Genomic DNA, 72,089 nt, shown 5'->3' with positions numbered 1-72,089 from the left:
AGCACGTTTATTTAAAAAATTACGTTACTGAAACGCTGCACGCTTTTTTAACACAGAGACAAGAAACATTTCTTAACACAGAGACGAGATACATTTAATCGCCTTATTTGTGCACGAAAAGCACGGCACGAGGCCTAGTGCGGCAGGCTTCGTGAGGCCTAGTGCGGCAGGCTTATTAACACAGAGATGAAACGCAGCACGTTTATTTAAAAAAAATTACTTTACTGAAACGCAGCACGTTTTTTTAACACAGAGACAAGAAACATTTATTAACACAGACGAGATACATTTAATCGCCTTATTTGTGCACGAAAAGCACGGCACGAGGCCTAGTGCGGCAGGCTTCGTGAGGCCTAGTGCGGCAGGCTTATTAACACAGAGATGAAACGCAGCACGTTTATTTAAAAACAATTATTTTACTGAAACGCAGCACGTTTTTATAACACAGAGACAAGAAACGTTTATTAACACAGAGACGAGATACATTTAATCGCCTTATTTGTGCACGAAAAGCACGGCACGAGGCCTAGTGCGGCAGGCTTCGTGAGGCCTAGTGCGGCAGGCTTATTAACACAGAGATGAAACGCAGCACGTTTATTTAAAAAAAAATTACTTTACTGAAACGCAGCACGTTTTTTTAACACAGAGACAAGAAACATTTATTAACACAGACGAGATACATTTAATCGCCTTATTTGTGCACGAAAAGCACGGCACGAGGCCTAGTGCGGCAGGCTTCGTGAGGCCTAGTGCGGCAGGCTTATTAACACAGAGATGAAACGCAGCACGTTTATTTAAAAACAATTATTTTACTGAAACGCAGCACGTTTTTATAACACAGAGACAAGAAACGTTTATTAACACAGAGACGAGATACATTTAATCGCCTTATTTGTGCACGAAAAGCACGGCACGAGGCCTAGTGCGGCAGGCTTCGTGAGGCCTAGTGCGGCAGGCTTATTAACACAGAGATGAAACGCAGCACGTTTATTTAAAAACAATTATTTTACTGAAACGCAGCACGTTTTTTTAACACAGAGACAAGAAACAATTATTAACACAGAGACGAGATACATTTAATCGCCTTATTTGTGCACGAAAAGCACGGCACGAGGCCTAGTGCGGCAGGCTTCGTGAGGCTTAGTGCGGCAGGCTTATTAACACAGAGATGAAACGCAGCACGTTTATTTAAAAACAATTATTTTACTGAAACGCAGCACGTTTTTATAACACAGAGACAAGAAACATTTATTAACACAAAGACGAGATACATTTAATCGCCTTATTTGTGCACGAAAAGCACGGCACGAGGCCTAGTGCGGCAGGCTTCGTGAGGCCTAGTGCGGCAGGCTTATTAACACAGAGATGAAACGCAGCACGTTTATTTAAAAACAATTATTTTACTGAAACGCAGCACGTTTTTATAACACAGAGACAAGAAACATTTATTAACACAGAGACGAGATACATTTAATCGCCTTATTTGTGCACGAAAAGCACGGCACGAGGCCTAGTGCGGCAGGCTTCGTGAGGCCTAGTGCAGCAGGCTTATTAACACAGAGATGAAACGCAGCACGTTTATTGTTGTTGTTGTGCATATTGGCAGTGGTACCTGACTCGGCTGAATCTGCAGCCCGGCAGCGGCAGAGCAGAGGCAGCGAGAGGCCTCGTCGCTGCTGCTATTCACTCGCTTATAGTTCTACCGTGTGTTCACTACATCTGTCGTGTTCACTGCATCTGCTGTGTTCACTACATCTCTGCCGTGTTCACTATCATCTCTACATCTCTGTCGTGTTCACTATCATCTCTACATCTCTGTCGTGTTCACTACATCTCTGTCGTGTTCACTATCATCTCTACATCTGTCGTGTTCACTATATCTCTGTCGTGTTCACTATCATCTCTACATCTCTGTCGTGTTCACTACATCTCTGCCGTGTTCACCACATCTCTGCCGTGTTCACCACATCTCTGCCGTGTGTTCACTACATCTCTGCCGTGTTCACTACATCTGCTGTGTTCACTACATCTCTGCCGTGTTCACTATCATCTCTACATCTCTGTCATGTTCACTATATCTCTGTCGTGTTCACTATTATCTCTACATCTCTGTCGTGTTCACTACATCTCTGCCGTGTTCACCACATCTCTGCCGTGTTCACCACATCTCTGCCGTGTTCACCACATCTCTGCCGTGTTCACCACATCTCTGCCGTGTTCACCACATCTCTGTCGTGTTCACTACATCGTATTCACACGCAAGTATTTCTACTTGTGCTGCAATATTTGATTATTTAGCTGCTGGCTGCATGTTTGGTGGCGATGCTACCGTTATAGCAGCACCAACTGCGGTTGGTTCTGGGTACATGGAAACGACGCTTTTCACTGCGAGTTTGTAAAGGGTTCCAGCAGCAAATGCGGTCTCTGTTTCAGCAAGCATCTTTTCAACGTGGGCGTCCAGGCAACCATTGGGGTCTTCAAAGTCGTGGTTGTTTTCGGTATCCATGTCGTGCGCGCGAATAAAAACTCGAAGTGCCAAACAAACACTGCTCAATGTAGTACTGTTATATGAATATGCCAAACGCCCGTTTATTCAACTCTATGTAGACGACATAAAATGCACCAAGGTGCCGTTCATTCCCTCTATTTTATTTCACCTTTATACTAGTAAATGCATTCGAGTTTCCCCATCTAAGGTCAATTAATCTCAGATGTGATCGTTTGGAAATGAAAGACTACGAGTCTTTAAATCTCACAGCGTTTCTTGTCAAAACAAACACTTTTAATTAACGTTACACTAGAATACAGTATTTTTTTCTTTAACTCCTCTATACCCGGTCGATATCCCTGTACCGGTACTAAGTATTATTCCTACCAGCCCACCCCGCAGGGTCCTGTTATGTATGCATATAAATGACTATGGGTATCCATTGCCGGTTGGGTTGTTTGTATGGTAATCAACGTACATTATGCAGGCGCTTTATGCAAGCTTAATGTTCTTGTACCTCCTGTCGATTGTGTGCACTAAAATAAAAATAGTTCAACGGTAAACCCTATTGAAGTATGGTGACCTGTATAGGCATGCATTTAAACAATGTATTACCTGATAATTCGCTTCCAATCAGCACAAAGTCTGTAGCTATCCGGATGGTTACATTTTTTTTTATTTCTCTAGTCTTAGCCAGTAGTAACTAGTTTTGCACAGAACTTATCAAAATTAATTGAGTGTCCTTGTAGGCACGCATGTTCTGCCACTGCCGACAGTTGTATTTGGGGGTATTTAATATTTATTTGGTCTTTTACTCTCGTGCTGATCATTTGCCACACGTGCAATTAATCCGGGACACACATTCTGTTGATGGCTTCGGTATTGATTTCTGTATTTTATGTACCGTGCCAAATCTGTTTTGTTTTCCCAAGCATATGGATAGTTTATCAGTTATTTTATTTGGTTTTGGCATTCAATGCCCTGTTGATTTGTGCATCATTGTAACCGTTCAATTGCAGCACTTCTTTACATGTGTAGTGTCTTCAAAAATAATTCACACCGACACTTTGAAACAGGTTACCTGCTTACACTTTATTCACATATCCTTGCACCAGTTGTAGGCACACCTGTAACTATCTGTCCGGTCACGTATACTCAACTGCTCCCCGTTCCTATTTATTCTGTACCTCACTTAGCCTGCACTTAGCAGCTTTGCTCTCAGCTACTCCGCACGCAGCTTCTTACTCCACGACTCCGCACACAGCGTCTTCGCACACAGCAACTCTACACCTCCACCGATGCCCTTCGCCTACGCTCCCTCAGACCCGCTCACCCGTCTGTCCCGGGCGGGGGGGTCAGCCAACACGCGCCTGGCGACGTGTGAAGGTTCAGGTTCCGTTGACGGCTGAAGCGAAAGCGGCGAGATGTCTTCACTCTTCGTTCCCGGCAACAACTCCTCTCTCCACTCACGCACACACCCTTATATCACCCTACTAATTATCCGAGACCTCCCGTGCGTCTCTTTAGCTCTCGCAAGGCTGACACCAGTTGGCCCATCAATCAACCTCTTTGACAGCAACCTCCGGTCGCAGCACATGCACCTGCTCGTCCTCGGTTGCACCCGGTTGCTCCCCTTAATTACTGACAGTTTGTCGGTGCAAACCTAACGTTGCACACGCGTACCTGTTTGCTCTCGGTTGCCCTCGGCTAACAGTGCGCACTGCGTATTTCACGACACTACACATGTTTAATTTCACTTCTAGGACTATCACCATCTGACACTTTCTTAGCCTGACGTATGAGCGTCTTGATGAGATAATTTTCGTGCAGGGTGATGGTATGACTCTACATTCAGATAGGCATCAGTGTGCGTTTTCTTTCGGTAAACGCTGTGTCTTGTGATGCTTGCATAATGCACATGCATCATGTAAATTGATTACCATACAAACAACCCAACAGGCAATGGATACCCATCGTCATTTATATGGATTCAATAATCCCACCCCCAATCACATCTACCCCTCTATTTAAGGAACGAAACAGGAGGATTTTCCCACAAATCTGGCTGTTGCCTGATGAAGCTAGTTGTAATTACTGGCGAAACGTTGTACTCACATTGTAAATCTTGACTTAAAGCTTTCGTGACTGCAAAGTCACGTAAATAGTTCAAATTAATAAAAAAATAAACAAAAAACTAGGACGTTTCGATCGCAACACAAGCGGCCGTCATAAGGCGGAGAGAAAGGTGGGGGGGGGGGGGGTAAGCCTCTAAATGCAACGGAGTGGTCGGGGCACAAGAGTCTAGGTCAGCAGTGGATAGAGCATCCTATAGAGATGGAATCTAGGCCATGATAGAGCAAAAGCTATAGAGATGGAGTATAGGCCAGGAGTGGCTAGCACATGCAATAGGCATGGTGTACTAGAGGTAGTCTAGGCTAGCAGTGCATAGAGAAAGCTTAAGGCGTGGTGTACTACAGTGACTTGCGGTGAAGTCAATGGCTGGGGAGGCACTTGCTCGTGTCAGAGCCAGATTCACACACTGAGGGGAGAGTGGCCTCACTGAGGGGGCGTGGCCTCACTGAGGGGGGCGTGGCCTCACTGAGGGGGGCGTGTTAGACACGTCCCCCTCAGTGAGGCAGATGTGATCGCTGCCTCCCCTGGTGCTTTTTCATTGCACTTTAATGACAAGACCAGCGAGCCTAAATATCTTTATACACATACGTGAAATAAGTTACCTGGAGTATGGAAGGCGATGACATTAAATTAAGGGGTCTACAAACATTACATTGGTGACATACATAGATAGTAACAGGCACGCGCTTATGCCCGCGCTCCATCCAGTTACTGAGGGGTTGCGCAATCAGAGGAGAGGCTGAGCTCGTCACTGCCTCACCTCTCGTATCTTCCTGTATTTGCAGCGGAGCTCCGCTTATTTGGTGATTTTGACTATAAAAATGATTGGAATCGTACAGAAATGACATTTATAACACAGATCAGTGGAAAAATCTTAATATTTATTTTATTAGATTTTTTTTCATAACAATCTATTTTCATTGGAATATTACAGGTAAGGCTCTGCCTCCCCTGACCGCACGTCCCTGGTGTACTAGTGGTAGTGTAGGCCAGCAGTGGATAGAGCGTCCTATAGAGATGGTGTACTAGAGGTAGTCTAGGCCAGCAGTGGATAGAGCGGGGCTCCTCGCCTCAGCTCTCTCCCCAGCGGTTGCAGGCGGAATGAGTGGAGGAGGTTGTGTGAGGGGTTAAAAAAATCTGGTGAGCATCGGAGTGTTAAAAATGGAAACATTACAGCAGTTATGACTTGAACCTATCTACGTGATTTTACCGAAAGACCCAAATAATATCACATTGTAAATGTTGTGGCTTTGCTCTCCAACACACTGCTGTGCTGTACTTGTAACGAATTGGCATGTTCTGTTTACGTGATAAACCTTTCTAATTGGCTGTGTCGGATGGTGGCGGGTTTAACGACACGTGTATATATTTACGTGATGTAACCCTGTTAAACAATCTGATTCGTTATTGAACGATAGTCTCATGAGAAGATCTCGATTGGTCAAACGGCATGTCACGTGTTCCACGGGGGCGTTGACGTTAAGGGTGGGAAACCGTTAAACGCTGCCGTTTCAAACACAAATTGCGGCCGCCTATTGGCTGAGCTGCTGGTCACGTGGGGAGGACAGTGGACAACTTTTCCAGGGGGGCGTGGAATAAAATGAGGCGTGGCCAATACTCGCGCATGCGCAGTGCGGCAGTAGCCGTGCCGTTCGAACATGTGCGACAATGGCCGAGGTGATGGCAACAGCAGCAGCAGGAACAACGGCAGCAGACGAGACAGAGGAGACAGGGGGAACCGCAGCGGCTCGGCGGCCACACCTACCGCCGTCGATCCTCCTCTCGTCGCGTCGTCGTCGCCGCCGCCGCCGCCAAGTTCACCCATCGCGGCTCCCCGGCTGCCGGAGAGGCCTAACCGTGTCGAAGCCTGCGAGCGCTGCCCAGCAGGGCGTGCTTTGGCCGGCGGGGCGCTAGGCGATAATAGTTCGGCGGTCGTACCGGGACCGGGACGACCACACGGACGGGCTCAGGTGATGATGATGATGGTGGCGGTTGGAGGGGATTGGAGGCGAGAGAATTGAGTTTGAGGATGATGGCGAGGGGATGAATTGGCTTCTTCAATCGTTCGGGGAACGGTGGTGGTGTGGTTATAACAATCCCCATTGTGGTAGTCGTTATAACGCATATTCATTACCAGCGGCACGAGCAGCATCGGCGTTATCCTCCTCGTCAACAGCAGCGTCATCAGTATGGTTTCCGTAAAGGAGTCATCAGAGTACAGTACTTGAGTTAGAAGCATAATCATCGTCAACGGAAGCAGCGGTATTGTGATGACATCAGCGGCATCTAAACAATCGATCTTTAGTAATCGCCATCACAGCAGCATTAGAATTATAATTATAGCCACCGTCATGAGCATCATAATAATAACCATCGCAACCGTCCGCGTCAATACTCTAGTCATAATTGCCATATTCTCTGCATTGTAATGCGTTTCGGAAAGTTAACAAAACATACAAGGCACTTCTCAAACGTGTGGGCTCATGTCAAAGTTAAGCAAATCTAATAGCCCACTTATGCCTACCGTACTGGATTATAATACTGTACAGGGAAGAACGTGAGTCTTATATTACGGAGAAAATGGTACCGTAATAATCGTTAACGCAATTGGCGCACTCGCACGATCGTCAACTTGATATGAACCGGCCCTGCTACCCTCTTCCCCCCCCCTTTACCAAACCCCACTGGCCAGAGAGATGAAGTATGGTTAAACTGACCGACACGGCTGAGCACACCTTAATCCAGTAGTGGACTGACATGTATGTGAATTGTGTTTTTTTATAATTATCAACATATTGACGATACAAAAGTGAGTTGTGACGAGTCGGGTGATTGGCAGCCGAAGAGGACTCGTCCGTGGAGATTGAGCGATAAGATCAGTTTGCGTGCAGGGAGTTTCTGAAATGGGTATGCCCACATTTAGTCGATCAGCGGATTGTGGGTGAGGGGGTAAAGTATAAGCACTCGCCTCTTCCAACCTGTGGCCAGCGTGGAAAAGTAGGCCATATACTCTTTAGAAGGGTCTTACGCTCCGTCTGCAGAGGTCCGTTTGCCAGCAGTATCATGAGCAATACATTGCAGGGCTGTACCATTACAAACGTGCATCTAATTTTGCGAGTGCACCAGAATCTGGGTTTTTTTCGGTGCGTATAAGTTGTATGTTATTGGTTTCGCGTCGCTTTTGCATCCATTAGAGACCACTACATTTGGATTGGTAAAAAAAAAGATAAGTTCTTGAATCGAATTGTAATGATGAATCATATCCCAAGTGAATTGATGAGATGAAACCAAAGCTGAACATTGCTCGTGCGCTTGCACACGAGTATGTGCTATAAATCTCCATATTATAAGCCACTTTGTTGAGCTATCATTTGTGACCAGGTCGCTAAAAATAAGCTTATAGCTTAAGGGACCTTTTTCCTGGTAAGATAAAAACAACATTGCTTTATCTGTATGCATTTTTAAAGTGATTTGTTTACATTTCCTATACTTTGCACTCCTATCGTGCTTTTGTATTGTTGTAACGTTCTGACCGGCCCCTACTGCACATCTGTGAAAATTAGTTTTGTAGCTCATCAGATTCCACCAGTATATACACAAATATTCTGAGTCTCTATCTGCCCCCTCCACCTCTTCCCCTTCACTGGTACAAGGAAAACGAGCGATTGCCCTGCTGGTGCCCGTCGTCCCGCACCTCGCACCAGCGCTCTCCGCTTCAGGAGGAGGGGAACGTGGCTGGAGGAGGAGCGGCAGTCGTTTCTCCCGTGTCCCATGTGTCGCCCGTTAAGATGGGAGGAGCTCCAAGGAGAGGGACCCGTCCGCACAGTGGTCAGGACCTTGATTGTCATTGTCAACCTTGGTGTATACATTGCTGGATGTAACAATCCACCCAGCTCCCAGTACATTAACTGATTTCATCGCTCCATCTTTGTCGGTGGATGTTCTCCGAGACGTGTTTCACCTGTGAATTTCTTTATTTAAGAATTGAGTCACATGACCTCTGTGATCTGATTGGAAATTGCCATCCCAGGTGCCCACTGCGGGGAGCTGCAATAGGGTAGGTTAATGTTTTGGCAGTGACAATAAGAAATTCTTTGGCATTGCCAGTGATAATTGTCCTCAAATTTCCTCCAGTGGATTGTGATCTTAAGAACCGTAGAATGGACAGACAAAAATACGGATATGAACCAGTGAGTGTGTTTGGAAATATTAATGTATTACGAATGTAAAGGAAACTGGCTAAATCCCCCATAGAAGGAAGTGTTTTAGTCGGCCTATATTCTACCGACTTGGGCCAGAAAAGTGGGGCTGGTGAGTGCAGAACCCTTGTCCTGGGACTCCCCCCACCCCCCCCATTCATTAACCCACACTGACCAGCTTGGTTAAGTATGGTGAGACAAAATGACAAAATACTCCCACAATCGATATGGTGTCAGGAGGTCGCTTTCCATTGGTGCATTTACAATGACATTAATTTTTTTTAAACCTTTATGCTGATGATACGGTTATTGTAAGAACCATTGGAAATGCACAACAGCAAATGATGGAGAACTTAATTCAGAGGGTTGCAAATTTGGGATCAAGATACACATGAGCAAAACAGAAGTTGCGTACATCAAGTTCGCTAAACACCAGAAAGTTTATTCTTTGGGTCTTTCGGTAAAGTCACGTAGATAGGTACAAATTAATAAAAATAATAACTTAAATAAAAAAACTACGATGTTTCGATCACAACACAAGTGATCGTCATCAGGGGGAACAAGGGGGAAAGCTGCTGAATGCAGACTGTTTTATAGGTTTCAAATGGGTGTAGTCCTAGGATCATGACCCTAGGGACTTACACCCATTTTAAACCTATAAAACAGTCTGCATTCAGCAGCTTTCCCCCTCCTGATGACGATCGCTTGGTGTTGTGATCGAAACGCCGTAGTTTTTTGTTTATTTTATATTTAATATTTTATTTGTACCTATCTACGTGACTTTACCGAAAGACCCAAAGAATATGAATTCCTGCAGTCACGAAAGCTTTAAGTCAAGTTTTAACCAGAGTTTCTGTCGGAGGGACAACTGGAAAACACATGTCAGTGCATATATACCTATGGCAGTTATTGTGTCGCACTTAGGCAGCCTCAAATGAGCAACTGGCGCAGTGTGTGTACACCAAAACTGAAACTTTTTATTATACCAAGTAAGGCCCACTGAGCTATATAGCTATTTTTAAAAAGTGACCTGGCCACAAATGATAGCTCACCGAAGTGGCTTATTGGGAATTGTATAGCAGCCAAATACTCTGAAAGCATTTTCATTCTAAATCTGGAGGCAAAATCCAGGAGGACCCAGAGAACAATCCAGATGACCATGGGGAGAACATGCAAACTCCAAATATACAATATTCAGGATCGAACCCATACTTTCCTGTATACCAGTTGAGGTAGTTAACATCTCGCCACTGTCACTCTCTCACCACATCGGCATCACGGAGACAAAGGCATCCAGCTGGGCATGTCATTGCCTACACTTCATGTGCCATGCCGGCATTAATAGGTGTTCGCCAACATCACTTGCCCCGACAGTCTGTTTAAAGATGATACGGGGGATGTTTTGTCTTCGTGTCGTACCCGTGCAGGTAAGGGCAGCGGCAAGCCACGGACTGCGCCGCTGCTTGTTTCCTCCGCACTGCGGTCACCCCAGGCCTCCGCTTCCGCCACCGCCGTCAAGTCGCCTTCTTCGCCAGTGGGAAATGGCCTGCCCTTCACTATCCGGTCTTACACGACGGTGGGGTCGCCAGCCGCTGCTGCTACAGCTACTATTGGCTCGCCAACGATGACGTCGCCGCTTGCTACCGCAGCAGCAGGGAACTCTCTCCCGCGGAATAACGTGGGAGGGAGGCGGAGAAACAGGGCGAAGAGGTAAGGGGGCCCCCGGGGTGCTGCCCTGAGACCTGTGATAATTTACAACGTAAAAGGTAAAGGTTCAGCCCTGCAATTGCTTGCTCGCACCACTGATGAAAGATGGCCCTCCACTAGAGGGTGCTCTAGAGAACCACTTGAATGAGGCTATTTGGTCTACTCTTCCATGCTGGCCTGATATCTTGAAAGAGGTATTGATTTAATCAGAATGTATAACTTAATCAGTGTTAGTAGGGTTTCCAAGATGTGACGGGACAGAAGGAAGTGTCATCAGTTTACTGTCTGAGAAGATTGAAACGTACACACCAAATAGAGATCCCCACGCCACCAGAGAGGCCCCACAGACTTCTGCAGAGCCCTCGCAGACTCCTGCAGAGCCCCCAAAGACTTCTGCAGAGCCCCTACAGACTCCTGCAGAGCCCCCGCAGACTCCTGCATAGCTCCCACAGACTCCTGCAGAGCCCCTACAGACTCCTGCAGAGCCCCCGCAGACTCCTGCAAAGCTCCCACAGACTTCTGCAGAGCCCCCGCAGACTCCTGCAAAGCTCCCACAGACTTCTGCAGAGCCCCACAGACTTCAGCAGAAACCCACCGGCTTACTACGCCACTGCTTCCCACGTGCACACCCACACAATTTACACATTTCGTTAATGCACATGCGTGTTGGTGTGTGCAAGCAGGCAGGACGCTGTGCTCGCTCACAATCGCAAGGTCACAGACTACTTTCCCGTCCGGCGAAGCCTACGACGGTGCAAGTCCCAGCTGCAGGTGCCTTTCTCTCTCTCCTCCCTATATAGCTCTGTGTGAGTCTCTGGAGATGTGTGAATCAGTAGATCACGAAAAGTTTGGTTCTCCTCCCTAGTCTGTAGGTATCTTTGGTGATGTATGTGAGTCCCAGTGAATTTGAGCCTGTGGGTCTCTGTTACTCTGGGTCTGTGTTTGAGCCTGTCTCTTAGTTTGTGTGTAACGTATCATTCAATAAATTAGTAATGTATTTGTCTATATATATGTTCAACTTCTTTCAGACCATAAATAGCCAACTGTGCTAATCGGAGGTGCAATGTCTTCACCATGAACACTTTTTTTCCTGCATTTGTCATTGGGGTGGTAACGTGTCCCAGCTGTTGTGCGTTCGCCACTTGTTACTGAGGTTCACGGTTCGAATCTAGCGGCCAGTTACTACTGCGGGTGTATTAACCATAAATATACTACGCGCAGTGTTACGTTCAAGTTCCTCTGGCGTCATTCACAAGTGGGATCATTGTGTGCCAGCCTCATCGTCAAAATTATAAAAAAAATGTTTCATAAACTTGCAAATCTATTTTGATTATACATATCAACCATTGACTTAAAGGATTCGTGACTGCAGGAATTCATATTCTTTTCACAAGTGATATTTATTATTATTATTTTTCTATCTACGTGGCTTTTCCGAAAGACCCAAATAATATATCAACCATTGCCACCTGCTGCAAAAAACTTGGCAGGATCCTCCTGAAAAATAGTTTGGAGACTAGGCAAGTCCTTCGTGGGTAATGGGCATAATAAATCGATATGGATCATGGGTCAGGTGTGGTTCATATATTACTTTTAAACCAAGTGCATGGCTCTTGAACGTTGACCGCTTTACTTTTGACACAAGATGGGATGGTATATTTTGTGTTATCGGTCTCGTGTGTTCGTTTCCTCTCTCATTTGTATTGTCCGTATTTGCTGTCTCTTGTGCTGTCTCATTTGTATTGTTTCATTTGTTTTCTTGTATCGCCTGCCACATCTATTCTGCCTCATACATATAAATTGTTTTGTTTTTACCATTTTCTTCCATTTCTTTAATCTAGTTTGCATTGTCAATCCCTTAAGCTCTGTCTCGTTTGTATTGTCCTCGTTTGATCTGCATCAATCATTTAATTGCGTTTGTCATTTCACAGACGGAGGAGCAAATTAAAATTGACGACGCGATTCTGTGTGGAAAAGAGGAAGGCCTGGAGGTGCGTGCTAACTTAAGAGTACTTGTTCCAACAGCCCCGATGGCTAAATTGGGAATCTTTGTCATTGTTTGTGCATGCTTGTGTATACGTGCATCTGTGTGTCTGTTTGGGTGGGGAGCGGTAGTGTCGTTTTTGAGGCTGTGCTACGAACCTGGCGACCCAAGTTCGATTACCGCTCACAGCCTACACCAGTGAACAAATATCTGAACGAGTCCTGGGCCTCCCCTCGGTTGACTCGACCTCCAATGAGTACCTGGTGTAATGTGTACACATCGCCACTCGGGACACAGGCTGCTGGGCATGGTGCTGGCCACCCACCCCCTTGCGGGTCATGCAGGCTTTCAGCACTTGCCCCAAAAGTCTCTTAAGGCTGTATGGGGGATCTTTGTCTTTGGGGGAATCTTGTTTTTATTTTTCCATTGATAAAACGCGGCGAACGATTGCAGACCCTTCTGAATATGACAAGCATCGCTGCATCTTTGTGGAAAACTAACTGACGTCACTCGCAATTAATGCATAGATAGCCCCGAGCTCTGGCGCTGCATGGCCCCTAAGCAGATTCAGATGAAGTCAGTGAATCACAGTTTGGTTCCGGCTCTAAATGGCCAATGGAAAACCACCCGTACTGTGAGGGGGGCCCCGCTTTACCCCCCTTCCCACCCCGCTGGCTCTGCTGCGATGGTGCCAGTGTAAAATGGTTGTTTGTCTCTGTGTGCGTGATCAGGTGCGGGAGGTGCTGGGTAAGGGCCGTGGCGTGTTCGCCACCCGCTCGTTTGGACGGGGAGACTTTGTGGTCGAGTACTCGGGGGAACTCATCGGACTGACTGAAGCAAAGACGCGCGAAGTGAACTATGCCCGGGACCCCGATAAGGGCTGCTACATGTATTACTTCTGCTACCTCAACAAGACCTACTGGTGAGTGCGGAGTGCGTGGGGTGCCAGTTATCGCTTGGGGCGTGCCCTTTGATTGTTCAACATCTCGCCGCGCTGGCGAGATGTTACGAGATGTTAAATACCTCGCCTGGTATACAGGAGATTGTGGGTTCTATTCCTACCCTGACGATACCTGTATATTTGGAGTTTGCATGTTTCTTTACCTGTGGTCGTGAGGAGTTTTCTCCAGCTCCTCCAGTTTTTCCCTCCACATTTAGAATCCACATGCGTTTAGAGTATTTGGCTGTTATAAATTTCCACACGATCATAAGCCACTTTGTTGAGCTATCACATGTGGCCAGGTCGCTTCTGAAAAAGCTATATAGCTCAGTGGACCTTACCGGGTGAAATAAAAATAGTTCATAGTTTTGAGATGAGATGTGGCGTAAGGCATTTATGCAAGTGCCGTAGGAATGCAAAGCTCGTCATTATTGTTTGTAACTTGTCGTTGTCGTCGTTAGTGTCGACGCCACAGCCGAGTCTGGCCGCCTGGGCCGCCTCTTGAACCACAGCAAGATGGGTAACTGCAGGACCAAGCTACACCTGGTTTGCTGCGGGGAGGGGGGCAGCCCGGAGAGGGGTCGCGGCGGCGTGCCCCGCCTCATCCTGGTGGCGTCGCGGAACATCGGCCTGGGCGAGGAGCTCATGTACGACTACGGCGATCGCAGCCGCGAGGCGCTCAACGCTCACCCCTGGCTTAAGAGCTAGCGGGGGGGGGGGGGGTGGATGGGAGGGGAAGAGTGAACGGGTGAGTGAGTGACAGGGTTTGTGGACGGATGAGTGAGCAGGTGAGTGAATGCTCAGTGCTCACCTGTGGTTAAAGAGCTAGTGGTGGGGGGGTAGGAGGGGGAGAGTGAGCGCGTGAGTGACTGGCGAGTGAGTGTGCAACGCTCGCCCCTGGTTGAAGAGCTAGCGGCGGGAAGTTAGTGGGTTGGTGGGTGGATTCGAGGGAGAGTGAACGGGTGAGTCAGTGGTGAGTCAGCGCCTTGTATACAGGTCGTGGGTTTGATCCCACAACCTCAGGGCTCACCCTTGACTCAAGAGCTAGCAGGGGCAGGGGGAGAGTGGGTAGTTGATTGGACAGGTGACTGGGTAACAGTGGGTGGATAAGTGAATGGGTCAGTGTGAAAGGGGCGGATGAGTGGGTTGTGTGGTTGAGTAGGTAACTGAATGGGTCGGTGGGTAGATGGATTAGTGAGTTGGTGGATGAGTGAGTGGGTCAGTAAGTAGCGGGGTAAGTGAGAGTGAGCAGGTAAATCTGTTGAAGTGAGCAAGGGAGCAATAGGGTAAATGGGAGTGGCCACAAGTGAGGGCAATTCATGCTCACCCTTGTCTCATGGACTAGCAGGTGAGTGGAAGGGTGGGTTCGTGGGCGAGGCCAGTGAATGGATGATTGAGTGTAAGTGTACGTTTCTGTGAATATTAAACGCACAATGAATTTACATTTTAAACATTACAACTTGCTGTTGAACGTAACACACTGCACACCACGGTCGCATATGCATTGTTGGCAAGATACAGTCAACTACACATCACATGTGTACGTCGCAACAGCAGCAACAGATGCCATTCTTCACGAAAGGACGGTGACATCTCCACGGTGCTTGTGCCATGCTATGTGCACATTGAGGCTATCACGTGTAGTGTCGAAAACTTGCTGGCAGGAGGTGATGTCGGGGTTGACTGAGATGACTGGCAGATGCTACCACCTGTCCACACTATGCCATGAAGACCAAGATCTCCCATTTTGCCTTAGCAGACTGTTGGGGCAAGTGCTATTTGCGAACACCTATTAAGGCCAACAGCACACTAGGGGGTGGGTTGCTAACACCACTCTGCCACCTTTGTCTCCTCGGTGCTGATCTTTACACATTGCACAAGGCAATCGTACAAAGGCTGAGTCGATCTAGGGGAGTCCCACGACCGGTTTAGATGTTCGTCACTGACCTTTGATTAGCAAGGTCTCGTGTATGGTGTGAAAGATGTTCAACATACATGTTAGCTGTGAGCAGGATTCGGACTTGGGTCTCCAGGTTGGGATCACGGCATGCTAATCACTGCGCCACCACTCCACTAGGCCGCACCTGCACACGTTGACCCCATCATACTCGGATGTGTCTTAACAGATGTGCTCAGCTGTGAGTGGCGGGCACGGTTGTGCGATTCTATGACCTCCTCCCAAGCCTTTGGGTCACTTGAGGATTGCGACGCAATATTGTTTAATATACGCGATGATGCCCGGGTTGCACGGACGGCCAAACTCAAGTCGACGCAAGTTGGTTACGAAAAATTGTAGCATAGATGGTCACTGATCGGTCACCAATGTTTGCAACAAATCGCTACGTGAAATTTCGTCCGGCACTCATTAATATATACACATTACTGGACATCTGTGAATAAAGCTTCATAGCTCATTAGATTCCTCCAGTCTAAATAAATATTCTTATTGTATCAGTTTCACTGTCAGGCGTATCATGCATTCGTCTACGGAGTGGGTGGGGAAAGTGCTGTCTGGTGTGGACCACTGGGGAAACAAAGGTGGCTGGGTGTGTCTTTAGCCATACCGCCTCAAGTGCCATACAATCCTTAATAGGTGCTCGCTAGCAGCGCTCGTTACAACAGTTTGTATGGCTATAACGAAGGTATTTGTGTACTCTGCGTGGACCAGATGTCGCTTGAAGGGATCTCGGAGGTCGTTCTCAACACGAAGGGATGCTCTGCGAGTAATCCCCAATGGAATTCTTCGTTTTATTACATGCCATTTAGCACAATGGATGTACAATTGCGGAGAAAATTGCAATCTTAAAAGTGACATTTCCTAGAATTTACACGTTTTGAAGGCGTTATCGTGTGAATTGGGGATGCATTTTTGCTCGGACCCCAACAGCCTTGTTTCTGAGCTTTTGGGAATTCGGGGCAGCCCATGAAGCGATATTGATACTGACGATTTGTACCCAGGTCCAAAGTGGCAGCCCAGCTCGATTTGACAAGAACGGGCACGGAAACTCCGTAGCTGGATGGCGGCAGCTTGTGTCTTGAGGAAACGTGGTTTCCAAGTATAAGGTCCAAAAATTGTCTTGCATATGGCTGGGGGGTAGGGAGTTGACTATATACCCCTTTGCCCCCACTCTCACAACCCCTTCAAGCAAAGGGGGGTTTGGGGCTGCAGGGGGTGGGAAGGTGCTTTTTCTCGGAACTCCCAAGGGGAGTGGAATCGGTAGTTTTGCTTATCGCCTCATTTGCTTGAACGTACATTTATGCCGACACAAGGTATTTTTCCACTGCACGATCCGAGCCACGCCGGACTTGTATCGAGCCAGCCCGGCTGGTGTGACTGGTTCCCCCCCCCCCCCCCCATTGCATAAAATATTATCTGTGTCGATGACGCCACACGCAGTGAAGGAGTCGAGGTGCGTGCGGGTTTATGACGCGTCTGTTGCACGCAACGAACGCGGCATGAGCCCCTGGTCCTGCTTGGCTACAGCCAGATGTAGTTGTCTTGACGGATATCCACGGTTTGGTTTCCAGCTCGGCTTTGGGGAAACAGCCAGTGGAAAATAACCTGATCCAGGCTCTGCTCGGACGTGTTGGTGGAAAGTGGCTGTGTTTGCTAACGTTCCAGGAACAACTACCTGAACTCTGTGATAAGTTATGGGATTTTGCGTTTTTGAAGCCACCGCGTTATTGTTGCGATTTGTAAAGCTTGCGATCACGTGTGAATGATGCAGCAATGGTTTTAAATCCTGCAGCTACTCGAGGCACTAGGTTTTCCACAATGGCCAAAATAATAAGATTTCCAGGAATGAATCTCAACGCAAAGATGGGGGATGGAGGGTGAATATATAATTGTAATAGGTTCTACTCGTTGCTAAGATTGAAATGATTTGTATGTTTTTAAGTAATACCTCTGGTGGCTGCAAGGGTAAGGGGAATTCTCTTCAGACAAACGTATAAGAGTGCAGCCCTCTGTCAATCCACTGCTGGATGAAAGCGTTGCTATTCCGCATAATTCAAAGTGGTAATTTGGTCATATCTCTCCATGCTGGTCCGTGCAGTTAGTAAAGGGGGTTGGTGAGGACAGAACCGCGAATTAAACTAACTCGCCGCCAATGGTCGCTGTGATTGTGAATCTAAACCCAGGTGCCCAGGTTGGTGGTGCGGTGCGCTACACCACCACCACTCTGCCCATTGACAGTTTATGAATGCATGCGATGTCACTATCGTGCTGCCGCGGTCTAAATGGTTGACACAACAGACTTGCAATCCAGAGGCGGATGGTTTGATTTGATCTCCCGGTGCAGCAGTTGAAATAATTGTGAAAGTATTCTAAATAAATCCCCCCCAACCGTATCTTTGCTGTCCGCCAAGTAGTATAAGTGGGTACACCACAGTCAACCAGTAGGTGTCCTGTGTGGTGGGGTAAATTGTGGGTACAGTGATCTCTTCGAAGACGTCTGGCAATGTGTAGGGTCGGCGGAGCTCCCTCTCGCGATGGCTCCTGCCAGCAGTGTTGTGAGCAAGTACTTTTAGGGCTGCATCTTTTATCATATGAGTCTTGGTAGTTATAATATTTGATAATGATGCGTGGTTTTGGTCGTACGTGTGAGTCCAGACCATCGGTGCACCCACGACACTTGCCAGGAAGTTCGTTTTATCTAAATGAAGATTTAACTTCCCAAACGTGCTTTGATTATATATAATACTCTTTCAGCGTCGTGGAGATAATGAATTACTAAAATTACCCTAACTTTCTCATATATTGCTCTTAACGTAAACAAATAAACGTGTTTCGTAAACAACCCGACCGGTTGCACGGCATCCATTAGATCAGTAGCGTTGGTTCATTCCAAGCAAACTCTGGTAGTGTTTGCGACTGAACATTTGGCAGTTTACCAGCGTTGGTTCCAGCAAGCCTTACTGCTGATGAGATATTGCAATGTTGAAACCGGCCCAGAGTTTGCTTGTATTGAACCAATGCTGCTGATACGATGCACTCCCGGAAGGCCGTGTGGCCGATGGGTTGTGTAAAAGTTGTTTTTGTTACGTGGAGAGACCGATGTGGGAAAAGGGCGTATTTTATTTTGAGACGTATTTTAAAGCGTTAAGTGTTCAGCACGACAGCTTTTTTTTCATTAGGGTTGTTAACGTGTTTTAATTCAATGTTACAGAATCGATTATAGATTCCAAAAGTTTATGATGATCGGATGATTGAATACGCTTTAGCCTTCAGTTAACATTGGAGGTGATTGTCGGGTGAACTTTGGGTCCCCGCTGTCAGTTCCCAAGCGCTTGGTTGACTGTATGCTCTCTTTTGTCTTATTAATAAGACATCCAACCGTGATATGAAATGTATTATCCGAAACCAATATTCGGCTTCGAGAGTATGACGTTTCCTATGTTACGTCACTTCTGTGCTAAACAATTACGTGGAAATTCTAAAGAATCCGACATTTTAAAATGGAACAAATCGGATTTCCACAATGTTCTATCCATAACTCATCCCGATTACATAATAAATGTGAAACAACTTCCCCTCAATCCACTGCTGGATAAAGGCCTTACCCCCACCTCGTGTCGGTCCTCTTGGGGCTTGTTTGACCATACTTCACAATGATCAGTGGGTTGGTGATGGTTGGTAAACCGATAATCAAGTTTTGGCATTATCAATGCTATCAATGTACAAAAATGGATATTAGCAATCCTATTTGTATTTCACATTACCTGGTTAACAACTTAATGCATTGTTTTGTTGGATTCTGCCATGGTGTAATGGCTTGTGTGCTAACTTGCAATTCAGAGGTCACTGGTTCGATCTTCAGGCGCGGCGGCAGAAACAATGGGGTACGTTTCTGAAATGACCCCCCACTGCCTCTGTCCACCATGTGATATAAAGGAGTACACCACAGATGTATGTATGTATTTGTACGTATGCATGGGGAGCGGAAGAGGTAGCGGTTCGCGCGCTACGCTCAGAACCTGGCGACCCGAGTTTGATTGCTGCTCACGGCCACTGCTAGTGACGATTATCTGAACCAGTTCTGGGCTTCCCCTAGGTCGACTTTGCGTCAAATGAGTACCTAGTGCGGTGTGTAAACGTCACTGGGGAGACAAAGGCGGACGAGCGTGGTGCTGGCCATCCACCCCTCGTGTGCGCCTTCATAGGTGCTCGTGAACAGCACTTGCCCCAACAGTCCGTTAAGGCTATACGGTATCTTTGTATGTTGAACTTCTTTCGCACCGTGCGTAGCCAACCATGCCAATCAGATAGTCATGTGGTGGGATAAAGTGTGAGTACTCCGATTTCTTCCAAGAAGTCTGGCCAGTGTGGAAGAGTAGGCAAATGTAGCACCTTCTAGAGGAGGTTCTCTGGTGTTTTCTCGTGGAGGCCCTTTTGCCAGCATTTGTGTGACCAAGCAAATGCAGGACTGGCTTTACCTACATTGAAAACTAATTTCTAAATTGAAAACTCATTTCCTTATAACTGCTTTTTTTAATGTAGTGTCCTTCCGCACCTCCGATTTGCACGGTTGGCTACGTACGGTGCGAAAGAAGTCCACCCATACATACTTGTTTATCAATAATTTGTATTATTACAACATAGATGCGACATTTAAAACAATTGCAAGCTAGTTCTTGAAAGCTGGGTTTCCTTAATGCTATTTCGTCTACGTGATGCAGTACAGCCTCGCATTTCTGATTCGTGGGCATTGAGGTATCGGCCAATATGTGAAAGTGTCTTATATGTGAACATCCATACGAAACGACAGTTACACCGTGCGCGAATAGGCTACTGTGACAAAATAAAACAACCTATTTTAAACGTGGAAAATTAATTCGCTGTTATTTAGCAGGACGCGAATGTATGCGAGATTAAGAATATATATACATAACTGCATGTGAAGAGGTCTGGTATCTTAACATCTAATAAAACACTGCACTGGGTGTGTGCGGTTAATTGGTCGTCGGATATGCGACGTACTACATATACACACGAGGTGATAATTTATGCTTTGGAATTCCACATGCTTTTGGTGAGTTTGTTAAAAGGACAGACCACCAGTTACTTTTTGCAAAGTAGTACCACGCATTTTATTGACCTTCGAAGGGACGATGATGATGGTGGTGCCTTGATTTGATCACTGACCAGCAGTTGAACTCGCTACCCGAGTGTGCGGTCAATTGCTTTCGCAACTGGTGGTGGGGGCAGGGATAAGTCAGAGGTCGGGGTTAGACTTGAACTGTGTCAGGATTTTCAAAACTCACAACAAACCTTCGCGTTTCGCTCATTACACCACGTTACACGCTGCACGTGCGTGATCATTGGTGAACAAATCCCAAGTGACGTAGAGTGCCGCGGATGCAAAGTGGAGATCGAGGTTGCGTGCGTGAGATCTTGTGTCCCACGTGACGTAGAGAATTCCGATAAAAAAAATAGAGATTGTGTGTACATGCCCCACAGTACATAGCTTTTATTATTCGTATCACGCTTGTTTACCCAGGAAGGCCTCTCGCGACTCTTGTTCAGGAGGGTCCTGCCAAGTTTTTGCAGCAGGGGGGGTGATTGCTTATGTATAATCCTAATTGAGTAATTTGCGGTCTTATTTTGTCGTTGCAAATTTGGACTGACGTCGGCACACAATGGCTGGTCGACACTTGCGAATGACGTCACGGAGTCAACGCGCACTGTGAAGCGGACGGCGCATATATTTCTTTTTATTACACACGCAATAATAATCATCAGGGCGTCCGCTGGATTGCAACTGTGAACCTATGCAACAGGCGACAGAACGCGCTATCTCGACGCCACGTCACCGCCGCCAGCTCTTGATTTCAACTTCTAAACCTTGTGCACACATTGCGTGTGCCCCACATGACGTTCAGAGATCGACAACTGAATTTAAATGGACGCGCTCTGTGCCACGTATGTGTTTAGCAAGCAAAAGGCGCGCGTGAAGTCCGTAACTTTGCATTAGAACGGGGAAGATTTGGTACGCCTGAAAAACGGTGGCGCTGTCCTGCTGCTGTTGGTGACGCGCGGAATGGATTTAGGGACAAAAAACCCCCTGCACTGACGGCATCGTCACAACCGTGGGGAGTCGTGGCTTCATTATGGCCGCTCTGCTCATGTATTCAATGGTGCTCTGGCCCACATTTGCCTGCTGAGGTTGAGTAACTTGTAACTAAATGATCACAGCGCGTGTCTGTCCGTCTGCCTGTGCTTAAGAGACCAGATGGGATCGAGATACGAAGCTGGGTGTTGTTTCCTCACGTTTGATAATAAATGTGGTGTTTTATATTTTTAAGTGGCTGGTGAGATTTTGTTCGTTAGTTTTGTTTGAGAATTTCTTTATCCCTTTCCTTCCCAGATTGTGCCACCAGTTATTAGTTTGGGGGGGGGGGAAATGCCGATATTACGGGATCAGCGGATAGTGCATTGTGGATGAATCGAGCTACCCGAGTTCGAGTCCTAGCCACAACTAACACCATGCAGTGGGTGAGGGATATCTGAACCGGTTTGAGGGCATCCGCCCCTTCAATCGGCACATTGACGAGCGTGGTGAAGTATTGTCACAAACCCCTATGATTGACGTAGTGCTGAAAGGCCCTCATCCAGTAGTGGATCGACACGAGCTGTAAGCTATCGACAGTATATCTGGGATAATTTGCCTCCTTTTCATAGTTGAATCCCAATTTACCATTTTCCTGTTTGAATAACTGTTAAACACACTGATAACTCTGGGTGGTTTTATTAGTTTATTAATATTTAGCCTTGAAGCATCTGTGGTATGACGGTTAGCACACTGGACTTGCAACCCAGAGGTCACCGGTTCGATTTGTGGCGCGATGGTTGAAACGATGGTACAAGTTTATGAAATCCCCTCCCACCCACTCGCCTCTGTCCACCCATCATTTCACCCAGCAGTCTAACTCAATGGGTAAACCGCAGTCGATCGGCAAGTCACGTGTGGTGGGGTAAAGTGTACCCCCACATATACTAAAACGCCTGGCCAAAGACCCTCTATAGTCGAGAGGAACTATCGGGCTTTTTGTCGTTGAGGCCTTTTTGCAAGCAGTGCCATAAGCAAGGAATTGCAGGGTTGCACCGTTGCCTTCGAATTACATCCAGCCAGAGCGGTTCACGTGGAAGAATAATCTTGATTTGAAGCTTTCGTGACTGCAGGAATCCATACTCTTTGGTTCTTTCGGTAAAGTCACATAGGTAGAAAAATAAAATAAAAATTATATATCACGACGTTTCGATCGCAACACAAGCGGTCGTCCTCAGGCGGAACAAAATATCCAGCAGTGGAACTGCTGAGCCAGGAAGAAATACAGTGAGTGCTTGTGTTGATCGAAACGTCGTGATATGAAATGTATTTATTTTTTCTACCTACGTGACTTTACCGAAAGAACCAAAGAGTATAAGCAGAATCATATTTATCCTTAAACAATCCGACGAGCTACGGAACTCTTTTTCAACGAGTTTTACTTCACCTGATTCCTCTTTGTCGTGGTCAAATCTTGTAATCTAAATTTCGTCCTTCCCGTTGTCCAATCAATTCCACATTTTGCACACACTCAGATCCGATGACAATGTATGCCTTGTCAAAATCGGCATCAATTAATTCGCTACTTGAAAGCAATTTACATTTTGTATGGACGCCTTATTATTTATATATATTTGTGTAGGTCAAAAACGCCATGGTCTCTAAACTGTGGAATCGACTAGCACAAAAATGAACCCGTAAAAACAAAGTTTTTCACTATAAATACTTTATATGCGTGGCATCGGTTTTATTTTATTATTCATTTCTGTTTTTCTTGAGTAAGAGTTACATTTTTATCACATTGGTATTTTAAATTAAATCTGAAATTTTTTTTTTCCTAAAGTGGAAAATTTTTCAAAAAAAATTTTCACGAAAATAAATTGTCACGCACAACGAGTCTGTGTGCAAAATGTCAGCTCGATTGGATCACGGGAAGTGGGTTAAAAAACGACCGAAAGATTTGCACGGTCGTAAGTGCGCAAGCAAGCAAGTGAACTTAATATAAAGGATTTAACAAGTAAACCCGTAAAAACAAAGTTTTTCACTATAAATCCTTTATATGCGTGGCGGCTAGAGTCCTCTCGTCCTCTGGCTTGAGATGGCTGCCACTTATGGGTCAGATGATTGTCTGCCACCATTAAGCAATTGGTAATTAAATATTTAATTTGTTTTCCCTAAACAGTGTAAAATTTAGGATTTTTTTTTCACGAAAATTAATTGTCACACACAACGAGTCTGTGTGGAAAATGTCAGCTCGATTGGATCACGGGAAGTTGGTTAAAAAACGAGCGAAAGATTTGCACGGTCCTAAGCAAGCAAGCGAACTTAATATAAAGGATTTTAAAATATATTCGCCTGTGGAGGACGCGGGGATCGATCCCGCGACCTTTGGCATGGGAAGCGAGGGCGCTACCAACTGCGCTACTCCGCCACGGCCTGTGGAGGGGTTACGCTCTGAGCTCTTACACTCTGACGTTCAGCCAAAGCCATGAATGCGTTCTATTTGAATATATGTAAAATAAAAAAATTTTGCCTAAAAAGTGTAAAATTTTGGGAATTTTTTTTCACGAACAATAATTGTCTGGCACAACGAGTTTGTGTGGAAAATGTCAGCTCGATTGGATCACGGGAAGTGGGTTAAAAAACGACCGAAAGATTTGCACGGTCCTAAGCAAGCAAGCAAGCACGCAAGCAAGCAAGCACGCGAACTTAATATAAAGGATTTAAAAAGCAGGCGCCGCGTGTCTCAGGCGCCATTGACGTACTTCTCGACTGTGAGTTAAACGAAGTTGTTAATACAACCGTTGTTTTTATAGCAGACTATTGAACGAGTTTCACGTTATGGGGTTTGAGTACACATTAAAGTCTACGCACAGAAATGTGCAAACGTGCACACACATGACAACACGCGTGCTATAACACCTACGCGTGCTAAGCGCACTGATGCACATCATAATGCTACGTTGTTTTAGATTAGCACGGTTGGCTACGTACCGTGCAAAAGAAGTTCAACATACAGATTGACAAGAAAAACATGCGTGTGCGTGGAGTCTCACGCTTCCCCACGTGCGTTTGGACTCATTTCCTATTAGATATATACTGTTTCCTTGGGGTAACTACTGAAAAAAATGCTATTTACTAATAGTCGTTGGAAAACGTTCCAAAAACATTGCTAATGATGGTAAGTGTGGTGTTGGTGAGCTGTGTGGTTAGTTTAGCATTTATATTGGTGAACTGGTGGTGGTTGAGTCTCAGCGATTGGTTTTAGGAGTATGGTGAATGGATGATGACAGAGTGACTGACGATAATTGTTTTATTCCAACATCATAACGACAGCAATCTCTGCATGATCCACCAACCCTTTTCTTTATGCTCACCGATACCCCCCCCCCAACAACCCTAAAACCTCTTCACACCCTCTACACTTTTCTACTCAATGTGGTCCTCTCCGCGACCTCTCGAGAACCTATCTGTCCATTCTGACCCCACATTGACCCCGCCACAGTCTGGCCGATCGAGCAAACTGACCCCAATGGACCCCGCGAACCCCTGCCGTGCTGCATAGTGCAACCCTGCCCCGTATCGCCAGACGTCTTCGTCCGGCGCCACGAGCCTCGTGTCAATTGCCGGCAGCGTGCTCTGCGCCACGTCCTGCTCCTTGGATGACCAAGCGAATTCCATGTTGGCTTCGGCGCATGGGCCCCGCTCCACGTGGCCATCTGACCAGGAAGGTGGTAGCTCGAGTCCCTGTGTGGACGGGAAGCTGCAGACGGTGGGCGGCGGCTCCTTCCAGCGGCCCTCATGTGCGCGTAGACGGCCCGTGTCCGGCTCGATCGGGGTCTGGTGGACTTTGAGGGCGAGGTGTTTGCCCCTCTCGAAGAAGGCCACTCCCGTAAGGACGCAGCCCGGGTCGACTCTCACATCCTGGAGGTCGATGGTCGCTCTCCTTTGCTCGCGAGAGACGGAATAAGTTTGCGCCAAGGTCGCTTCGGTTCCATTCCATTGTATGTGCTCATTCGCATCATCGGATCGACTCCTGGTTTCAAAATTAGTTCCACGACTGCCAGTTGCCCGTCTCCATCGTGGCTCTGAAGGTTCAGCATGTCCGAAAGGTCGAGATCGGCCCTGTCTGACCTCCAGCCGGACTCGTGTCCTGCTTCCTCGCTCATCCATCAAGGTGGAGGCCTGCATGGCCACCCCGGTCACCACCATCCCTCGTTCTGTGTCGCTTCGCACCTCCCCAAGGTCGAACTCGGCCGTATTCCTCCACGGATCCTCGCAGATGCAGAAGCAGGGACGGCATCGCCAGAACCACCTCGTGTAGGCATAGTCACCAGCAAAGCTGCCACCGCCACTCACTTCTTCCCACGTAGGTAGCCGCACCGTCTTCTGACCCCACCTCTCGGCCGCAGACTCCTTTGGACCCCAGATGTTCCCCATGGCCAGTATTCGCCGCCAGTCCCCACTGGGGGCCAGGTTGAGACCAACGTAGTCCCAGGAATCCTGGCACTCGAGCAGAATGCCTTCGCAGTGTCGCGCGCGTGGCTGGGCAGGGGGTAGCACTTGCCTGTGTGAAGTCTCGCACGTGCCCATGCAAGAGCCGTCTCCGAGCCGTGCCTCGCTCAACTGGATGCCTTGGAAGACTGTGAACAGCGTGTGTGTCTTATCGCTATTTCCATTACCGCTACTATCAACACCACGACCACTACCGTCACCGCACGCAAGGACCCGGTCGTCGGCCGAGCGGGCGGCGCTGCGCAGGGCCGTCTCCTGCTGAGCAGTGTGTCCCTCGAACAGCTCGAGCTTTCTCAACATTTCTGCCGTAAAGTTGGCCGCCGAAGCCGCCCCCGCGAGGTTGTAGGCCGCCATGAGTGCCTCGAGTGCCTGCAGGCGGGCACCCTGGACAAGCACATGCAGGGAGGCCACGGCACCCAGTCGCGACGTCCCCGCGTGGCACAGGATCCCTTCGTTTCCATGCGCCACGAGGGAGTGCGCGTACGCCGCGTACAGCGCACGGCCGCCGGCATCGCCGCCGCCGCCGGCATCGCTGTCCAGAATGAGCGCGTTGAGATCCAGAAGGGCTGCGAAGATGCCCGACGTGGGGTCGATCGCGTTGGTTGCCCAGGTCTCGGCGGAGCGGGGGTGCAGGGCGCCATCAGCACCCTGCAGCTCCGCGAGAGGGTGGTGAAACACACGCAGGCGGGAGAGCAGAGAGCGCAGCGTGGCGCGCACGTGGAGCCACTCCCCGTGCGCCTCCACGCGCTCCAGCAGTGATGGCAGGGACAGCAGGGAGTGCCGTATGAAGCCTGTCGACAATCGATGCGAGTCCGTTATAAACGCAAAGGTGTGAGGTTTGTACTCCATCACGTGGACGATATAGCATCAAGGAAACCCACCTTTCAAGAACTAGCTTGCAATTGTTTTCAACATCACGTATATGTTGTAATCATACAAATTACTGATAAACAGGTATGTATGATCAACTTATTTGGCACTTTACATCGCCAACCATGCTAATAGGAGGTGCGGGGGGAGAACAAACTAAACACAAAAAACTTCTAAAGAAATTAGTTTTCAATCTGGAAATGAATTTTTAATTTAGGTAAAGGTGCGGCCCTGCAATTCCTTGCTCATGCCACTGCTGCTGCAAGGGTCTCCTCCACTCAAGGTAAAGATCCTCTGGAATAGATGGCAGTAACAGCACTTCACCCTAACCACATAGGACCTGCCGTCGAGGACAGAGGCAACCAGCACGGTTGGCTATTTACGGTGCAAAAGAAGTTCAACATACAACAAAATTAATTCTCAAACATCGCACCAGGAGATCTAATCTATCCAGCGACCTCCTGATTACAAGTCCAGCGTGACAACCATTACACTGGCAGCATCAGCACATATTGAGGATCGGGCTATAACAACAACACAGTTTGACGTCTCTACCCGGTTTTATCATTTGGCTTTGCAGTCTAAATGAGATTCTGGCTGAATTTTGTGACCTCGGAACATCTATTAGTCTCTCTATACTAAATAGGCTTGCCTGAAGTGGTGCAGAAAATGAGTGTTTAGTGGGTTCAATATCTCTTTATTTATAACTTTTTGGTGATATTTGAAATATAGTTTAGTGCAGGAAATAAGCATTTAAGTATAAAATGAGCAACAGTATGCTTACCGTGGACCATGTATATCATATGGTAGCGTCACCATATCGCGGCAGCCCTAATTGATACAGATATCTCTATGAAGAAGGGTACTGGCGAGAAGCGATGTACGCACACACAAGGAGATGGCGAGACAAATAACTGAGGGTATGCCGCCACGTTCTGTATCATTAGCGCATATTGTATCGTACCGTTCAGCCGCGCAGCTAAAAAAGTAGTTATTTGTCTACTAAGAAACTGTTATAACGGTGCGCATTCCACATTGTGTGAAAAGCGTTCCCTAATGGAAGAACCACATGTAGTGAAAACGCGTGTGAACACACGTTAAGCGAGGACTCACCTACCCACTGTATATATTATGAGACCATATTTGTAGAACTTTATTGACCCACCGGGTATCCGTTTACGGGTGCGTCTTTACTTTTTGTCACGTCTTATTAATCTGGTGAACACGATGAATGATGTCACACGTACCTGCGGAACCTCTCATCTCTTGCGCGAAATTGCGCCATTCCTGCTGCCACCGGTCGGCCCGCGGGTCTTCGTACGCGAACTTGATGGCGTAGCCAACGACCGTCCTCGCCAGCCCGAGAACGTCGAATTTAAACGGCCACACCTGGCGTTTGGATCGCCTGAAGTGAGCCAAGTCACGTGGCGTCGGGAAAACGGAGGGAGATGAGAAGGGAGAGGAAGAGTTGGGAGAGAAGGAGGAAGAGGTGAGTGAGCGGGGAGGATGAGATAAAACGGATGCGTGGAATGCGATGAAGATGATGAAGATAATTTTGTTGATGGTGGACACAGAAGGTAGTATCGGAATAGAGGAGTAAGCCATTGTGAACAAACTGGACTGCACGGTTGTTAGGCAATGTGTGCGTCGTAATGTTCTCAACAATACAGAATAATAATAAAATAAAACAAATGTATGGCAGCCAGACTGTGGTTAAATATTAATAAAGAAAAATAATCACTGTTCTTGCGACACAGATAAACAAAAAACAGGCAACTCTGCAATATCTGGCTCACGCCACTGTTGGCAGAAAGGCCTCCACTAGCGAGAATTATAGAGGACCCCTCTGAAGGGCATTTGGCCTACTCTTCCACGCTGGTCCTAAAGAAGTAGTAAATACCCACACACTTTTACCCCACCACCTGCTGCCAGTCGACTTACTCGTGTCGCAATTTATGTATTCTCTTAGTCCATGGGCCAGAGTGGAAATTGGTACCGAATAAGGTAGCAATTGTTTGGTACCAAATACGGTAGGAGAAACGTTTACCATATACACAGATCCCCCGTATAGCCTTAAACAAGCTGTTGAGGCAAGTCATATAAGTGAGCACCTATGAGGGCCGGCACGGCATGCGAGGGGATGGTGTGGCCAGCACAAGTTAAGACATTCTTCACTGACAGCCGTTGAGTGGGAATCGAACTCAGGTCACGGGGTTTGTTGTCCAGTGTGCTAACCACTGCGCCACCGTTCCCCAGATGGCGCGCACAAAGTCAAAGACATGTTCAAAATTTAACTTTTTTGCTGGTAAATAAATATTTTATCTGAGCCCACACAACACGTGTGCACATCACATCTGCATGGCTCCAAAACCGCAAAAAGCAGAACTTCCCAAATTACCCAATAGATGAAAAAAATATTTTAAAAACATAACTAGAGAGTGGGGGTAGCGGTGGCGCAGTGGTTTACGCACTTCCCTATGGACCAGGCTAGATGAGTTCGATTCCCGGTCACGATCTAAGTCATTATTGGGGAGCGAACTATATCTGAACCAGTCCTTCACCCTTTACCAGCGTGGTGAAGTATGGTCAAACAAACACCCCATCCCCAATTTCCAACATGGCATGGGGAAGCCTTCATCCAACAGTCGATTGGAAATGGGCTGTGAGTTATTACTATTATTGAGAGATGCATGCTTGTGTAGTGTGACATACACGGAGGCGCACACTATAAGTTGGAGACAACACGTTAAATAAACAACTATGAACACTTATTCTTTGGGTCTTTCGGTAAAATCACGTTACATGACATTACCGAAAGACAAAAAGTTTTAAGACGTGACGAGTGCACGAACCAGCGCCTGCGACTAAATTGGATGCGAACACTTTGTGGGGTCTTTACCTCAACAATTTCCACGGGACCCCGCCAGGGTTTATATAGCTTAGGGCAGGGGTGTCCAAACTTTTTGCAAAGTGGGCCAAATTTGATAAAGTGAAGATGCCCGGGGGCCAATAGTTCCTTCTGACATTTTTTTAACCAAGTTACATGAAAATACACACTGTTATAAAAAAATTTCATTGTCACAATTACCTTTATTTTTCAAATGACAATGTAACCAAATATAAGCCACTTAGGCAGACGTGAACAACTCTAAAAACACAATTCTGCCTTTCATTCAGTCAGATAACATTGAACAAACTGTATAGAATACCTTAAATTTCCATGAGTTAAATATCTTTGCCTCATGAACATTTTAAACAGGAGTTATAAGTAATGCAAAGTGGTCTGTTATCATTAAACTTTAAAACAAGTGAATTTTGCCCTTGTCTTTTACAAGATCTTTCAGAAAGCAATAGTTTGTGTCACATTTACAGGTACATAACATCAACAGTTATAACCAAATCTTATTCAAGAGTTTAATAAAACAAGTGCCATAAGTCCAAGTGTATTAGTGTGCTTTAGGCTTTTCACTTAATAGTGACATATGTTACCGTTCAAAACACTCAATTTCAGATTGATCAAGGAACAGATAACTTTCTGACACTAATGAGAAGGGTGATACAGAGATATAGATTTCAGTAAAGAGACCAGGTCTGGCTTGAGGGCAGTGGTTGAGATGCGTAAAATGTCACGCAAGTGGGAGTCACTCATCCTTGATCTCAATCGGTTCTTGTTTAAGTTCATGACTGAGAATGTTTGCTCACACAAATATGTGGAGCCGAAAAAGCTCAGCATTTTCTTAGCGAATGACCGCATTTCTGGAAACCTGCTTTTGTCCAGCTGCCGGTAAAAGTCAACAAGAGAACACTGCTGGTGTTTTCCGCGGCACTCATCGTCACACTGCAGCTCAATGAGCTCCAGCTGCAGCTGTGGAGGAGCATCATCAGGGTCCACGGAGAAGGGAGAAGAGAAAAGCAACATGTCCTTTTCAATAACTGCAAAGTCCCGAAAGCGTTTGTTAAATTCCACAGAAAGAGATGCGATAGCTGTTGCATAACTCTTCATTTGCGCACCGATGTTGTCCTGTGGGAAACTGTCAATGACCTCTTTCAAAGCTGGGAAGTGCGCGGTGCAGGGCTCTGTTTGGGACAAGTGTCTTTGGAAAAGTTGCAGTTTGGTTCCAAAGGCCTTGATGTGAGCGTATAGCTGGCTCACCACTGCATTTTTTCCTTGAAGATTAACATTCAGCGAATTCAGATGCTTCGTTATGTCAACCAAAAAAGCCAGATTTGCCAGCCATACAGGATCGGACAGTTCTTCCATTGGTTGTCCCTTCTCACCCAAAAAATGTCCAATTTCCTCTTTGAGAGAGAAAAATTGCTGCAGTGCGGACCCCCGACTTAGCCACCTCACATCGTGATATATTACGTCACCGTATTCAGCCTGGATGTTACGCAAGAACTGCTGAAACTGTCGGTGGTATAGAGCTATAGAGCGAATAGAATTGATTGCCTTTGCCACTGGTTTCATAACATCGTCAAATTTGAGATGTTTGGCGCAGAGAGCCTGCTGGTGAATGATACAGTGAAGTTTAATAGCGTTACCTGCTTCTTCGCTGACTTTATTACAGATCAGTGTGGACAATCCACTTCACTCACCAGCCATGGCAGGCGCACCATGGGTAATGATCCCAGAAACTTTACTCCATGGTAGTTTCATATCATCAACAGCTTCACAAACAGAAACGAATACATCTGTTCCTCTGGTTTGCCCTTTAAGGCTTTTGAGGTCAAGCAGCTCCTCTGTCACGTTCATGTTGTCATCAACTCATCTTAAAAAAATAAGTAGTTGTGCAGTGTCAGATGCATCGGTGCTTTCATCGCAGGCTAATGAGAAATAATCCCCTGTCCCCCAGTTGTCTGAATATCTGACGATATGTCCTCAACTCTCCGTGCCACAGTGTGGCGTGCCAGGCAAACATTCATAAATTCTTGCTTCTTCTCGGGGCAAATGTTCTCCACCATTTTCATGACACAGTCTTTGATAAACGCACCTTCAGTAAAATGTTTGCCATGTTTAGCTATTAACATGGCCACTTCGTAGCTGGCTTTGGTGATGTTTTCCTTTGACTCACAGGCCCGCGTGAAGAATCGCTGTTGCAATGCCAGAGCAGCTTGGAGTTGCTTCACTTTTTCAGCGCGGTTACTTCCTGTTAGCTTGTCGTATGTTGTAGCATGTTTAGTCTCGTAGTGTCTCTACGTTGAAATACTTAAACAAGGCAACCGTCTCTTTACAAATTAGACAAACACAATTGCCTCGATTTTCAGTGAAGAAGTATTGTAATTCCCACCGCTCCTGAAAGCGGCGGCCCTCACTGTCAACTTTTCTCTTTTTTTTTGCAGTCGCCATGGCAGAAATTATTCGAGAAGGGTTCCCGGCACGGAAGCAGAGCCAGATAGCATTAGAATGGTGCTGCCACCGTGTGGTGAAAGGAGGAATTACATCTTTAAAATTTTATGATTTATTTATTCTGACAGAGCTAGCGAGCCATAAATAACACATTATAAGACCGAAGCTGCGGGCCGTATGAAATCTGACCGCGGGCCGTGTTTGGCCCGCGGGCCGGACTTTGGACATGCCTGGCTTAGGGGGTGTCCCCACGGGGACCTGGGGGCAGTGAAGCCATGCCCTTTCCCCTACTACCTATTTGGTCCCCGTTACCCAGGTCCCCACCCGCCGCTCGTTAACAGCCTGTTTTAAAGCCGAATTACCTTGGGAGGCCTCCCTAAAACGTACAGGGTCGGGCATTTTCTTATGAGCCAGATCCGGATTCATCTGGACATCAATAGGCAGATCTTGCTCCCTCCCGTACATGAGAAAAAACGGTGAGTAGCTGGTGGATGCATGAGGGGGCAATCTATAAGCGGCAAGAACACCCGGGACATGCAGGTCCCAGTCGGTTTGTTCCTCATTGACCTGCTGACATAGCATGGATGTCAGGGTCCTATGTAGGCGCTCCACCATGCCGTCGGTCTGCGGGTGATAGGGCGAGGTGTGGATCTTTTTGGTGCCCAACAAGTCACACACCTCCTTGCGCGGCTTAGATGAAAAATTTCTGCCCTGATCCGTGAGCAGGCATTCCGGGGCTCCCTTATCCAAAATGTACCCATGGAGAAAAGCGTCCATGATTGTCGCAGCCGACTGGTCCGGCACCGACCAGGCCATCAGCCACCGAGAAAGGTACTCCACACCCACCAGCAAATACTTGTTTCCCCGTGGGGTGGTGGGGAAGGGACCGAGCATATCAACCGCAGCCAGCTCATTCGCAGCACATTCTGAACGGCAGCAGCCATGCCAGACCAGAAAAAGTTAAGGTGAAGGGTGGACAGGGTCTTTTTGACCCCCAAATGCATAATGCGTTCGTGCGTTGCCCAAATAAACTTGCTCCGCAGGATGGTGAAAACGACCACATTGTCCTTTTGTAATTGAGCGTCCCATCGCATCAGGAGGCCCCTTCACAGGATCATTGTGGATAACACTTGTCGGCTCTCGCCCTCCACGGAGTCACAAACACGGCGCCTAATGGTGAGCAAGCAGGTGTCCTCCGCCTGTAGTCACCCCCACTCAGTGTTGGTGAGACCGAGCGTGTCGTCACGCATGTCCGTTGCGTCTGTGTGTGCGACATCGGCTGCAACGACAACCATACGGGCCTACACCGTCCCGCGCCCGAAATGCACGCGCACTTGTCACCGGGTGGTAAACGTGACAATTCGTCAGCGTTGGTGTGGCGGACACCCTCTCTATAAGAAACTACAAATGCATAGTCCTGAAGCAGGCCGGATGGCTGCTCAACACGCAGCACATACTGCAGGGCCACGTGATCCGAGCGCAGCTTGAACTTGCATCCTTAGAGGTACGTCCGGTACTGCTGGACGAAATAAACAGCAACTCACGACGTGTAACGCAATAGCGTTCTGCCAGAGACAGCACCTGTACACAGCCAACCGCTCTACTCCGTCCTCAACCTGGGACAAAATGGTGTCAATACTCGTGTTGCTAGAGTCTGTATCAAGGATGAAAGGCAAAGAAAAATCTGGGTACCAAAGGGGAGGCGCGTTGACCAGGCCGTCCCTTAGCGCGGCAAACGCAGCCTTCTCCTCCTCCCCCCATTGAAATTTCTGACCCTTGGCCGTGAGGACTTGGAGCAGTTTAGCGATTGTGGCGAACCCGGGGACGAAACGTCGATAATAAGAGGCAAACCCGACAAAACGAAGTACTTCAGCCACTGACTTGGGGGTTGGCCATGTGCGCACGCACAGCGTTTTGTCAGGGTCCGGTGGCACTTCTGCGGCTTAAACTTCAATTTTGCAGCCCGCATTTTGAGGAAAACAGCCCGCAACCTCTGCAGGTGCTCCTCGAACGTACGTCCGAACACAATGACGTCATCAAGATAAATTAAGCTTGCGTCCCATTGTAGGCTTGCTAACACCAGCTCCATCAGCTGTTGGAACGTGGCCGGGGCTGAGTGAAGTCCCATCGGAAGCCGGTTGAACTCAAAGAGGCCCTGAGGCATGTGGAATGCAGTGTTTGGCCTAGAGCTGTCCTCTAAAGGCAACTGCCATAATCCCGACAGTAATTCAAGCGTGGAGAAGAACCGCGCCCCCAACAAAGCGTCCAACGAGTCATCCATCCGTGGGAGTGGGTATGCATCGGTCACGGAAACAAGGATGATGGGCGCCCCATGGACTGTTGGAAGGAGAGATAATGTCGGCAGCCAACATCTCATCAACCGCGTGGCACACATGGTCCTTCTCCTTGGGACTTAGGCAATAAGGGTTTTGACGAATGGGGGCGGAATCTCCCGTATCAATGTGATGGTACAATAGAGGCGTGCAGCCAATATCGAATTTGGATCTGCTAAAGACATCGGAGAATTCCATTAAGAGAGCACACAGATCGAGCCTCTGTGCCATTGACAATCTTTGCTCTCGGAACAGAGCATATCCAACCATGCCTCGTCACAGTCCTCACCCTGCCCCGCAGCCGCTTCAACACCCATATTCCCGCCGGTTTTCCCCTCGCAAATGCGGCCGACGCATGAGCCAAGACAGTGCCCTCCTGGCTCACCAATGCACCCAGACCGACGTTCAGAACCTGAATGAAAGGTTGTCGATTGCTTGCCACCAATGTCTGCGCGTAGACCAAATTTTGGGCGCGAACTGCCCAGGTGGAGGGGACCAACAACAACCCCTGCGGAACCGTTTGGAGATCAAGATGTTTCCTTAGACGCAATGGAATTAGCATCTGTGCACCAGGTGGAATTTTTACCGTTTGGTTGGCCATCGCAGGGACCGAAATATTAGCTGTGTGGAACAGAGTCGGCGATGATGAGAATGCAATTCAGCGGCCCGATGGTAACTCAATGCAGCCCTGATCCACAAGGATCTTGAGCGGCATTTTACCTAAAAAATCTGTTCCTAACAGGCAGGTTAGGTGAGGGATTTTGAAACGAGCACCGGCCCCATCAAACTAATTTCATCGATGCAAATTGTAGCCGAAATCTGCCCAATAATTCCTAATGACTGTCCGTTCGCAGCAAAACAGAGAGTAAAAACGGGCAAAATGGCGCACGATTTTGGAGGCAAGCACTCGAAAATCAATTCTGAAATGATAGTCGCCGACGCGCCGGTGTCGACAAGGACCCGTACCTCAACTCCCTCGACGGTCCCAACAACCGCGGATGAACCTGCCGCCGTTGCGACAATACGGCGTGCCAAGGCTGTCAATAGCGCAGGGTGTTGCGGCCAACCCTCGCCCGCAAAACCCCGATCGGCCCGCGATGCATCCCGACACAAATCCGTGACCCGCGACTCTAAAATAGATGCCTGAGGTGAGACAAAGGGCTGCGTGTGAGGTGCACCGCGACTCGCCTGAGGACCCAGCGGAGAGAAGGGGTGACGATCCGCAGACGGCGTCGGCGTGGAGGTTCCTCCCCGTCGAGCGCGGCACCCCATGGACACATGTCCTGGCAGCCCGCACTTGAAGCACATGATCGGGCCGTCCGTCAGGCGAGGGAAGGCCCCCCTCGGCCGGTCTCATACGCGCAGGTGGAGCTCCTCCGACCCCTTCCGCTGTGCCCTGGGATGGGAAACAGCGGCCTGTAGAAGCCGCTCTCCTGTGTGTGCTCCCTCCTCCATGGGCGGTCCCATGCTCGCGACCATGCCAGCACGCCGAGGGGTGTTAAGATGGGCTTTGAGGCACCGCGCAACTTGAAGATACGTCAGGTCATCATCCTCCGTGGCTGGCAAGACGACCTGAAGATCCTGAGTCAAGAGCAGCATTTTCTCCAGGATGAGCGAGAGAAAGACACACAGAGAGTCAGAAATAACAGCTGACATAGGCAGGTAGGATGGAGACATCACAGTCAGCTAAGACTTTACCTGGTTAATAATGTCCTTCCAATGATTGCTCAGTTTGTACCCATTGAAGCTGTGTCTGTGTTTATATATCTGGATGGCTTCATGAACAAATCTCTGATAATAGCCGGTGGGTTTGCAGAGTACCTTCATCTTGGAAAAGTCAATTTCGTGTGAGCCCACTGCGTTAAAACAATGATCAACAACGGCATAGGTATTTTTCCTACAGTGTTTCAGATCTGCCTTGTGTACGCGAACACGGTCGTTTCGTTTCCCCAATGTAACTGCTGCCGCAGCCACAACTAAGTTTGTAGACACCCGGGTATTGCATATCAGGAATCACATCCTTTACAGATGGTATAAAATCACGGATTTTGTGTATTGTGTTGAAACGGACCTGGATCTTGTGTTTGTTTAAGATTTTGGAAATATTTGTGGTAACCCCTGCTATGTATGGCAAAGTGATGGTATTGGTTGGATCCTCAGAATGTTGTCTCCCCATGGCTGGGGAGACAGCTTTGCGGATGCTATGGTCAGAATATCCGTTCATCCTGAGGGCTTGGTGTACGTGCTCCAGCTCACTGGCTAGGTGATGCTGGTCGGCGATGCAATGGGCCCTATGGTGTAGTGTTTTGATTAGGGAATTCTTCTAGGCTGGATGGTGGTGGGAGTCAGGTTTTACATAGGCATCCATGTGGGTGGCTTTCCTGTAGACAGTGTCCCAACGAGCCATCAGGTCTCTTCTCGATCAAAACATCCAGGAATGGCAGCTTGCCATCCTTTTTCACTTCCATGGTGAATTTAATAGATGGGTGTATGGAATTGATGTGGTTGAGAAATTGGTTCAGTGCTGGCAGGCCATGTGGCCAGATGACGAATGTGTCATCTACGCATCTCTTCCACAAGGAAGGACATAGGGTGGATCTCTGGATGACATCTGTCTCAAATTTCTCCATGAAAACGTTCGCTACCACTGGCGATAAGGGAGAACCCATTGGGGTACCCTCATTTTGTTTGTAGAATGTACCATTCCAGGTGAAGTAAGTGTTGGTTCGGCAGTGTCTTACCAAAGTTGGTACATCTGGATTCATTCCTTGTTGGACCAAGTCTTTAATGATTGCAATGGTATCACGTACAGGTACCTTGGTGAACAGGGAGACTACACTGAAACTGACAAGTAAATCATCTGGAGACAGTGAGATATCCTTAATTAGAGAAACCAAGTGAGCTGAGTTAAGTACAGCTGAGGTGGTCTTGCCCGTGAAAGGAAGCAGGGTCTCAGACAGAAATCGGGCCAGTTTGTAGGTGGGTGAGTTAATGGTGGAGACGATAGGACGGAGTAGGGTCACTTCTTTGTGGATCTTTGGAAGGCCATAAAATCTGGGTTGTCGAGCAGCCGGAGGTTTTAGAGAACGCTGCTTGTTCGAATCGATAAGAGAAGTTGAAATTGGTGATTAAATTTTAGTTTTTTGTAGCTAGAAGGTTGATGGGATCTCTGTTGATTTTGGAATAACTGCCATCATTAATAACACTCTGAACACTCTGAGTCCGCTTGCTAAGTGTGGCTATCTATCGCTATGTGCGTGTGAGTTAACTAACAAACGGGTCAGCAGCACACCTGCTGCTTGACCTACGAATCCCTGGTTCAGACTATATGACGAATGAGGAGTGAAGAGTGTAGGCTTTCAGTTGATCCCCACATAACGAGCCCCGATCCCTGTCAGGGCTTCCCCTTTATTCCCCTGGCCATGACTTAGCCCCGCCCTCGGCCCCGCCCCCTACTGTATGAGGGCAGGGCTCTCGGCCCCTGGTCACGTGTCCCTCTAGTACCCGGCGCTAAAGTATAGAGACAGTATATGTTACCACACTTAGAATAGCACTGAGAGACAGAAAGAGGAACTCGCAGACTTAGAGAAATTACCCAAGTTAGAGACGTATTGACTGTTAAATGGGCTTGGGTAGGACACGTCCTTGAAAGAAGTGATGTTGACCAGTGTTCGGGACCAACAGCAGAGTGTCAGTCAAAGGAGAGGGGACATCCAAAATGATGTCCAAATCAGCTTGTGTGCAGGAGCTAGATGGATTGTGGTGTCGCAGGACCGTGAGAGACGGCGATAGCTTGAAGAGGCCTTCATTCAGCAGTGGATAGATCATGGCTGTAGCTGATGATGCTGCAGCTGGTGATGACAAAAATAGCTGAGGCTTTACGTGGTCAGCTCTCCAGTCTATCTGTCAAAAAAAAATCCACATCCAATGTTCTCCATCAGCAACACGTGGTCACCACATGTTGCCTTGGCCAAAGCCCCAGATGGGGGAAGGGCACAGATTCTGAGGTTTAACGTGAAATTTCACTGATGTGTTGCATCACTTTTCATTGCTTAACGCTTCTCAATTAATATTGACAGCGTTTGTGCTTTAATGCCGTCCGTCTAGCTGTTCGTACGTGGGGATCATGATAACTCTCCAAAAGAAGATCCAATTTGAATTAAACTTGAGGAATTAAGTTGTCTTCCAAGTGGGGGCTGATCCTATGGGAAACCAGTGACAATGATCAGAGGGCAAATGCATTCGCACTGTCTGTCTGTAACGGGGGGTCGTGATAACTATTGTATACATTATCCAATATGAACGAACCTTGAGTATGAAGTTGTGTTGCTATAAGGGACTTGCTCTAGAGAAACCCAACTACATCAATCAAGGAGTTTCCCAAAACTTTCAGCGTAGAAACAGACTTGTATTTAAAAATTGCAAATGCATTTTGTCCCAATAGATACCGGTGCGCTTCGAGAGTGCTTTTTGATACATGTGGTTAGATTATTTGGTTACTATACATTTCCACATGATAAGGCGCTTCGTTGAGCTATCGTCACTTCTGAAATAGAGCTAAGAGCTGAGTGGGCTATAGCTGGTAAATAAAATGAATAATTAAACACTTAGGATCAGAAATTATTACCGAATACACGCATAGGCACGATTTTTTAAAATCTATTCATGCCAATTATAGTATTTCTGAACAATCTGAATTATGGAGTTAAACACATCTTTCTAGAGTCGACCAAATGTCACCACGAGAAGATTCACCAAATATATTACAAATACCCTATGCTCCGGACTATAAGATGTCCCGGAAAGTAAGACACACCCTAAACATCTGGCCGGTATTATTAAAGTTATACGAATCTGTTTTCACACACACAGGATTATAAGACGCACCTCCAACTGTTGTATTTAATGCTAAGGAAATAATTGCATCTCATAATCTGGAGTTTAGGGTAATTGTGAGCACGCGCACATCGCGATCCTGTATCACCACCTTGTGGTTTCACATATAATTCCAACACAGTACCTCGGTGGAGTAGTGGCTGTAACAGTTAGGAAGCTGCATTCTGAACCTAGTCACCCAAGTTCGACTCCTGGCCATGGCTAACATCAGTGACGAGTGGTATCTGAAGCGACTTCATCGATCCGTACTGACCAGCGTGGTGAAGTATGGTCAACAGACACTATGACCGACATGGACTTGCAATCCAGAGGTCCCTGGTTCAATTGATCTCCATGCGCGTCAGTTGAAACAATGAGGATAGTTTCTGTAATACCTGTCCACTCAGCAGCTTAAATGGGTACACCACAGTTAGTCCATTGGCAGGTCACGTGTAGTGAGGTGAAGTGTGGGACCTTCCACCTCTTCCAAGATGTCTGGTCAGCGCGGAAGAGTAGCAGAGGTTGCGAGATGTTATCTCCTTTACTTGGTACACAGGAGGTCGTGGATTCGATCCCGGACTCTGACGATGCCTGCAGTTTATTTGGATTCCGCGTGATCTCTCTCCCCGTGCTGGTGGTGTTGGCGGCGTGGATTTTCTACGGGTTCTTCCGGTTTTTGCCCTTTGCATTTACAAACACGAGTTTATATTACAGGTAGGAACAATGTTCCACACTGCCCACCAGGGATTTATTGTCTGTCTGTCTGACTGTCTGTCTGTCGTGCATAAATAAATATATAACATAAACAGCTCTTTGATTGGTGGAGACCTACTGCCGGGTACGGAGAGGGGAGGTGCCTAAGGGAGGAGGGTCAGGGGAGGGGCCTAAGGGAGGGGGGAGTCAGGAGAGGGGCCTGAGGGGGGGGGTCAGCGGAGGGGCCTAAGAGGGGGGGGGGGTCAGGGGAGGGGCCTAAGGATATGGGGGGGGTGTTCAGGGGAGGGGCCTAAGGGAAGGGGGTTCAGGGGAGGGGCCTAAGAGAGGGTGGGGGGCGATAGTCAAGTTATCTTGTATACATACAGGTAGGAACAACAGGTCCCTCACTGCCCACCAGGGATTATTTGTCTGTCTGTCGTGCACGAATGCGCTGTCCAACTAAGTTCCTACCTGCCCACTCCGAAGGAACGTGTTATTTGGCTGCTGCTATAAATTGTCACATATAATAAACTCAGCCGCTTCTGAAAAAAAGCTAATAGCTCAGTAGGCTGTAGCTGATAAAAGAAAATACTGTAGTAGTACTAACATACTAATGTTCCTTAATTGTGTATTTAAACTTGTGGTTTTCCTCCCTGCATTACTATTGTTGTGTATGTGTTGTATGTTGAATTTATTTTGCGCCGTACGTAGCCAACCGTACTAATCGGAAGTGCATGGTGTGGTGAAATTTAAATCTAGATTGAAAACTAATTTATTTATAACTGCTTTTTGTGTTTCACTTTTTGTCCTTCCCCTGCACCTTCGATTATCACTGTTGGCAATGTACGATGCGAAAGAAGTTCAACATACATACAACTTTTCTAGTTTACATATTCTAGATTTGAAGTTTCCGTGACCGCAAGGATTCATACTCTTTGGTTCTTTCGGTAAAGTCACGTACGTAAAAAATTAAAATAAATTAAATCACGACGTTTCGGGCGCAACACAAGCGCCCTTCTTCAGGTGGGGACAACTTAGCGAAAGCACACTGCTTAAGTGTGGAAGTTGTAAGTGTGTCCACACTTAAGCGGTGTGCTTTCGCTAAGTTGTCCCCACCTGAAGAAGGACGCTTGTGTTGTGCCCGAAACGTCGTGATTTAATGTATTTAAATGTTTTATCTACGTGACTTTACCGAAAGAACCAAAGAGTAGTTTACAGATGTAATGTCGACTGGCAGACCAGTGCTCCGTTCACCTTGAACCGCACAGGGATAGGTGAATATGTATTTATACTTGAGGAATCCGATGAGCTATAAAGCTCTTTTTTTCACAGCTGTTTCAGTCGAGGCGGGTCAGAACGTTACAACAAACAATACAAACATACGATAGGAGTGCAAAGCATAGGAAATGTATACAAATCATATTCTTAGGTTTTTTCGGTAAAACCTAAGAATATGAATCCTTGCAGTCACGAAAGCTTCAAATCTAGAAGTAAACAAATCACTTAAAATGTACAAATAAAACTACATTATTTTGAGGTACAGTATTCACTTATTAAATTAACAAGATGAACACATCCACGACACTGAGAGGATTGTTGGATGCCTGAGGTTAAGACCCGAATATCTATCTGGCGACATCTAGCGACTGTTTATGCGTTTTGCGCCATCACTTTTTAACAAACAGCCGTTAACTTTTATCAGCTCTCCGAAGCTGTTATCCCTTTTAACTCTCCCGTTAAACGCCCAAGATCCCAGTGGACCCCGACCTAAAGGGAGCCAAGGGGGTAGATTTTTAAGCGGCGTTTACCTGCTGCCAGAGACGAGAGATGGCCGGGAGGCGAGCCCTGGCTCCAAGCGTCTTCACCTTCGCGCTGGTCGCCGCCTCTGCCCTCCTGCTCGTGGTGTTGGAGCGCCAGTGGCTGTCGAGGGCGACCAAGGAAGGCGCGCCCTCGCCGGTAGAGCGGCCAGGCGAGCTAGGGGGGCCCGAAGGCGACGTAGGCCCTGAAGCGGACGCGTTGGCAGAGGTGGTGATATTAAAAAATATATATATTCATGTTACGTTTATTGCTTTCGATTGTTTGGTGAATACAGACATGTTTCGTTCACAAAGCCACACTTCTGCGGCTGCATTCTGATTTGTGTAGCTGTGAAACTGCGGCATAAGCCATCACAGTCACTCGTTCAACGGCGCCCATACCGCCTCCTTATACCGTTAACTACCCGTGAAGTTCACTCGCAACTCACTTACGATTATCTAATACCACCTTCACTGGTGCCGTTAGTTGCTGGCCGCTTGGCGTTTGCGGGTTAGGCAGGGTCCTGTGCTCCATGTGATGTTATGCGGGCCAGCGTGTTTGTCCCATTCTCTTCACTGATGTGGGCAAGTTGTTTCTCTTTTACGTCAGCGAATTCTGAAATGAAATTCGAATTAGCAGTACGACACAACAATTAGGATCATAATTGTTATTTCTAATTAAGACTGGAGTACATGTGGTTTAGTTGGGCCGGTGATGCTAAGCAGGGTGGAGCCTGGAGAGGTAGTTAACGTCTTGGTGGCGAGAGGTCGTGGGATTGACACTGATCCCTGCTGTATATTTGGAGTTTGCATGATCTCCCCGTGGTCGCGTGGATTTTATTCTCAGGGTTTCTCTCCACGTTTATAAACATGCGTTTAGAGCAGGGGCGGGGAACCTTTTTTTCTGCCAAGGGCCATTTGAATATTTATAAGATCATTCGTGGGCCATACAAAATTATCAAATTAACAATTAGCCTGTTATATTTGGTCAAACATTTAATTAACTCGCCCCTAATGTGATGGCTGGAACTTCTCTTTAGTGAGGCCTGTGATGTTAGCTGGTGTTGATGATGTTGCTACTTGCAACTGCTTTTCCAGGTTTGCTCCTAGATTTATTGAATTTCGAGTCCCACCTGCGGTTGCTTTGGCAGGGCCAGACCAAATGATTTCGCGGGCCCTATACGGCCCGCGGGCCGGACGTTTCCCACCCCTGGTTCAGAGTATTTGGCTGCTATAAATGTCCACGTTAATGGCCAGGTCGCTTCTGAAAAAGAGCTTTATAGCTCAGTGGGCAATACCTGGCAAATAAAAAATGTGTTTAGTTTAATGCTTGGATGGGCGACCATCCTGCACAACAGGATTGTTATAGGCTGATGCAAAGCCACGTTTTGAGCAAGGGAGAGCATTGCAAAGCAAAATCCACGGGTGCACTCCAGCACAGTAATTATACGTGTTTCCACGCCTTCAACATTCACCCAGAATGGTGAAGTATGGTCAAATAATCCCCATGACGTGCACGACGCCCTCATCTAGCATTGGGCTGACAAAAGGGCTGTATATAGGGTGGGTTCAGGTGACCTGGAACACAACTATCATGATGGAGGTAGCAAGTTATTAAATGGCACGTTTAAATGACAACTCGATACATGATGTCCCCGAGATGCGCACGTCCTACCTACGAACATTCACATTTACGAACGAAACACCATAACATATTATTTTTTGTCATTTGACTTGAGAACGTTCGGTCATACTTATGAATACCCTTCTGACAAGCAAGCCAGTATCAGGACTCAAGTTAAGTCAAAATAAAACGTATATTTTTCTTTTCATGTTACTGTATGTCTGGAACCACATATTTTACAGACAAACTAAGTTGCCTCTATGGTAGCAGTTACATTGGAGAAACCAAACGACATGTCTCGGACCGCATCCGTGAACATAAAGCAGACCTGAAACACGGTAGAACAAACACCTCAGCCGTGGCAGATCATTGTTACAATTCAGTGGGCTCACATGACATTGACTTCTCCAAGACAGAGGTTCTCTGCAAGCCATCTGGCTACCATGAGAGATTCGTTCATGAGGCGATCCACATATACAAACACAGAGACAATTTCAACCGAGAAGATGGATTCTGGCTCAGCAATCATTGGAAGGACGTAATGAACCATTTCGGATCTTAACTGATTGTGTTCACGTTTACGGTGACTTTCAGACCGCAGTCCACTCACTGGCATTGACTATATATCTTTTATTCCCCGCAGGGAATGGGTTCTTTGCTCCGCTGCAAGTCTCCTACCACCACTCTCCCATTGACATAGTTCGTTGCTTCCTCTTAGTACCTTTCACGCGACGGTCAATGGTATAGTGTATAGCAGATTGTATAATAATAAATAGTATAAAAGTGTAAAGTTTAATATAATGTATAAGGTATCGTAATTGTATAGTGAATATACAGCAGTGTGGTATACAGTAGGGTGGTTAGAATAATACATAGTGTAATATTACAATGTATAGTCTAAGGTATAGGGTGGTTTATAGTAATGCAGTATATAATTTAATGTTGGGTTTGTCTATGGCAGTATATAGTAAGGGGTAGACCCGTATGATGTAAGAGAAAAAAGTTTAGCTGGAGGCATATTATATTTTTTGCGACATAGAATTGTAATGTATGACTTGCTGTTAGTAGCTCAGCTTATTGGAGAGTATATTTAGTATATTGATGATACTGATGTAGTTTATATTTTAGTTTTTTTACGTGGTGGTTTAGCTGCTGCAGCTCCTTTATTATTAAAATTTCTTCCCTCTATTACTGCTAACCCTACTCCCTCCCTTTGATTCTGCTAATCCTGCATACTGCATAATGCACGGGCACAATATGACTTTGAAACCCCCCCCCACCTCCTACGCATTCCACAAGTAGTGACTAATCCCATATCTGCATTTCCCATAAATATGCTAAATTCCTCTTGATGTGCAAATTCATTTGTCATGGCGCCCCTTCCCCCTCCAACCCAGCTTAAATATACGCTGCCAAGCCTGGTGGTGCCCATTCAGATGCTGTCTTTCCGACAGACCTGTTCTTCACCTGAGGACGGCTGCTTGCGTTGTGGCCGAAACGTCGTGAGAATTATTTTATTATGTTTTATTTTTATTATTTTATTATTTCCCTTCTACGTGACTTTACCAAAAGAACCTAGAAGATGAATCCCTGCAGTCACGAAAGGTTTAAATCGAAAAGTGACGAAGATCTGAAGTATTCGTAGGCCTCCTACTAGGTCAACTCAGCCTTAAAATTAATACCTGATGGGGTGTGTGGACATTGGCACTGAGGAGACAAATGCAGCTGGGTATGGTTCTGACCACACCACCTACTCGTGTTCTGAATTGTGCTTTGTAGGTGCTTGCTAACAGAACTTGCCCCAATGGTCTGTTAAGGCTGTACGGGGGATCTTAGTCCTGTAGTCATCGTGTTAACACATCTGACAGTTCACCAGCATCGGAAAGCCTGACTGCTGCTAAGATACTGTGTGTCGAAAACGGCTGTGGAGTTTGCTTGCACTGAATCAATGCTACTGAAATGATTCACTCCCACAAGGCCATGGGGGCGATGGGCTGTTGTAAAGAATACGTTAAAATTACTTGCGGAGAGACGGACGTATGAAGGAGGCGTTATTGTCTGCTATGTGTGTTTCGTCGTGTAGGTTGCATGGCGAGCCCGTAACGCGTCTATAGCTGCGGGCTGTAGGCGCGACGCCCTGCCCCGCTCACTCTCCTCCCTCCCGCCGGGCGCTCGCTCCCTACTGTTGCGTCACGTGCTCGTAAACGACGAGTACCGCTTCCTCTACTGCTACGTGCCCAAGGTTGCCTGCTCCAACTGGAAGCGTGTCATCAAGGGTGAGTGTTTCCCCGGACGTGGAGGGGGTAGATTCGTAATGGCCATGTCGGGAGGCACTTTAAGCTCCCACTGCTGAGGTCCCGGGTTTGTGCCCTGGGTCTAGGTGTCTTTCCCTATTACTGCTTTCAAAGTGGCCAACGGAGCTGAGTTGGGGTTGTGCCGAACCAGCTAGGTACAGTTCGGAAGACTCGCAGTCTTTCAACTGCAAAAAGTCAAGCCATGATTATGTCACACAAAATGAATATGTTATTAGCCCGGCCCCTGGCTCTGCTTGGCCCCGAGTCAGATACAGATGCTTGTGAGGCTAGCTGTTTGGTTCTGGCTCGGCTCTGAAAATAGCCGGTGGAAAACTAGTACCATGAGCACCTGGCACTGGCTTGGCGCAGATATGCCTATGGAAAATCGGTATGGACGTCCCGCTCTTTCGTTCACAGAGTTCATAATATCTGTGATAAGAGATTTGTGACATCAGAACTGGTCCTTGTCCTCCCTTGGGTCAAGTCAGCATTGAGTACCTGGTGCGGTGTGTAAACAGCATTGGTTCTGGAGACAAAGGTGGCCGGACGCAGCGTTGACCACACCCCCATCCCCTCCTGTGCCGTGGCGGTCTTCATAGGTGCTCGCTGGCAGCACTTGCCCCAGCAGTCTGTGTAGGCTACACGGGGGATCTTTGTCTTTGTAGTGCTAAGTGGAGCGATGGATTCGCTGAACCAAGCAGGCAAGATGGATCACAAGCGCGACCTCCTGTTCCTGTCAGACTTTACTGCTGAGGAGATTGACTATCGACTAAAGGTGAGAGAGGCACAGGTGGCTGAGGGTTGATGTTCATAATGGCCGTAACAAGTTTGAGGTTTAGTAGTAGGTTTTTACCCTTTTAAACTGGTACAAAACTGACACCTTTATTCAAGGAATCATGTTTGCAATAACCACAACACAAGTAGTCAAAAAAGCTAACAAAAAGAAGCAACTCTGATAATGATAATAATATGCACTGTCCTTGAAGTTCATTGGTCCACACGCACTGTGTTTGAGTTGTACACCTTCTGGTGTCATCTGGTCCAACACCAATGGGGACTAGGCTCTAAAGAAAGCTGTCTCGAGTGTGGACCAATCAACATCAAGGACAGTGCATATTATTATCATTATCAGAGTTGCTTCTTTTTGTCTGCTTTTTTGACTACTTGTGTTGTGGTTATTGCAAACATGATGCCTTGAATAAAGGTGTCAGTTTTGTACCAGTTTAAAAGGGTAAACACCTACTACTATATTTTGCCACTGGTAAAAGAGATCTCATAGTGTACATGCTTACCCTGAGCTTTCAATACTCTGATATTGCACTGTGTTTGAGTTGTACGCCTTCTGGTGTCATCTGGTCCAACACCAATGGGGACTAGGCTCTAAAGAAAGCCGTCTCGGGTGTGGACCAATCAACTTCAAGGACAGTGCATATTATTATCATTATCAGAGTTGCTTCTTTTTGTTTGCTTTTTTGACTACTTGTGTTGTGGTTATTGCAAACATGATGCCTTGAATAAAGGTGTCAGTTTTGTACCAGTTTAAAAGGGTAAAAACCTACTACTATATTTTGCCACTGGTAAAAGAGATCTCATAGTGTACAAGTTTGAGGTTCACTGGTCAGCGGTGTTTTCACCATGCGATCATTCAGCCATTTGCTACCCTGTATGCCGGCAGTCACAAAACTCTGCTATTACAGACACAACCTAAACACATTTGTCAATGACACTGTAGCTTTAAATATAAAATATATTAATATCCAACATTTCGGGTCATTGCCCAAAACGTCGTCTCTTCCATATTTTTTTCTTTTAAGGCCACAGTGTCATTGACAAATGTTCATAATCAACGATTTTTGGGTTTAGATCGCGTTATTTATAAATGTGTCGTAACCCTCCACCACCCGACACGGCCAATCAGTAAAAAAAAGTGTCACGTTGACAAAAGACAAATAGTTCACTGCTTTAGCCCACCGGTGTGTTGAAGCGTGAAACCACAACATTTACAATTTTGGTTTCACGCTTCAACACACCGGTGGGCTAAAGCAGTGAACTATTTGTCTTTTGTCAACGTGACACTTTTTTTACTGATTGGCCGTGTCGGGTGGTGGAGGGTTACGACACATTTATAAATAACACGATCTAAACCCAAAAATCGTTGATTATGAACAATATTGGTCGCGAAAGCCTACGTGTTAAATTGACAAATGTGTTGAGGTTTTTGTCATTTGTGCTCGTGCACCACTCTGTACGCAGTATCACCGCATAATCTGCAATGTTGGGTCATCGCCAAAATGTGTTTGTTTTAAAGATCTCCATTTTATGCATTTGACCTGGGTCATGATGAGCAATTTGCAACATCGCTCGCTGTTAGGTTATTTTAGTGTTTCATTTCTGTGCTATGCCAATGTACGACTAGTTATGTTATTGCAATGATGATAATAATAATTGTGTTATCAGTGTAATTTAATATTCCAGGAAAGCTTCACTGAGTCTCAATATTTTCTTAACAAGAGGGTCTTCTAGGAATGTTTATATGTCTCTCTTTACTCTTTGGGAGCTATCTGTGTGTATGTATCTGTATTTACATATGGGGAAGCAGTAGTGTTGCGATTAATGCACAGCACTACGAACCCAGTGACCCGAGTTCGATTCCTGCTCACAGCCAACACCTGTGACAATTATTTAAACCGGTGCTGAGCCTCCTAGGTTGATTCAGCCTAAAATTAGTAATTGGTGCCATGTGTAAACATCGCAACTGGGGAGAGTAGGCCGGGCGTGGTGTTGGCCACCCACACCCTCGTGTGAGGTGCCGGCCTTCATAGGTGCTCACAAACAACACTTTCCCTAACAGTCTGTTCAAGTCTATATGGGGGATCTTCATCTTAGTTATTTTGTGTCAAACACAGCACTATTTCAAGTTCATGTTCGTGCGGGACCCACTAGAGAGGCTTCTCTCTGCCTACCGCAACAAACTGGGAGAGACGGTGGAATATCAGCGCCGCATCGGCTCACAGATTCTTCGCAAATACCGCCCGGTAAGTATCAATATTTCCACTTGTTAATACTTTCCATCTAAGTTTGAAAGCTTGCATGAGGGCTCTAACTCCATCCCACTACGCACAGCATCTTGAGATGTGGTCGAATTTAGACGCAACATAAAATGTTATTGTAATGTTTAGATCTCCACAGAGAGACCTGTAAAATCCCATAGAGATCAATATATTCAGATAGACACCTATGAGTTACTGCCTTTATATGAAACTAGCTTTACTACCCGGCTTCGCCCAAGACTTGGATTCTTGTCTTGGATCAATACACGGCCTACGTGGAGGGTGGGGCGGGATGCGTGACGTCAGCAGGCAACTGCGTAACGCTGCCGCATGCGGGTGACATCACAGATATGACGTCACCGTACAAAATATATCCATTATTGCGCCCCCCCCCCCCAAAATACAAAAGTCAATTTTTATATTTTTTGCATTTGTACAGTCTGGAAGCTACCCACATGCCAAATTTCAAGTTGCATGTCGGGAAGTATGCTAAACATTTCGAACAGACACACATATTCACAAATTTCCCTTTTTTATATATATATAGATATATTGTATTGTATTTCATAGACTAACATAGCTATAATAGACACAGAAACCAATTAGATTTTTTCAGATTGTAGATTTTATTTATTTCAGCAGGAAGGGCCCAATGAGCTTCTAGGCTCTGTTTCATGGGAGTCCTGTGACATTACAGATGCTGTACAGTGCAACGTCTAAGTTACACAGGTCGTGCTGCAAGCACCGAGTATTGGTCCGTGCTTTACATGTTACAGGATTAAGGAACTAGTCGAAAACGTAAACAACAAAACATTACTTCCGGCACATTCTGTTAAAAGAAAAAATAAAGGAAGGGATAACATTTAAACTTAACAATGCAAACACAATCAGTAACCGGGAACTTTAAATGTTAACATATATACAGACCTATACACTCACATAGAGACAAATTACTGCTACTATGAAATAAATATTCCCGCTGTTTCTTTACTGTGTCTTTGGACTCGGTGACAGTTCAACTGCTATGTAAATCCACATTATTCCTTATTTTATTGTTTTAAGGATCCGATATCCAGATAGCTTACCACGGATTATAATTAGAGTTGCTGTGATCTGACAACCCCTGGGACTGTGCCTGCTCAGACATCCTGTATCTCAGAAGTTGGATCGGCCATAACGTGGGGATCAACAGTCGTGGACATATCGATGCCAACAGTGCAGAGTGCTCTGGTAGCAATGATTACCACATCCCTCGCATGGTTGGCATTAGTGCAATCAACTTATCCATGTTTAAGTGTTTTAAAAGTAATGCGATCACCATGATTACATCATGTAATTAATTGACATGTTGCCACAATTATTTGTAAAGCAAACAACATAGTTTGCAAAGCAATCATTTAATTGGACAATAGCTATTTATATGGAACTTTTAATTAGAGTGAGCAATATCGTATATATTTAGGCGTCAAATTTATAAACATTCAAGTAGTATTAAAGAAGCTACGATATCATGGACCTTACATCGTACGATGTATCGCAGTATTGCCGTATCATGGTGATTCTATGCAGTGCAGTGCTCATGTACTTCCATTTTTATCAATCCACTGCTGGATGAGGGCCTCCCCACCATAAGGGGGTGTCCTGTCCGTAGCTCACCACGCTGGTCAGTGCAGGTTGGTCAAGCTGGGTAGCGGAGCTGCAGGAGCACAGATGTGAAATACAACAATGGAGATTTTGCTGCACTGCACTCTTTCTGACCACCACACAGCCCCACAGGAACCTATAATAACCCGTTGTACATGCCGTTCACCGGGGTCTTAACATCTCACTGAAATGTTTTCTTGTTCGCTGGTAGACTCGAGTAAGCACCACCTGGCTAGTAGTAGCCATGGCTATAATGAGGAGGTTTACTTGTCGTGGTGTGTGGGGTGGCGAAATATTTTCTGGATGGCTATCCTCGACATGCGCAGCTGAAATTAAGGTCCTGGTGATCACCCATCCCAGCACTATCCAGCCTCAGCCCTCCTTTGCTTCCTAGCTCTGATGAGATGAGGTACATTCTAGGAAAACCAGTAAGGTATGTTTTCACGTTTAATGGTGAAGATTGGAGGCGTTATTGCATTAGCCCTGTCTGTCCGTAAGATGAGGGCACGATAACTCTTCTGAAGATGATTCAAAACATTTGCATAAAGTTGTGCTGCTATTTGAGACTAACCCCTATATATGTTTTTACTTTTTTTTATCTTACCAGGTAAAGCCCACTGAGCTATTAGCTATTATTCAGAAGCGACCGGCCACAAATTATAGCTCAACCAAGTGGCTTATTACTTTGAAATTTATAGCAGCCAAATACTGTTAAACGCATGTTTCTAAATGTGGAGGGAAAAACCAGAGGACCTGGAGAAAAATCTATGCGACTATGGGGAAGAACATGCAGGCATCAGGGTCGGGATCGAACCCACAACCTCCTGCATACCAGGCGAGGGAGATAATATATTGCCAGTGCGACACTCGTATATTACATGTGAAGTCATTTCATTTCATCAAATGTTCGGCACAGTGTGACGTCATCTTGTTGTGCGGCTTGAAATATATGTTGACAGTACACCTATAGAACCCATGGTATGTTTTTTCTTCCTAGATTTTTTTGTGTCATTGTTCATGTGTGTGTGTGGTAGTGTGTGCGAAAGTGTACCTGGTAAAGTGGGGAGCGGTAGTGTAGCGGTTAGCGTGCTGCGCTGCGAACCTCGCGGATCGAGTTCGATTCCCGCTCAAGGCCAAAACCAGTGACGATTATCTGAACCGGTTCTGGGCCTCCCCTAGGTTGACTCAGCATCAAATGAGTACCTGGTGCAATGTGTAAACATCGTCACTAGGGAGACAAAGGCGGCCGGGTGTGATGTTGGCCACCCACCCCCTCGTGTGCCGTGCCGGCCTTCATAGGTGCTCGCTAACAGCACTTACCCCAACAGTCTGTTAAGCCTATACGGGGTATCTTTGTTTTTGTGAGAAGGTGTAGTGGTTAGCACCACTCCACTACGAACCCGGTGACACAAGTGACGATTATCTGAACCGGTCCTGGGCCCTCCCCTAGGTCGAGTATGCCTAAAATTATTACCTGTTGCAGTGTGTAAACATGGCCACTGGGGAGACAAATACGGTCGGGCATGGTGCTGGCCACCCACCCCCCTGTGTACCATCCCAGCCTTCACAGATACTTGCAAATAGCACTTCCCAACAGTTTGTTAAGGCTATATGGGGGATCTTTGTATGTGTAATGGGGAGTGGGTAGCAGTGGGTTAGCGCTGGGCTGTGCTATGAACCTGGTGATCCGAGTTCGATTCCCACTCACAGCCAGCATCAGTGACGAATAACTGAACTGATCCTGGGCCCTCCCCTAGATTAGTTCAGCCCTGAAATTAATACCTGGTGTGGTGTGTAAACATCAGCACTTGGGAAACAAAGGCAGCTGAGCGTGGTGTGACCACCCACCTCGTTTGCCTTGCCAGCCTTCATAGATGCTCGCTAACAGCACTTTACCCAACAGTTTTATCAGGCTAAACTGGTGACCTGTGTGTAGAACTGGCAGGGTGGCCCGGCCGATGATGTCACATTCACGGAGTTTGCGAACTTCATCGTCGACACCTTGGAGACCTCTGACCCCTGGCGAGTGGACGAGCACTGGGCACCCGCCACCTCGCTCTGCCAGCCATGCATCATGGGATACGACCGTGTTGGTACGATCGAAAGCGGGGGTGGGAGTGTGGCGTTGTGGTCGGGGCACGGGGGGGGGGGTGTTGCAGAGATGATGAATTGACATGTGCAAAGCGTCGTAATGCAAAACAAAAATTTAACATTTTGGTGAGTGTGAAAGAGCGTGTACGCGAGTATGTGTGTCAGTGTGACAGTGTAAACATTGGCACTGGGGACATAAAGGCAGCCGTGCGTGGTGTTGGTCCCCCACCCCCTTGTGCGTCGTGCCAGCCTTCATACGTACTCGCTAAAAGCACTTGCCCTAACAGTCTAATAAGGCTATACGTGGGATCCTTTGTCTTTTGTGTGAGTGTGCAGGTGTTTGTGGGTTATGTATACATACGTGTGCAATTGTGAGGATGCACCCCTGTGTTTGTACACCTCTCTGCCTGTGTGTACACGTCCACGTGTACCCATGTGTGTATGTGCATACAGGCTCCTACAACAGCCTGCACGCAGACGCCCGTGCCGTGCTGGCCATGGTTGGCGCTCCCCGTGGCTTTTCCTTCCCCCAGCGGCAGAGTTGGTACCGCCCCGTTACGCCGCAACTCCATGCCTACTTCCTGTCCACACTGCCGCAGGGTATGCTGGGAGAGCTCATGGACCGCTACAAGTTGGACTACCTACTCTTTGGCTTCGAAATGACTGATGGATTAGCACTAGCCACCGCCGCTCGGGAGACAGAGGAGGACGTTGTAGAGAGATGGAACTGAGTGGTTTTTTTTCTTCCAAATCTTGTTTTTTTGTCTTTTCCCCCCGAATTTTATCCCAATTGAGAGATCAACTATCACGCCCCTCTCGTGTCAGAGAACGGCCCGCAGAAGCGGACATTACAGAGCTACATCAGATATCCCTTCAGGTGACCTCTGGTGCACACAGTAAGGGGCAGCACTTTCTCACCGAACCCGCCACAGAGTAACGTTACAGGTATTTTAAATTCCCTGAACTTGAATGTCACCAAATTAGGTGCAGAACCAAGTTTAATACGATGGGTTTTTATAAAAAATGGGTTTTTATAAAATGTATTCATTGGAGACCGCGCTGAGGCCTTCCACTCACTCCACTAGAGAACCTGGATAATCACAGGCGGCTGAAAACCGGATTCAGATTCGAACCTAGGTTCTGAGCTGTGCCAACTCGGTGCTAAGGCTTTATTTTGAACTTTTTAAAAATTAATGTTCATAGAGTATATGTTACGAATTTACAAAATAAGTCCATCTTTTTATGGAAATTAACATGGATTTTCAGGCCGTCTGCCTCAGGGGGTCTTGCTGACCAATGTTGTTCACATCCTCGCAGCGGCTTTTGGCTAGCCATAGAACAAAGACGGTCACAGCATTACACGCTTTCAGATACACTTCTGTGGCTGTCTAGAACGCTCTTGCTTCCGATATTAGGAAGCCACTGCAGCTATGCACTTTTAAATATAAATTGAAATCTCATTTTTTTAGCACTGCTTTTTGTGTTTAGTATGTTGTCCTTCCCCCGCACCTCCGATTAGCATGGTTGGCTATGTACAGTCCGAAAGAAGTTCAGCATACATATATGCTGTTCCTGCATCTCCTACTCCCCCATTTCCTCCTACTACCTCCTCGCCCCATTTCATAGTCCATTCTCTCCTCCCTCTTCTCCTACTCCACTCCTCCTACTCTCGCAGCGTGGTAGTTGTCACATTGGGCAAGTTTCTTAGAATCCTTTAACCTCTGACTGACCCAGCAGTACGAATGGGTACACCACCATCAGTAGGCCTCGTGTCAGTTGGGTAAAGTGTGGGCACGATATTTGGCCATCGCGGAAGAGTAGGCCAAAGTGACCTCTATCAGGGCTCTAGATTTCCCTCCTGTGGAGGCTCTTTCCTCAAGCAGTGTCTCGAGCCATAATTTGCAGGGCTGCACCTTTTAAAGACAAGGTAACCCGTACAGCTTTTGACAGGCTGTCGGTGCAAGGGCTGTTAGTGAGTACATTTTAAACACACATGGACACGGAGATGAACGTCCATACAAAACCTGCCTGAGCGTTGAGGTTGACCGTGCAGTGACCGTAGCAGTGTTGTGGGCCATGACTTGACGTGCCTTGGTGAGTGACTTTGTTTTGCACGTCGATGATGAGATGAATGGGGGAATAATCCACTTTTTTAAGCTTCCCGACTAAGGTTGAAAACGTTTACACATTGGCTCTGTCAAACGACAATAGGGGAAGTGAGCAGGGCAGTACAACAACTCATGTAAACGTGATCCAATATGAACCACAGCTAAGAATGAGATTGTGTTTCTATTGAAAAACGCCAATGCATATGTCCCTGACAGCTGTTCCGTCGCCTTACACCAGTGGATTGACAGAGCCAAAAGCATGTATTTGCTCAAATCCGTAGGCCGAGATGCGATTTATCAATATGTTGATGACGAGGTTTTGTTTTAGACCAGGTTTGTGCCTTTACAACAGGGAGTTGCTGTTACATGATGCAAATAAATACAATGCAGTGCTTTGCCAAGAGTGGTGTATTGTGAGTGTTGTAAGTTTATTTTTGCAGAGCTTTTCGGTTCGAGAATCGGCGGCCACCCTGATTAATACTGTGGGTATACATTTTAACCATTGATAATACTGCTGGTGTATGTATGAACCATCAATAATACCACAGGTGTGCGTATTAAACATCGATAATACCGCGGGTATGCATATCAACCATTGACGTCCCTTCCACTTTAAAAGTGGATGTTTTTTTAATGAAGTTCAAAAACCAAACGTAACACAGTTCACGCACGTATAACGAAAACCAGCACAAAACTCCAAATGAAGATCGGTTAACAACTTGGGTTCGTCACCCGACCACAGCAGTGACAACGATCAGGAGCAGCAGATTAATGGGGAAGGGAAGATCGGGAGGAAGGGGAATAACGTAATAAAATAATATAAACGCCATGTCCAGATTTACTATTCTTGTTTCTCCCCTAGGAGTAACGATCACTCAGCTCTCACGTTAATGTTTCCGCATCCGAGTTCCCACATCTCTCCCCAGCCCCCATTGCTCCGAACACTCACGTCGGGTTCAATAGAAAATGGGTACCATGTCGCCTCGTACTCCCAATTCCTTCCCTTTCAGCTTATCGATCAGGTGTTCCAACCCTGCTAAGGCAAGGCAGAGCTATGCGCCAAAATACCACAAGCAAGGGGTTCATGATCTTTCCAATTCGCCAATATCGTCTTTCTTGCTAATATGTAAAGAGTTTGAAGCCCAGCATGTTGATGTCTCGATAGCCCCCTTTGGTAACGGCGAATGTTAAATATCACACGAAGTTTTTCCAAATAGAGCAGGCCCTGTGTGTGAGCATACGATATATACGATCCACGATAATCGTATCGTCATTCTGCGGTGGTGATTGTTGGCTTATCCCGATTGCATATTTGTTTATTTTTCGGATTTAGTTTCCTGCCGAAATATTAATAGTTCAGAAAATTGCTATTTGCCATTAATTCAGTGTTTTGTGAAAATCATTCTGAGTAATTGTCAGCATGGGGATTATACAACGGAATCATTTCCTGGCAGCATGTGCGTTTTTAACGTGCTATAGATCATAGAGTTACAATGATTACAAAATGTAATGGCAGGCTTATTAATGATATGCAATTGAATAACTATTGCAGGAATAATCATTTAGTATGTACATGTCATGTTAGCATTCTTGTAGCACTGGGCTATCATCACAAAGGAACGTGCTGTTACGTTTCACAGGCAGTCTGCAATACGTTTCAAAGTAGTAGGGGCAGCGATGTTGCTGCTGTGTGTAATCCCAATTGAGTCGTCGGCAGGAAATTGGGCAAATTTTCCCAGCACACAATGGCCTACTCGCTTCGAATGACGTCACGGGATCTTTAAAGTCCCATGTGAAGCAGACGGACTGTAGTATGCAAAAATAAGAATTGATTTTACTTTCTGCCAATGAAACAGGTGTTAAGATGGTCAAACACCAAAATAGATACCTTTTGCAAGGAAGCAAGTCCGCACTAACCACAAGTACTTGCAGCAAAAACATAAAAACAAACATGTTCTGATAATATATGCATCGTTTTTGACACTGAATGGCCTAAACCAGACAGCCTTCATTATGGCCTAGTCTCACCAGTGTCAGACCAGAGAACGCCAAAAGGTGAACAGGACAAAGATAATGCAAGTATCAGAGCATGTGTTGAGGTACAAATGACGACGCGGAGGCAGGTCTTCAGTTAAGGGCTAGCGCCAGTTATTTATTAAGGGTTTCGAATAACTTCCCCAGGGGTAGGGGTCCTACACTAAGTCCTTCACCCGGACCTTCACTCTGTCTGTTATTAGCTCGGCTAGCTCCAGGGCTCTCTCCCTCGAGTCGGATCGGGGGTTCAGCCAACACCGACCGACCGGGGAGAGCAGCACCTTTTATGACTACAGCCGGCTTCTCTCCAGACTCAGTGAACTCTACCCCTGGCTGCCTTTTCCACCGCTCTCTATCCCGGGCTCCAACAACGACCCCGCTTTCGTCACGGGGTCCCCCTTAAGTACCCTGGTGAGACATGACATCATCGCACCGCCCAGCACGCATGACGTACTCCTCTACACATGTATAGCTGACTTTGAGCAGTTCTATCTATAGGACCTTTTTTGCCAGTATTAAAGTATGATACTGGGGAAAAAAAGGTTCCACAGAGTGTAGTATTTTAGGGTTGATACACCCGCGGTATTAATCAGGGCGGCCTTGCCGGACCATAGCGACACACCACCCCAAGAGCAATCCTTATTCATAATCGTAAGTGTAGCATATCGAAGTGCATTAAAATCGGAAAAATATAAAATTGCGTTATACGACAATCGCCACATCGTGAAATGTAATATCGCATCGTGAAAACGTGATATTGCGCAAACCACGTAGTCTGTAATTCCTAATGTCTTGGGTCATATTGTGTTGGTATAATACCAATGAGAACGAATCGCTCTCCGCCACAGACAAACAAATAAAGTTGTCGCGTCATGGACAAATGGGTCAACAGTCTGTAGCCTGCAGAACAGTGACCACCAGAGCCGTCCATGGGTTCAGCGATTCGGGGTGACCGCCCCAGGTTCCGCGCTTTGGGAGGGGGTGGGGGGGGGCTCGACGTCACCATGTCAGATGCAATACTCCCGGTTTAGTTTGAAGGCCTCAAGGGGCCCCACACTGCGTTATTTGCTCCCCCCCCCACCTTATGCACGGCCCTGGTGACTGCGCCCTAAAACAATTCCAATAAGCCAAATAGCGGAATCTCATTAATTACAAGACGTCATTATTATCATTGCCTCGTCAACAACAATGAGCGCGTAGTCACAATACCTAATCGGTCCGTCTAATTAAGCCAGACAGTCCCTGCCTTTATAAGGACGCCCGGAGCAGAGTGTATTTCAGTCCGGAGGCTGGGTGCCCAGGACTGTAGAATCCACGTGAGGAATCTCCGGGCTGTATTCCATGCAGATGGCTGCACATATCCTGGGTTGCTGACCCGTTCTCAAAGAGTTTCGTTTGGCAGATGTCAATGCTGAGCGTTGTTCCCTCCTCTCGTTTGTATGCGTGGTGGGTTTCCTTCCAACGTGTAGCCAAAACGCCACTTGATGCATAGAGAAATTTCTATTTTTTCAAATCAAGATCATCCTGAGAAGCAGTCCTGGATAAAAGATAGTTTATCATTGGTGGTGTCCCTTCAATAACGCGTGTGCCTCCGTCCAATTTAATACACCATGAAGATTAGTGTATTAGCGTTGGGCGATGCTGGTTCTGCTGGTGGTGGTGATGGTGGTGGTCGTGGTGCTGATGATGCTGGCGATGGTGACGAGATAAAGTCTTCTGTTCGGTAAGTGTGTGTATGTTAATATATATAAGTCTAAGGATGTCTACAACACCTCAGCTGGCTTCCGGTACCTGGATCGTCTGCTTTGATTCTGGGACGGTATTTCTGGATAGTCTACTTAGGCTCCTCAGACGGTGCTTCTGGATAGATAAGCTTCTGCTCCCAAGACGGTGCTTCAGGAATCGTCTGCTTTGCCTCCGGAGACGAGACACGATGGAAGAACTATCCATGATATATTTCCTTAAATAGTGACATTTTAGCGATACAGTTGATCATCATCCGGCTTCCACCATTATCCGGCTGTCCGGCCAAACTACCAAAATCGCTCCACGTGCTCTAACCCAGCGGTCCCCAATCTTTTTGGCACCAGGGACCGGTTTCGTGGAAGACAATTTTTTCACGGACCGGGGGGGGGGTCATCATTGGGTCATTCCCCCTTTTCAAAGAAGCTCTCCAGCGACGTTTGTTTTTTTACTCATGTTGGCTAGGGATTAGCAGCTTGTGGGCTCACCAAAACTGTGACTGAGACAAGTGCGCATTGCGGGAAAGAGGCGCGGACGGAAGTGGTAAAAAATAAAATAATGGGGGCGGGCCACGTGCGGACTCACCGCTCACCTCCTGCTGCTGTACGCAGAGGCGTAGCTAGGATATTTTGCGCCCGGGGACGAACTATAAAATTGGCGCCCCCCCCCCGTTTAATCACATTTTCCTATTACATCGAATAAGGAATAACAATTTTAATTTTAATGAAACATTGTATTTAAAGAAGCAAATTTATAGAAATTATATTACATGGCTCACTCAGTCACTGTCGTAGACTGGTTGACATAGTCTACAAAAGATTAATTTTTCTTGATTTCACTGTCGCAAACTGGTCAATCACGTAATCAAAATCTGTTTTTTCCAATGTTCCTCTTTTAATGCTAAGAAGAGCAAGATCACTGAGACGATCTTGTCCCGTTGAAGCACGCAAATACGACAAAATAAGTTTCATTTTGCTGAACGACCGCTCACAGCTTGCAATTGAAACTGCGAATTGTTAATAAAATTTGCAGTGAAATTCGTAAATTCGGAAATATGTCGTCTCCATAAAACACAATAAAACCAAGAAGATCCAAAGGAGTTTCTGGTAGAACTTCATTCCGGTTACTGAGCAGCATTTTGCAATCTCCAATTTCTGTGAAAAGTTCGTGGCCATTGATGTCGGTGTCATAGAAATTTCCTAAATCTTTGCAATTTCGACGAATTGCATCGACATCTGTGTCGGATAGAAGAGTTTTGACGTCCAGCAGAAATCCAAATTTAGTTTTCAGGTCTTTTAGTCGTAAAAACCGTGTTGACATCTGTTGAAGTCGATAAAATACGCTCTTCATAACGTGCACAATTTCTTCTTCTGCTGAAAGTCCTGCATCTCTTGCCAGTTCTCCTGGCATCTTCCGACGTCGCCTAATTCTTCTGTCCACATCGATCCCCCAGGCTGTGCATCTTGTTTTGGCGTTTTCTACAGCAACTTGGCTCAAATCATCACGAAGCTTGACAAATTCATGCTCCAAAGATTCAAGATCAGTTGCTGCTTCCTTGAAATTCATAGTAGGATCCTGTAAGCGCTTCTGAACACGATAAATTTTTCCAAGAATGACATTCCAGAAATGTAATAAAACTATGAAGTTAAAATTTAATACGCATGCCTGTAACTGTTCTGCATCACTTCTGGTTTCAGGCGTCATAGTTACGTCCTCCGATAATTTGTCTAGCAGCCCTACTTGTTCATCCAGTCCTTCATAGATAGCTTTAATAGTTTCTGATCGTGCACTCCAGCGTGTTTCAGGCCGTCGTAGTTTCCGCCACCAAGAAACAGGCCAGTGACTAAGGCTGAAAGACTGCGCCTGTCTGTTGTTTGGGACGTTCTTCCATGTAAGTTCTTAATAGGCGCGAGTACCAAAATGTAATTACATGACATGTAGGCTGTGTGTGGCGGGATATATAAACTTGTAGGTTCAGGTGTAGATTTGTGCAGTAGTTTCAGGCTGCCGCGCCCGCCGCAATAAGTTATAATGTAACGTTGTAAGCCTCATTTTGGCGCCCCTTTACCCTGGCGCCCGGGGACATATGTACCCCCCTGCCCCCCCCCTAGCCACGCCTCTGGCTGTACGGCCCGGTTCCTAACAGGCCACGGATCGGTACCGGTCCGCGGCCCGGGGGTTGGAGACCCCTGTCCTAACCATTTCGGCAGCATGTGCGTGACAAAAAAAATGTAGATATCCTTGATTTCAGTGTTTTAATATTATATAGTACATTACACAATGCATACAACTTTAACAATGCAAATACTGCGCATGCATACATTTTTCATGACGAATAAATAGAGTAATAAAAACAGAAAAAATATATATATACTCTGTTTCTTTCGGTAAAGTCACGTAGGTATAAAATAAAATACGTGACTTTACCGAAAGAACCAAAGAATATGGATTCCTGCAGTCACGAAAGCTTCAAATCAAGAGAAAATATGCAGTGCGTGTAATTCGACGTTGGCATCAGTCCGGCGACCATCAAACACATGTTGTTTAAACAAGAGCGTTAGTAGTACGTACATCACCCCATGCAGAGTCTTTGAGATTGCAGTGGAAAGTACGATACAGTAAATACAGTTTCTTTTTCAAAATATATTTGTGCCTATTTGTATGTTTAATTCCCATTTCATCTATAAAAAAACACAACACATACAAACATGTTGTGCAAGAATGTGCAAAAATAAGCTATTTTAAATGATTAGTGATTATCCCGTGTTTTTTTGCAAATCCGGCGCCCCATTCACCCCGAAGCAGCTGAATAATTATCAATGTCTACTGTATTCGAATACCCTTCTGTCGAATTTTAAAGGGTTTTAATCTCTCTCAGATTTCATTTTTACGAAATGTTATTTTTTTCAACTATTACGTACCTCAGCAAGACACTATGGAGGCGATATCCATGATGTATTTAAGTGACATTATTTATTTTATATCTATCTTATGTATTTTAATTTAATATCTTTCTTTTTTATCTGTCTATCTTCTATCTATATCTTCAAACTATATCTTCTATATATTTTATATACATATTTTATTTGAAAATATAAGTAAAACAAAGCGTGAATCTTTATTTAAGATGTACTAGATCGGAGTATGTTTCGCCGGGTACCAGAGGTGTGGACTCGAGTCATGTGACTTGGACTCGAGTCAGACTCGAGTCATGAATTTGATGACTTGCGACTCGACTTGGACTTGCATAACAATGACTTTGTCCCACCTATGAGATGTGGACTCGAGTCATGTGACTTGGACTCGAGTCAGACTCGAGTCATGAATTTGATGACTTGCGACTCGACTTGGACTTGCATAACAATGACTTTGTCCCACCTATGCCGGGTACAGCTTGTATAACACTAGCTTTACTACCCGGCTTCGCCCGGGACTTGGATTCTTGTCTTGGATTAATACACGGCCTACGCGGTGGGGGGGGGGTGACGTCAGCAGGCACACTGTGTGACGCTGCCGCATGCAGGTGACATCACAGATGTGACGTCACCGCTCACTTTCCGTGCAAAATATATCCATTATTGCGCCCCCCACCCCCCCTCCCCAAAAAAAAAAATACCAAAGTCTATTTTTATAATTTTTGCATGGTGTACAGTCTGGAAGTACCCACATGGCAAATTTCAAGTTTGTTGCATGTCGGGAAGTACGCTAAACATTTTGAACAGACACACGTAATCACAAATTTCCCTTTAATATATATAGATAAGCGCGCGCACACACATACAAATATATACAGACACAAACACTTATAGGCGTGCATGTGCGCATGCATGCATATACATTCAAAGACACAGTTATACAACGCACATACATTAAAATGTATAGCCTCTAACAGACTGTTGGGGCTAGTGCTGTTAGCCAATACCTATTAGGCTGGAACAGCCACACCATGCTGCACACACATCACACTACACACGCCTCACAACCCCACATCACATTACACACAACACACACTACACTCACACCCACATCACATTGCACACACCACAGTCACAGCCACATCACACTACACACAACACTATATGCCACACACATCACACGCAAAACCACGCACCTCGTGGTTTTCACGTATGACCCTTGGGCTACATTCATCTCAAACCTTTATAACATCCTGCCTCAGCAGTTTTCCCGCTATATTTTTTCCTGCCTCAGCAGCTCTCCCGCTATATTTTTTCACCTGATGACGATTGCTTGTGTTGCGATCGAAACGTCGTGATATTTTTTTTTATTCTTTTTCTATCTACGTGGCTTTACCGAAAGACCCAAAGACTATAATTCTCTTGGATGTTGCAAAGTAAACACTTGGATTCATCAAGCTTAGAAAACGGAAAACGTGGATTTATAATGAGACCTTAATCAAAGAGGAAAGGGAAGTGAAGAGCAAATACAGTACCTCAAACGATATCAGGAGTTGAAGGCCGAAGTACAGAGGAAGCTATGAATGGATTAGCAGAAGCAGTTGGATAGTATTTGTGAGGAACTGAAAGCAGCAAACCGAAAAGGATACGCAAGGAAATGTTTTAAAGCAGGCAGATCAATCACAATGTAGTTTCAACCTCGACTGTAATGCATCCAAAATGCGACTGGGGAAAGTGTCACAAAAGCTTCACAATTTGCTAAGCAGTTGTGAGAGTAATTTGAAGACCTATATGATGACAACGGGGGGCGGGGGAGGGGGAAGTCTGGAACGAGATTACCAGGAGTGCGAGCCTCCTCCCCTTCGTTCAGAAGTTGCTCGAGCCATTCAACAGACAGCAAGTCACAAGTCTACGGGTCCAGATGACATCGCCGTGGAATTGTTTAAAGAAGGAGGAGAGACGGTACTTGAGAAGATGCAGATAATATGTGTGGCAATCTGGGAAATTGGTAAATGGCCAGATGGTTGGATATACTCTACGTTTATCCCTCTTCCGAAGAAGGGTGATTTTTAAACAGTGCACAAATTACAGAACAATAGCACTAGTTTCTCATGCTAGCACAGTCCTTCTTAGGATCATCCTGGAATGGATCTGCTTAAAAACAGAATATGAGATAGCGGACGAGCAAGCTGGATTACGGCAAGGGAGATGGACAAGACACCATTTAACCGATCTCAGAATCATCATACACACGGCAAGAAAACATCAGCTATTCTATACTATGTGCTTTGTCTACTTTAAGAAAACGTTTGACTCGGTCTCGCATCATAAGCTCTGGCAGACCACGATGGACATGGGATTCCCACGACATCTGTTTGACTTACTGGCCAAACTTAATAACAAACAATTTGCTCGAGTCAAAGTGACAGGGGCACTGTCAAAATGGTTCTGTCAGAAAGGGAGTCGGACAGGGTTGTGTCCTTTCTTCATACTTATTTACCATCCTGGATGAAACGGTACTGAGAAAGAAACTTGATGGTTTCTTCGAAGGAATCTTGATCAGAGGGTGATGAGTCACACATTTTTTGTATGCCGATGACATTTTGCTTGCTGGTTCCGAGGTTGAGCTGCAGGAATTGACAGATCGCTTAGATCAGGTTATTCACAAGTTAAACCTCCTCATCAATGTGGACAAGACCAAAGTGATGAGCCGTGATGGAGCAGCCTGCAACATCTGGATAGCGCTTCCTGATCTGGAACTTTAAGTAGATATCATGACGACATCGGTAGAGTTATGCACGTGAGCGAATAATGAGTTGATTCCCAGTTGATTGGTTGTGAGTGGAAGATTAGGTGAGTGTAATAAGGTGAACATATTTATCGATTAGTGAAAATAGGCTATGCTTAATTATTTTAAGGTGTACAGTATTGACACTGACCAACGTAGGAGTGACCAACATAGAAGTAAGTAAAAGGCTGCACCTAGAAGAAACCTGATGCAGGTAGTGATGAGAAGGAAACTGGTACTATTTGGACACGTATGTAGGATGGACAACGACAGGAAACTGAAAAGTGTGTTGTTATTCGGAAAAATGGAAGGAACCAGAAAGAGCGGGATACCCACCAGAGAATGGCTTGACGACATAAGAGATTGGTGCCAGAAAGATGTGCATAACGTGAGCATATTGGCGCAAGGCAGAGGAATATGGAAACAAATGATTACATGCGCAGTCGACACTTAAAAGCTATCTGCCCATAAATTGTGATGATGATGCTGTATATTATTGGTAACGAAGCTGAAATGTTAATGCTACTGTGATTCTCATTTAAGCGTGGACAAGATGTAATTATAATGGTTGATTGAGGTTTCGTGAGTAATTGTACGTTATGTTGTTATTTAATACAGTCAATTGTGTTGGGTATAGGAGGGTTTACGACACATTTTTTTACATGTCCTAACCCCCCCAAAAAAACTCAATTATGAATCATAATTTAACCTTGCTGGAGATATGCAAATATATACACTGGGTGATCTTCATCTACAAAGTCCGACATTCAGATCAGATCAATATTGAACTGACATCCATCTATACAAACAAATCTGTAAACTTTAGGATGACCTCTAATGGCCTCTTGACTGTTCCAGACCGAGAAATAAGTGTTTCCAGGGCCTTCTCTCGTGCATCATGCCTTTTTTTTTTAAATATCCTCATAACCAATCTTAACAATCCACATTCACTTCATATAGCCATGTGTGTTAAAGCCATGCTGCAGAATTACCTCTCCCACAAATGTGAATGCTATAACTAATCTCCGTTATGTCTAAGATGGTTTATTTACATTAATGTCTGTAATGGTGATTTTCTAACACCATTATTGAGTTGTGTTTATGCACGGATTATTGTGTATCCTGTTGCAGTAAGTTCTGGCGTGGGATTTTGAGAGAAAAATATTGTTGTATTGTTCGTTTGTACATTCCCTCCTCTCGCAATGTCCTGTAGCTGCTGCCACTGCCGACGGACTTGGACTGTGGTCGTCCTTTTAACAGCTGTCTAGAGCTCAATGCGCCCTTGCCAGCTGGAATTAAAGTTTGAGTCTGAATCCCCAATTTTTTAGGCCAAGGCGACCCAGTCAGGTCTGGATCGGCAGCATTCCCATGGCTGCATGCATCCTCTTACTATGCGGGACCACAGGGATCACGGGCTCGCCGCTCACCCCAACACCCACTACGTCTCAAAATCCCCTGGCTCAACAACTGAAGAACAGGTGAGTCCTCCTATACCTATTTCCACTGTACAACTGAGCCATGCCAGTGCCGTGCCAAGACAACAAGGTTGTTTTTCCCATTGCAGAATCATAGCTCATGTCACACGCTGAACAATGCAATGTATGACAGTAAAATTATTAATCCCATGCATGGCTCTGTTTGGTCCTGAGCTTTGGTTCTGGATCATCTCGGCAACTAGCCAGTGAACAAACGCCTATCGGTGGTGAGCGATATCAGAACCAGTTCTGGACCTCTCCTAGGTGGGCTCATCCTGAAAAAAATCCTATTCCAAATACTTTATGCTTACCGTGGCTTTCATTCATTGACTCCTCCACCCATATTGAAGACTTAGATTATTGCAGGCTGAATCTTTAGTCTCATCCATACCGTGATCAACCATGCTGCTGATCCAAACATCTTTTCACTCCTTGCACTGAATAGCTTTGGAATTCCCTCCCATGATCTCCTTTTTCGAGTTCTCATAACCCATGCTCAATGAAATAAAGAGATGAATTATCAATAACAACTTCAATATGATTTGCTTGTTTCTTTCCACTTGGCGGTTTGGCCCTTTGACTCTGTGCTTATCAATTGCGATTTCATATATTTTTAGTGGTATCAAGTGCATTATGTAAACATCAAATGGGCGTGGTGCTAGCCACATCACCCCTCTTAATAGTTCTTAATATCTGCCAAATAACTTGTGTCACTAGTATCTATAGGCTATCATGGACACCGTTGTTTATATATTTATATTTGTAGTTCTCTGTGTTTATTTGTATGTGTCGTGTATGCTCGTGTCTGTGTGTGTATGGTACAACTCCACGCAGAACTTGGTTTGCAATTCCCATTGCTTTCAGAAGATTAGCACTCGAACCATCATTAACCCGTAATGAAGATATCTTAAATACTTCAACTACATCACTAACAGTCGACGAAGACCGTGCCAATGGCACTGACCTAATGCTATCCCCTCAAGGAAATACTCTCAACACTCAAGAAGAACCGAGACAACAAGCTGAAGAGTTGGTGACCATTGAGGGACTAAGTGCTTCAAATGAGACATACCAATATCGTCGGAAATATTCAAGGAGATTTGGACAAACTGAAACAAATTTAAGTGTACCATACACGAAACAAGAAGTCCAGGTTCCTGATAATCATAAATATGCAGGTCTTCTAGGTGGTGATGAAAAACGTTCTCTTTTGTACAACTGGGAATCAGAGATTTTGTCCAAACAAAGAGCATCAGAGACATTTAATGGGGACACCCAATCTAAGAGTGAGGAGCAGAATTCAAATAAAACGGCCAGACAATGGCCTATTCAGGAACTGGAAGCGTCTGTTCCCATGGTACAACCACTATTGAACAGTTCCCAGTTTCTGCAAATAGTTTTTGAACCAGGACAGACCCGAGAAGAAGGGACCATAGCAGTATCTGATGTTAAGCCTAACCCGACTATTGACCTTGAATCTGGGGTCCGTGGATTGAAAACATATGATATTCTGAAGAAGCAAGAAATTGGAAGAGCAGAAAATGAATATTCTTGCACAAGCAATTTGCAACCAAAGGATGAATCGCATACCCCAAGGCAGAAGGCACCGGAGGAAAAGTCAAATCCACAAGAAAGTTCATGGACCGCAGTGATCACAGCACTTGTAAATGTTATTGTTCGCAGGAAATCAGATGATTCTCCGGCCATTGAGGAGAAAACTGGCAAAGAGGCAATAGGGCCAACGCAGGTTAAATGTCAGCCATCTGAGACTGAAGCTAAATCTGGAGGAAAACAGAGGCAACAGGAACATATTGTGGATGTGTCAGTTCAAGGTAGCAAATCAGCACTGGAAAATGAATTAAGAGGCAAAGATAAAAAATCCGACACTCACCCTAACACAAACTCCAATCTTAAAACTAACCCCAACCCCAACCCCAACAACATATCCAGTGGTATATTATACCCTGACTCCACTCCCAACACGAACTCCAAAACGAACTCCAACAAACACCCTGACTATAGCCCTAATAATAAAACCAACAATGACCCTAACAATAATCGAGACTCTTACCAAGACGCTGAATTTACCCACAACCCCAACAATAAACCCAATTTCAATAATAACCCTGAATCAAATCCCAAGGCTTACACCAACCCTAACCCTGACTTTAAAAACAATGCCAATGACTACCCTAGACCTGATATCAACCACAACACTAACACCAACATCGAACCTAACTTTGATGCTAGCCCCAACAACATCTCCAATAGCAAACCTTATGCTGAATATAATCCCAACCCAAAACCCAAAACGAACTCTGATCAAAAACCTGACTCGAGTCCAAATGATAACTCCAACACTATTTCCAACAATAACCATGACTCTTACCCCAATAGTAACTCTGACTCCAACCATAATCCTGACTCAAATGCCAATGCTGACCCAACCACTGACTCCAACCCTAAACCTGACTCTTACAGGAACCCTGACAAGAACCCAAAAACCAACCCGATCCCAGACACCAAATCCGATTCTAACCCCAGCACTCACTCCAACCCTAAGCAGGACTCTTACCCTAATCCTCAAAACAATGACAAAGCTAGCCCTGACTCTGAACCCAACACAAACCCCAACACTAACTCCATCCAAAGCCCTGGTTCAAACCTCAACTCTAACCCGAACTCTGACTCTTACCCTAACCCTGACTCTAACTCCAACACTGACAAGAACCCCAATTCCAACCAAAGCCCTGACACGGACTCTAACCACAATCCCACCAACCCAAATGACAACCCAAGCCCAGACACTGACGACAAAAGTAACCCCAACAATAACTTCAACCAAAACCCTGATTCTAACCCCAACTCTATCGCTAACTCCACCACTAACCAAGACAAGCATAATGACAAAAATAACCTTGACTCTAAACCCAACATAAACCCCAACACTAACTTCAACCAAAACACCGACTTTTACCCCAACATTACATTTGACTCTGCCTTAAAAAATAACACTGATTCTCACCCAAACCCTGACTCCAACCCTAACCCTGACTCTAACTATATCCCCGAAAAGAACCTGAGTGACAACCTGAGCCCTGAAACTAACGACAAAAGTAACCCCAATTATGAATTAATCAAAAACCTGGATTCTAACCCCACCTCTATCCCTAACTTTAACTCCAACTTTTCCCCACATTCTGACTCTTATTCCTACACTGACAAGAACCCCGATACCAACTCTAGCCCTGATACCAACGCTAACCTCAAACCCACCAACCCAAATAACAACTCCAGCTATGAAACTAATGAAAAAAGTAACTCCAATACGAACTTCAACCAAAACCCTGACTCTTACCCCGCAAATAAACATGACTCTAAGCCCAACACAGACTCCAACCCTTATCCTAAATCTAACCGCAACCCCACCAACGCAAGTGACAACCCAATCCCAGACACGGACAACAACAGTAACCCAAATTATGAATTAATCCAAAACCTGGATTCTAATCCCACTTCTATCCCTAACTTTAACTCCAACTTTTCCCCTGACTCTGACACCAATGCTCAACGGAACACTGATTCCAACTCTAACCTTGATTCTTACCCCAACCCCACTGGCAAACCTGAGCCTGACTTTATACCCAAGACAATCCCCAACACTTACTCCAACCATAACTCTGACGCTTACCCCTACATTAACCCTGATTCTAAGCCCACCACAGACTCCAACCCTAAACCTGACTCTATCCGTAACCCCACCAACCAAAATAACAAACCAAGCCCAGACAATGCCGACAAAAGTAACCCCAACTATAACTTCAATGAAATCCCTGATTATAACCCCAACTTTAGCTCTAACTCCACCCCCAACCAAGACAACCGTAATGACAAACCTAACCTCAACTCTAACCCTAACACTGACTCTAACCCAAACCCCGACTCTAATTCCTACACTGACCAGAACCCCAATACCAACTCTAGACCTGATACCAAATCTAACCTCAAACCCATCAACCCAAATAACAACTCCAGCCCTGACACTAATGAAAAAAGTAACCCCAATACAAACTTCAACCAAAATCCCGACTCTTACCCCGTAAATAACCATTACTCTAAGCCCAACACAGACTCCAACCCTAACCCTGAATCTAACCGCAACCCCACCAACCCAAGTGACGACCCAATCCCAGACACGAACAACAACAGTAACCCAAATTATGAATTAATCCAAAACCTGGATTCTAACCCCACCTCTATCCCTAACTTTAACTCCAACTTTTCCCCTGACTCTGACACCAATGCTCAACGCAACAATGATTCCAACCCTAACCTTGATTCTTACCCCAACCCGACTGGCAAACCTGAGCCTGATTTTATACCCAAGACAATCCCCAACACTAACTCCAACCATAACTCTGACTCTTACCCCTACATTAACCCTGATTCTAAACCCAACACAGACTCCAACCCTAAACCTGACTCTATCCATAACCCCACCAACCTAAATAACAAACCAAGCCCAGACAATGCCGACACAAGTAACCCCAACTATAACTTCAATGAAATTCCTGATTATAACCCCAACTTTAGTACTAACTCCACCCCCAACCAAGACAACCATAATGACAAACCTAACCTCAACTCTAACACTAACTCTGACTCTACCCCAAATTCTGACTCTAATTCCTACACTGACAGGAACCCCAAAACCAACTCTAGCCCTGATATCAACTCTAACCTCAAACCCCCCAACCCAAATAACAACTCCAGCCCTGACACTAATGAAAAAAGTAACCCCATTACGAACTTCAACCAAAACCCCGACTATTACCCCGCAAATAACCATGACTCTAAGCCCAACACAGATTCCAACCCTAACCCGGCCTCTAACCGCAACCCCACCAACCCAAGTAACAACCCAATCCCAGACACGGACAACAACAGTTACCCAAATTATGAATTAATCCAAAACCTGGATTCTAACCCCACTTCTATCCCTAACTTTAACTCCAACTTTTCCCCTGACTCTGACCCCAATGCTCAACGCAACACTGATTCCAACCCTAATCTTGATTCTTACCCCAACCCCATTGGCAAACCTGAGCCTGAATTTATACCCAAGACAAATTCCAACACTAACTCCATCCAAAGCCCTGGTTCAAACCTCAACTCTGACCCTAACTCTGACTCTTTCCTTAACATTGACTCTAATTCCCACACTGATAAGAACCACAATTTCAACCAAAGCCCTGACACCGACTCTAACGGCAATCCCACCAACCCACATGACAACCCAAACCCAGACACTGATGACAAAAGTAACCCCAACACTAACTTCAACCAAAACACCGACTTTTACCCCAACATTACATTTGACTCTGCCTTAAAAAATAACACTGATTCTCACCCCAATCCTGACTCCAACCCTAACCCTGACTCTAACTATATCCCCGAAAAGAACCTGAGTGGCAACCTGAGCCCTGAAACTAACGACAAAAGTAACTCCAATTATGAATTAATCAAAAACCTGGATTCTAACCCCACCTCTATCCCTAACTTTAACTCCAACTTTTCCCCACATTCTGACTCTAATTCCTACACTGACCAGAACCCCAATACCAACTCTAGACCTGATACCAAATCTAACCTCAAACCCATCAACCCAAATAACAACTCCAGCCCTGACACTAATGAAAAAAGTTACCCCAATACAAACTTCAACCAAAACCCCGACTCTTACCCCGTAAATAACCATGACTCTAAGCCCAACACAGACTCCAACCCTAACCCTGAATCTAACCGTAACCCCACCAACCCAAGTGACGACCCAATCCCAGACACGGACAACAAAAGTAACCCAAATTATGAATTAATCCAAAACCTGGATTCTAACCCCACCTCTATCCCTAACTTTAACTCCAACTTTTCCCCTGACTTTGACACCAATGCTCAACGCAACAATGATTCCAACCCTAACCTTGATTCTTACCCCAACCTGACTGGCAAACCTGAGCCTGACTTTATACCCAAGACAATCCCCAACACTAACTCCAACCATAACTCTGACTCTTACCCCTACATTAACCCTGATTCTAAGCCCAACACAGACTCCAACCCTAAACCTGACTCTATCCATAACCCCACCAACCTAAATAACAAACCAAGCCCAGACAATGCCGACACAAGTAACCCCAACTATAACTTCAATGAAATTCCTGATTATAACCCCAACTTTAGTACTAACTCCACCCCCAACCAAGACAACCATAATGACAAACCTAACCTCAAATCTAACACTAACTCTGACTCTACCCCAAATTCTGACTCTAATTCCTACACTGACAGGAACCCCAAAACCAACTCTAGCCCTGATATCAACTCTAACCTCAAAC

The 72,089-nt window shown here is 46.0% G+C and overlaps 3 protein-coding genes across 5 annotated transcripts; 2 read left to right on the top strand and 1 right to left on the bottom strand.

Moving 5' to 3' along the window:
• Positions 1 to 6,251: 6,251 nt before the first annotated feature.
• On the top strand, positions 6,252 to 21,750 carry KMT5A (lysine methyltransferase 5A). 3 transcript variants are annotated; one of them, XR_013639367.1, is made up of 8 exons: positions 6,252 to 6,591; positions 8,275 to 8,449; positions 10,248 to 10,530; positions 11,208 to 11,298; positions 12,459 to 12,518; positions 13,243 to 13,433; positions 13,913 to 14,613; positions 14,704 to 21,750. XR_013639367.1 is itself a non-coding variant. In XM_078869232.1 (7 exons), the coding sequence occupies exons 1-7, from the start codon at positions 6,280 to 6,282 to the stop codon at positions 14,157 to 14,159; spliced, it is 1,356 nt and encodes a 451-aa protein (XP_078725358.1). In that variant the 5' UTR covers positions 6,252 to 6,279; the 3' UTR covers positions 14,160 to 21,750. The 3 variants fall into 3 exon arrangements, 2 of the variants coding, with proteins under 2 accessions (XP_078725358.1, XP_078725357.1); XM_078869232.1 differs by having other exon boundaries at positions 11,211 to 11,298; positions 13,913 to 21,750; XM_078869231.1 differs by having other exon boundaries at positions 13,913 to 21,750.
• Positions 21,751 to 24,706: 2,956 nt separating this feature from the next.
• Positions 24,707 to 33,047, bottom strand: LOC144942491 (uncharacterized). Its single transcript, XM_078869351.1, has 4 exons — positions 32,766 to 33,047; positions 32,594 to 32,607; positions 28,132 to 28,289; positions 24,707 to 26,805 (listed from the first exon to the last, which is right to left on the bottom strand). The coding sequence occupies exons 1-4, from the start codon at positions 33,045 to 33,047 to the stop codon at positions 24,929 to 24,931; spliced, it is 2,331 nt and encodes a 776-aa protein (XP_078725477.1). The 3' UTR covers positions 24,707 to 24,928.
• An 8,757-nt stretch (positions 33,048 to 41,804) lies between these two features.
• On the top strand, positions 41,805 to 55,131 carry CHST14 (carbohydrate sulfotransferase 14). The gene is made up of 6 exons (XM_078869229.1): positions 41,805 to 42,157; positions 45,636 to 45,828; positions 46,512 to 46,621; positions 48,753 to 48,881; positions 52,477 to 52,633; positions 53,085 to 55,131. Exons 1-6 carry the CDS (start codon positions 41,960 to 41,962, stop codon positions 53,360 to 53,362), a joined length of 1,065 nt encoding a protein of 354 aa, XP_078725355.1. The 5' UTR covers positions 41,805 to 41,959; the 3' UTR covers positions 53,363 to 55,131.
• The last annotated feature ends 16,958 nt before the right edge of the window (positions 55,132 to 72,089 follow it).

This window comes from Lampetra fluviatilis, chromosome 27 (genome assembly GCF_964198595.1).
Source record: "Lampetra fluviatilis chromosome 27, kcLamFluv1.1, whole genome shotgun sequence".
Classification (NCBI taxonomy): domain Eukaryota; kingdom Metazoa; phylum Chordata; class Hyperoartia; order Petromyzontiformes; family Petromyzontidae; genus Lampetra; species Lampetra fluviatilis.
This window is presented reverse-complemented; position numbering and strand designations above follow the sequence as displayed.

Coding starts and splice junctions, on each gene's coding strand:
- CHST14 (XM_078869229.1), top strand. CDS start 41,960: ATGGCCGGGAGGCGAGCCCTGGCTCCAAGCGTCTTCACCTTCGCGCTG. Junction 45,829..46,511: donor CTGGAAGCGTGTCATCAAGG/GTGAGTGTTTCC, acceptor TTGTCTTTGTAG/TGCTAAGTGGAGCGATGGAT. Junction 48,882..52,476: donor TTCTTCGCAAATACCGCCCG/GTAAGTATCAAT, acceptor ACCTGTGTGTAG/AACTGGCAGGGTGGCCCGGC.
- KMT5A (XM_078869231.1), top strand. CDS start 6,280: ATGTGCGACAATGGCCGAGGTGATGGCAACAGCAGCAGCAGGAACAAC. Junction 6,592..8,274: donor GACCACACGGACGGGCTCAG/GTGATGATGATG, acceptor CACTGGTACAAG/GAAAACGAGCGATTGCCCTG. Junction 13,434..13,912: donor TACCTCAACAAGACCTACTG/GTGAGTGCGGAG, acceptor TGTCGTCGTTAG/TGTCGACGCCACAGCCGAGT.
- LOC144942491 (XM_078869351.1), bottom strand. CDS start 33,047: ATGGCCTGGTCGGTGCCGGACCAGTCGGCTGCGACAATCATGGACGCT. Junction 26,806..28,131: donor AGAGATGAGAGGTTCCGCAG/GTACGTGTGACA, acceptor GATTGTCGACAG/GCTTCATACGGCACTCCCTG.